The sequence below is a fragment of the Liolophura sinensis genome, chromosome 8 (assembly GCF_032854445.1).
Source record: "Liolophura sinensis isolate JHLJ2023 chromosome 8, CUHK_Ljap_v2, whole genome shotgun sequence".
Lineage (NCBI taxonomy): Eukaryota > Metazoa > Mollusca > Polyplacophora > Chitonida > Chitonidae > Liolophura > Liolophura sinensis.
In genome coordinates, this window is record NC_088302.1 from 50,453,567 (window position 1) to 50,525,655 (window position 72,089).

Below are 72,089 nucleotides of genomic sequence, written 5' to 3' on the forward strand. Positions count from 1 at the left end.
ACCTCAACTTTGACGTTTGGTTTAATTGAATTGGGCTTGGTGTGATCTGCGTTCTTTTTTTTTTGTGTTGCTGATAGTTATGTTGGCCTAACAGTTGATGACCGTGCCAAAGTGCTCTGTGCCAACGGTAGCTCATGCATGGGTGGTACTAGTATTCCATATAGTATACTATATGTCCAGACATTATTTGCCTAGCTTTTTAGAATAGTTGAAGGAGAAATGCTCAGTTGTCTATAGTCTTGCAGATAATATTGTAGTTCATCATGTGGTGTTCAGAATAGAATTGACTTTCTATTTTTGTTTTCTCGGGTATATTTTGACTTCAGGCATAAAAATGATAGGTGAGATTGTGTGGTGATGAAGTCATCTGACTAGAGAAGCTTATAGGAGATGAAATGCTGTGGCAAACAGTCTCTGGAGCTTGCATTCTTCTCACATTATGTGCAAGTAAGTTGGATGCCAGTATTCAGGAAAGAGTATGTCTATAAGTTCTTATTATTATCTTTAACATATTTAAGTGGTTATCTATATTTCACTGCACATTTCTGTTTCTGTTCATAAACCGTGATTGAATTATACAACATGTAAATTACTTTTCTTGGTCGATTGCATCTTTTCGACCCAGCCCCCACCCCCACCCCCACCCCCACCCCCCTGCCATCTGCAAACCACTAAACCACTTAACCACAATATTGAATGTTAATCATCCATTAGCCTGTAAACTTGGAAATGACTTGACACTAATACTGGTTTCACCAGCAAGGCATTCTGTGATTAGATTTTGTCTGTAGCCTAGCTTTATTGTTTGGTTCAAAGTATTCCTGGGCCTATTTTTCAGTGTGTAAGGGCCAGTGTCCTAGCACAGTATGGACAGAACCGTCCAGAGACTGGTGCGTTGGACCACCTGCGACCCACACTATCGGGGACCTCTTCATGAAAACCGATCTGTCAGACACTGTTCTGGCTGTGACACTGCTTCCAAAAGTGAGCTTGGGGCTGTTGAACCATTTCCTGGATGGGTTCGTCCTCAGCTATACCTCAGATACGGAACAACTCACGTGGTATTATTACAAGGAAAAGTCTGGCCCAAGTGGCAAATATACTGTGAAGGTACTCAAGTTCATAATTAAGGAGGTTATACAGGAGACTTAGCCAAAAAAAAGAAAAAAGCAGCGCAAATTCAGTCACATTTTATCACTAGTTTAGTCAAAATAGTTACAGTCATCTTTGATGTCATTAACAATTACAGATTTTTTGCCAAAAATCTCAGATATAGCCTATTTTAATAACACGAAAATTCAAATTTCTTTTATTTTGTGTGAGATATATTATTTCATTGGAGATATGTATATTAAAGACAATTTTCTATGGGGAAAATCTTAATTATATCCTCAATCTATTATACTATTCATGATTTTGTGTTTTAATAGAAAAAGTGATGACTCATGGTACTGTGGTGAAAGTTGTACAGTTTTCCAAATCTCCAAATGCCAGTCTCTCCAAATCACCTATTACAGGTATTTCCTGGTCTGACAGCCACAGAGATGGAATCACCTGGTCCTCTACCTACACTCTACCTGTCGACTCCTGTCACCTGTACCGCTCTACGTCTGCATGTGCGACCCATTTTCCCGATCAGTGGTGCTTGTATGGGAGCAGATCTAGTGCTGTCAAGCTGTAAGTCAGATACCCTAATGGGCCTAAAATTTCGCCCACAAAAGTGCATTTTTAGGGGCAAATAAATGTCACAAAATATTATTTCTGGTGCAGAAACTTTCATTTTCCCAGTGGGGTATCATCCTACCATCCAAGCAAACATTAAAGCTTCTTTCTATAGTGAACAGAACTCTTCCAGTCAGGAAAAATGAGCAAGTTAGTGATGAACATTAGTTAGTGTATGGTTATTTAGAATACATGTGTATGCTGTTGCGTCTCACATTGTATCAGCATTGCTTTATTTCAAGTCCCAAGTGTTTTCATGCATTATTAAGTTGAAAATAAGTAACAAACCTTGCTGATGGGTAAGTGATGGCTTTCATTGTATTCTTTCAGAGCCTTTGTGGACAGGTGGTGTAATGCCATAAGAAATACTATATCAGTTCGTTGACTATTTTGTCCTATTTTTCAAAGTTTGTAACTGTTAAACATCTGGTTGCCATTCAGGAACTGCTGAGTTGAACTGCTGAGTCATGGTGGGCTGTAAAACTTCAAATTACACCTTACAGAATAGAAAGCGCAGGGGCTGCTTTCACAAAACTTCGTCGGTAATATTTTTTGTAACTTTTTTCATAAAAGACGTTGCCTGGGTTATAATGCCAGATGGCAACGTCATTTGCGAGAGAAGTTATGAAAACTTGGTTGATGAAGTTTTGTGAAAGAGGGCCCAGAAAAATAACATGTACAATCTCAGCAAGGAAGATAAGCTCTCAGTTCTTAAGCGTAGTTAGAAAAATTCTATTTAAAAAAATGGACGTGACCCAAAAGCTGTTGTCTTTAGTAAAGTCTTTTCTTTATATAATATATACTTCCATTCTAAAAGTTTGATTGTATTCAGATATAGACCAGAATTGCAGAACTATTATTGTTGCAGAAAGGAATAACATGAACCAGCTGAAGTTAGATGTTTTGTGTTGTATGACAGGTGCATCTAATCCACAGACTCCAACCCACTACCCAAACCCTACCTGTGGTGCTGGTGAACAGCTTCAGTATGGATTCTGCAAGGCCGGTAACTCCACGCTCTTAGGCTTTATATTGATTTGAACCTATGTGTTGGTTTATTTGCATGTCAATTAATACTTTGAGCAAGATATGTCAAAATTAGAAATCCATTATTGCTTTCACTAAACTTTTCAGTCCATTTTCTTGCTCCTCTTGCGAATGCAGTGGGACATCTTGATTTGGGTGGTTGTGTTAATGTGTTTGTTTGGGTTTGGTGTGATCTTGTGAAAGAGATACTTAAAAACTTAAAAACAGTGGTTGCTGTTTTCTCATAAATTTTTATATTTTTGAAGATCTTGTTGATTTAGACTGTAATGCCATAAATTGGGAAAACTTTGGTCTATGGTGTTTCTGTGTGTAGTACAATACTATGGTGAATTTTGCGTTCACATTCCAGTAAATGATTCATATGCATTCGGGAATAGCAACCTGAAAACAGCAGCTCTGGCCCAGTCTGGCTGTGCACTAAGGGGAGGTAACTTAGTGTCTTTTCGCTCAGAAGCTGAGATGGATGCAATGATCACAGAGCTGACAGCTGCTTCGCCAGGAAGCACCTGGATCATAGGTACTGTGGGAGTGTCAGTGTGGTGCTGTGTACAGCTGTAGTGTGTAAATACTGTGGCGATTTTGCTAGAGACAGTATATTATTTCATATAATTGCATGGGAGGTTAGGGGTTAATTTTCTGCCTTGTCCATAACGTAGACACAGGTTTTACCGGTAGAATGTAAATTTTATGGGTTAGACATATCCTTAAATTAAATTAGAATTTTTGTGGAATATTTTGAAATATATATATATATTTTTAACATATATAGAGACAGGGTATTTTGTGCACTCATGAGAGCAAGTTGTTTTTGGCGCCTTAATATAACTTTTGAAGGACACAGTTTCCGTGGACCCCTGTCCCTTCCAACGTAAGAATTTTAACACTTGATGACTTAATTAGAACACCATATTTCACGTATAATACACTGACATGTTGAAGGAGTTTCTCTCCAAGCTTGGTGATCGGATATTGTTTGGCTAGGTTGCTAACAACATTTTTTTTTTAGCGACCTTAAGTTTGGCGAAACATCCGCCATTGTTAATATTTTGAAGTGACAAATTCGAGTAGCGTTTCCATTACTTTTGGACATATTCTTGCTGTAACAAACCACGTACGGCATCTTTCCAGTTAAAACAACATTAGTACTCACTGACTGTGGCATGATTTTGGCATAAAACGTCCTTTATACCAAGTTTAAGACACTAAATCATTTTTGTGGTTGTTGTTGTTGCTTCGCCGCGCACGATCGTCGTTCACGGTGAACTGCCGCTAGACGAGGTTGTCTACTTTACGACATCTTTTAGTGTTAAACTCATATTGAAGAGTTTCAAAAGGGGCATTAACTTGTATTTGCGAAAGTAAATAGTTTCACTCCACAGGCTCATCTCCTTTCTACCTACAAGTTATTGTTCATCTTTCCATTATTAAAAAAAAAAGAAAGAAAAATGTGCCATGACATTTGATACGCATGTACATGTATAGTATTTCTATACACAGATGTTGTTACTTTGGTATTAGCCAATCAGTGCTCTGAGTACCGTCCTTGGTACTCATGAATATTTATGAGCGTAGACTATAAATACCGGGCAAATTCCCACTTTTAGTCCCAGATGATCTCGGACCACCGTCGTGCTAACATCTAAATTTCCACCTAGTTAGCTTTCTAAGGCAGGTATTTTACATGTATATAAGCAGTGTAAAGTGGTAGCTAGATAAGTTGTCAGCACTGAAGTGGGATTTCAGCTTTAGAGCATACCTAGAGACAGTGGGACTGCTAGTTCCAAATTGTGACACAAGTGTTCCCAGGCTGTGGGACTGACTTTCCCAGGCTGTGAGACTGATATTCCCAACCATGATTGAGACAGTATATCTCAATAGTTTGTCACTGGGATTTTCTGGACCAAAATTTTATAATTCCCAAGTATGAGCTGAAACATTTATACTGGGAGAATTTGTGCATAAGTGCCCCTGAGCAATCGTGGGACTGGGATTCCCAGTTTCAGCACAGTGAGACACCGAGTCCCAGAATTTGAAACTCGTTTTCCCAAGTTATTACTGGACCAATTCTGGAACTGTTACTCCCAGAGAAGACCTGAAAGTATTATTTACGGATAATGTCCCCACACATGGCTGACATATTGTCTATATGACACCAGTAGGACATACCACTATCACAGCAGTACTAGGTTTAATACCTCCCTGAGATATCCCTAACACAGTTATCTGAACCATCTGAAGTACAGATGTTGTGCTTGTACACAGTACTGGCACTTTTACCTATATATATATCAACATACTCCTGTCACTCTATTTTAATAAAACTGTTGCTGCTGTTTGTTGAACTTTAAAAATCGGACTTTTCTTGGTTATTCGAAGTTCAGAGCTAACTAGTGGTTTTCCCAAACATACTACTGAATGACACGGACTGACCGAGCTGACATTCAAAAGAATCCATAGTAGCGAACGTCTCCAGCAGTATACAGATATTGTTCCAGAGTTCGACACTGGGTGATTCACGCTACCAATATTGTGCTTTCCCCTGTAGTAAATGGTGTGATTTGGAACTGGGATATCTGTATCGTTAAGAAGATATATATATATAAACAAAATCGCTACAATACAATGACTTGTTCAAGTTCATGAAACTGATTTAATATGCCATATTGTGACATCATTTAACATCATGAACATTTAGCTAGCTATCTGATAAGGAAATAAGGCGAGGTAATGCGATCAGTCATGTGGGAAAGTGTTGCACTGGCTTCTGGTTAGACTTTTTTTTGGTGAGGCTGGGATTGCCACAAGGTGTCCAGCCAAAATGATCCATTCCTTGAGGTTAGGTTGGGTGTATATATTGCTCATATCTCTTCATGCATATGGTTGCATTTATTAGAATTTTTCACTCTGTTCCAGCTCATCATAAATATAACTTGAATTTTGGGTTACACCAGATGTTTGTTTGTCACCATGCAGTCTGGCCGTGTAGACACTTGTGTTTAGTAGATGCTATTATTTTCTGACTAATACTGATTGGCCATGTTAGGTTTCTCATGGCGTGTCTTAATGCGTAGTATAAATTACTCGAAAAGCTTCTAGTCCTGTCTCACTACAGTAGTATTTTCTTTTATCAGTTATACTCAAAGTTTGCCATGTGTGTGTCTGACAGGGTTGGTACGGAATGACCTGGGTGAGTACAGGTACTGGATGGATGACAGTGAGGTGGACTTCACTGCCTGGGCCACAGGACATCCCACCTATGACCTGGCCGTTCGTCCAATGACCATTCTCAACAAGAACCTAGGCTGGAGATGGATGTCAGGGGCCCAGAACCAAAAGGCAAGGTTTACCTGCAGGATTGACAGAAGTAAGGAGCATTTTGTCTTTTCCAGTAAAACATTTATTTTATTAGTGTTTTAATGCTGTGCTTGATAATATTTGGCACATAGAAGAGCTAAGAGGTGTATGAGTGATGGAAATTGGGCAAAGTTGTGAGGTGTGTGAGTGATTAAAATTAGACAGAGTTGTGAGATTTGTAAGTGGTGGAAATTGGACGCAACTTTGAGATTTGTCAGTGATAGGAATTGAGCAGAGCTTTGAGATTTGTTGATGGAAATGGGGCAGTGTTGTGAGATTTGTCATTGATGGGAATTGGGCAGAGCTGTGAGGTGTATGAGTGATGTATATTAGACAGAGCTGTGAGGTGTATGAGTAATGTATATTAGGCAGAGGTATGAGGTGTATGAGTGCTGTATATTAGGCAGAGCTGTGAAGTGTATGAGTGCTGTATATTAGGTAGAGCTGTGAGGTGTATGAGTGCTGTATATTGGGCAGAGCTGTGAGGTGTATGAGTGATGTATATTAGGCAGAGCTGTGAGGTGTATGAGTGATGTATATTAGGCAGAGATGTGAAGTGTATGAGTGCTGTATATTAGGTACAGCTGTGAGGTGTATGAGTGCTGTATATTAGGCAGAGCTGTGAGGTGTATGAGTGCTGTATATTAGGCAGAGCTGTGAGTTGTATAAGTGATGTATATTAGGCAGAGCTGTAAGGTGTATGAGTGATGGAAATTGGGCAGAACTGTGAGGTGTATGAGTGATGGAAATTGGGCAGAACTGTGAGGTTTATGAGTGGTGTATATTAGGTAGAGCTGTGAGGTATATCAGTGATGTATATTGGGCAGAACTGTTAGGTGTATGAGTGATGTATATTAGGCAGAGCTGTGAGGTGTATGAGTGCTGTATATTAGGCCGAGCTGCTAGGTGTATGAGTGATGTATATTAGACAGAGCTGTGAGGTGTGTGAGTGATGTATATTAGGCAGAGCTGTTAGGTGTATGAGTGCTGTACATTAGGCAGAGCTGTGAGTTGTATAAGTGATGTATATTAGGCAGAGCTGTAAGGTGTATGAGTGATGGAAATTGGGCAGAACTGTGAGGTGTATGAGTGATGGAAATTGGGCAGAACTGTGAGGTGTATGAGTGATGTATATTAGGCAGAGCTGTGAGGTGTATGAGTGATGGAAATTGTGCAGAGCTGTGAGGTGTAATTGGGCAAAGCTGTTAGGTGTATGAGTGATGGAAATTGTGCAGAGCTGTGAGGTGTGTGAGTGCTGTACATTAGGCAGAGCTGTGAGGTGTATGAGTGATGTATATTAGGCAGAGCTGTGAGGTGTATGAGTGATGTATATTAGGCAGAGCTGTTAGGTGTTTGAGCGATGGAAATTGGGCAGAGCTGTAAGTTGTATGAGGGATGGAAATTGGGCAAAACTGTGAGATTTGTCACAGAAATTGGCCAGAACAGTGAGATTTGTCAGTTATGGAAATTAAGCAAGCTGTGAGGTGTATTGGTGAAAAAAGTTTCACAAAATATATTGAGGAGGACTTTTGAGAACTAAAAAATTTCCTGACAGAAAGAGGTATCATATATGTCTCCAGAACACAACACAGTTAATTAAATTAATGTTAACAAAAGTTACCTAACATTTTTCACATTTAGCAACAAAAGAGCTTGAACTGAATACTCCCCTCTTGTACTCTACACCTGTAGACATTGTAGAATAATGTCACCTGTTATATATTTGTACAGGACAAAGCCGTCGCCTGGTCGGAGGTTATTACAAAGCTCCCTCGACTCACCTCTCTTCTAGTCATTACGTAACAGAGGGGTCTTTCTCTTCCTATCTGAGAAACAGCTTGGTTAATGGCCGGTTTGGACAGGATCCACATTTCTATGTGAACACCTCACCTGAAGTCTACCAAAGAGACGATGGCTTCAAACCCGTATTTACCTGGCCATATCATACCAAGGGGCCCTACATGGAGGTTTGTTGGTAAAATAGGTCATTTTCTTAAAAAAAAATGCCAGACAAAAATTTAATTCGCGTCTTAAGGTAGACCTGTTGGAATTTTCACCTGAAGCCTTTGGATTGTAGCAAGCACTTAATTCAACCACTGAATGTAATAAAGGAAGTTCCTGTTTGCACAGTTGTAGATAGCTGGTGCATTTTATCATTTTAAATTTTGGTTTGTTGGTATTTCAGCCTGCAATGGGGAGAATCTTGTACCAGTCAGTTTTGATACCAGATATGTACCTACAAAGTATTGGTGCTTGTATAACAAACATTATCCTACAAAAGGGCGCTTGGCTTTCTCTCGGGGCTATGTAAGATTTGTTTTCTCTAGTCGTCCCTGGCCAGTGAGTTTGCTTGCTTGATTGTATCTGTAGCTCAGCTGGTTTGGCTGAGCCTTTAAAAGAAAGGACAGTGCTCCAACAAATGTATACTTCATTGACAAAGTATCCCACAAAAAGTTCAGAAAGCATACCGTTTTGTTTTGGTGATGTTGCATACCCAAGATATTGCAGTTCAAATTAAGGAAAACTGCACACACTAATTGAGAATATCAAAAGTGCCACCTTGTTATCAGTTTTAACCTATCAGACTCAGTTATTTCTGTAACCTGAGAACACACCATATGGGCATAAGGTACGGGTGTTCTTTTAACATTGTGTATCCCATGGCCTAGGAATAAATGAATGAATCAATGAATCAATGATTATGGCTTAACGCCACATCCGCAATATTTCAGCCATTTTGTGGTGACCATGGCCCAGGAAGAAATCCAGATTAAAAGTTGATTTTTAGAGTTACCAAGCACGTCAGGACAAAATGGCTTTCGTTTTATTTTAACTCTGTCATAAATATATTTCCATAAAGCATTTATTCACATTTTTAAGCTTTCTGTCTTAGGTGATCTTTGATATGCCAATGGTGATTGAGGCAGTGATGTTTATGAACACACCTACTGGCCCTGGACCAAACAAGTTCACCTTCAAGTACAGCGCTAACAGTTACTTGATCACCTACACAGAGTCGGGTCAACAAAAGGTATACATGTCAGTCATGAGAATTTTGGTTAACTTGTGTACATGTAAACTGTGTAATACTGACTGCCATTGTGTAATTCACCTATTCTTGTATGTCATTAAACAACAATTAAATTTTATAAATAAAACACTCATTATAAATAAACATCAATCAAATAAATAAAAAAGTGCTAAAAAATTTATGAAACAATTCTGTTGTACATAAAATTTCGTCAGCAGCAAGTTATTTGTATGCTTAATTCAGCCATCTATTGAGCTACTTCTTCCCATTTTATTCTCTGAGCAAAATTATATGATGACCTCGTGGTTTCAGTGTTTGTCAAGCAAGCCAGAAACTTGCTGTTTAGTTTCAGTTCTGGCCTTGTGAAAGATTTACAATCCTGGTCATGCACTCAGCATGAGAGGATAGGTTAAGTACACAGTGGATGTGCATTTGTGTTGGCTAGGTCATCCTGGCCGCTTCAAGCAGTCGCTGGTAATTCAACAGGTATTGTTAAAAGTTTGGAAAACAACAGATCATGCAATGTCTCCATGTATCTGTAGCAGAACAAACTAGACTTTTTTAAAGTCCATTTGTGTTAGTAGCTAATAATTATAGCTTGTATGGTACACTTGAGAAGTATGGAAGTGTGTACTTGTGCACATCTGGAGTTTTGTGCACATCGGGAGTTTTGTGCATATCTGGAGTTTTGTGCATATCTGGAGTTTTGTGCACATCTGGAGTTTTGTGCATATCTGGAGTTTTGTGCACATCTGGAGTTTTGTGCATATCTGGAGTTTTGTGCATATCTGGAGTCCAACTTGTCTTTTGTTGTTCTTGATGCACATTGACTTTATTTAACCTTTGTTGTTTCTGTAGGTATTTGAGATAGCACCGGGCACTGATTACCCTGTAGTGGCTGTACTGAACATCCCGGTGGAGACGATGCTCTTTTCTGCTAGCCTGGTAACAACAGGGGACACATCAACGCAGCTGTTCTGGGATGTCATTGGCTATATGTCAGGTAGACGGGATATGATTAGCAACACATTCTCCATAGGTATAAACAAACGCACAGAATATCCCCCAAAATACAGAGCTTCCTTCCTCCTTCCCCAAGAAGCAAAAGACAAAAAGAATATGCGAATAAGAGTGGTTATTTTATTGAGATAGAAGATTTAGTTACAGTCACAACAACTGATACAATAGTACCATTATGTTGTCTGTGACAGAACTCGGCAAAAAGATGTATGAGAACTTTAATGAAAATAAAAACAGATAGCAGTTTCTTTGCACAAGATCCTAAACATGCTTTATGGGTGACCTGTCTAAGTGTTTGCCATGTACTTTTCAGAGAGCATTCAGCAGATGGACTTGTGTGTGCTAGCAGATCATGGCTGTACCCAGACTTGTCTGATCACTCCGGGGAGTTACAGGTGTGACTGTGATGTTGATTACAGGATGGGACCAGATGGGAAAACCTGTATCCATGGTGAGTTGTAAGTAAGAGACGGTATAATCTTGTCTAAGTTACGATTATGTTGTTGGGCTTGTGGTTCCGCGTGAACGAGATCTGAAAGAAGGTGCAGGAAAAAAAACCATTAAAGAATCTTGCTAAGGTATTATTATGTATTTATTTATTTGATTGATGTTTTAAGCGTTACTGAAGAATATTCACTTACATGACAGGGGCCAGCATAATGGATGAAGGCAATGTATTATTAAGAAACAACATTTTGTTTTCTGCATGTTATTATGATATAATGGTGTTTTTAGAATAACACATTCATGTATATAAGAGAGACATACATGTGCCTGATAGGAGACTGCGTCTTGGTCATTCTGTTGTTTTAGCCAAACCTACCAATTTTCAGATTTCCGGATGAAAGCTCAAGTTGGCTGTGTCTTATATCTTGAATATAAGAGCCCAAACCTTTGGATATACTCATAGTGTAAGATGGTTGTGGCCGATCAGCAATAACCTACTAAGGGAATAGATGTTAAGAGATATTTGACTGCACTATTGTTAATTCCTCAACTTTTCACTTTAGTGAAAGGCAAATTCAGAAGTTTTTTGATTGTGTTCAGTGGAAATATGTAGCTCTTAGTGTCTAAGTGTCTTCAGCAAAGAAGATTTTTTCAGAATACAATTACTGGGTATTATGCGGGTACAAATATTTGTCACAGTAAAGCGTGAAAATTTTTAGGAAAAAGACAACCCCATGCTGCAGTGTACAATTTGTATTTATTATTGTTAACCCCAGGCTTTACATCAGCAGTGGAGGTTTGTATATTTTATTCCAGTGTCGTTAGGACATCTTGCACCTACCTTTGCATGTGCCACTTTCCTTCACTTCCTCAACAATAGCTTTTTCCTTAATCCGCTACCATTACTCATGAGGAAGGCTGTTATCTAACACCTCTATAAAACCTACCCACTGCTAAAAAGATTTGCTTGCCTCATCCCTTTATAGTGTTAACTGATCTGATTCTGTGTCCAGTAGGAGCTGTATGTGTTTTTACCTCGGGCCTTGGTATTTCTGTGTAAGATGTATTTGTCCTAATGATTGAGTACTGTACATGTGATAGCATGAATGGGAATATTCTGTTACAAAGCAGATACTGTAGTTGTGTGACCTAATGATGATAAAAATAACACATTTATTACTCTGCAAAGAAAAAGACAAGGGTTTGGTGTGGATGCATGTTATTGTAATATGTATCTGTATTGATGAACAGAATCGAAGTTCACAATGTGCATATTTTGATTTCTTAATGTTGCATCCTCAGTTTCAAATTAAAATTAATTTTTTTTCGTAAAGTACTATAAGCCGACATGGAGAGGTTGTGATGAGGGGTGAACAGCAAAGGTTGAATTTCCAGGACATCATTTTGATTAGATTGTTACCATGAACAGAAAAGTGCCAAGACTTTGTGTCTGTTACTGGTTATTTAACCCACAAGTGAACTTACTTGTATGCTGTCCTGTGATTATCTAGCCTCGTGCGCCAAAATTATCTCCCCTTTCTCTCACTTTCAGAAATTGTATGCCTCTCTCACTATGAGAAAATTGGTCAAGAGTGTTATCGAATAGTGCGGTCTCCAGTGACTTACAGTGAAGCCATGTCCACTTGTGCAATTGATGGAGCCACGCTGACCTCCATCCATAGCAACCAGGAGTTTGAGCTCCTCAGACGCAAGCTCACAGGTGCCAGCGTCAACTTTTTCATAGGTAGGAGCTTCTCTGGTTTTGAATTGCCCTAATTCGTCAACCTTTTATATCTACCTGTAATAAGGTAAGATAAACTTATTTTGGTTCAGTGATTTAACGTGTTGTTTGCTTAAAGCACTTATAAAAGGGTGACCTTAAATCTAGCATGCACATGAGTAATGGGATTATTGCACCAAGGTAAAAAAAATGTTTTTGGCTGGTTAAGTGAACTTCAGAGCCTCACAAAAAGTACAACTTGTTTATTTAGAATTATGGTAATGGAATTGCTCAACCCTTTCTACATTTACAGTTACGTTCTGTATTTGTTGATTTTGATGAAATTCCAAAATGTACACAATTTTCAAAGTAGTTTCTGCTTCAAAAATAAATATTAGGAATGTTGAGCTGAAGTATTATAGACAGGGTGCGCACAGTCCTTGAAACTTGAAGTGCTGGAAAAATACAATTTCATTTTCAAGTACTTGAAAGTCCTTAAAAAAGACAAATACTCCTGGAAACTCTTAGTTTGTCCCGAACTTAAATATTGTCTGCTGACCGCCAAGTCTGTATATTGGGAGCTTAATTTTCGGGAGCTCGCCGATAATTCTCCCATAATCAGGGCTACCGCTGGCGCTCGCCATTGTCGCAAATTTAGAACAATTTTTTGAAAAGGCGATAAAATTTGAAAAATGCAAATGTTTTTGGTTACAAATTTATTTACTTAAGAAAAAATATAAAAGTTATACAAAATCTACCATGAGAGTTTTCTGGGGTTTTTAGCACATTTTCGCAATTTTACTAATGAAAATAATCCACTTACTTTCATTTCAAACGGCCTCATCTCGGCCAAACAACAACATATTTGTATGGTCATTACTAGACAGAAATGTACAAAGGGGGTTAGCATTGTTGCAAGTTGACTTACATTAAATAACGCTTGAAATAATTTTTGTTAAATAACGAATGAGAATCATGGCATTTTGGGGAATGCCTTTCATCACCAATTGTAAAAAAGAAAAAATTATCAAGGGAAATAAATCAAGGTAGAGTTACACCTGTAAATGAAGTTACCTCCTATGAAAAATTTAAACTTTTTCACTTAATAAACTACTTTTTGGGGGATCCGAAGTAAATTAAATGTTTCAGAATATGTGCCGATACATAAATGTGTACGCCGTCTGGTTTTCTCCTGTCAGACTGTGTTACTCAAATGTACTGATCATAATGTTACAGTTAAATAAACTGAAGTTACAAATTAATTTCGTAACACATTTTTCAGATCGAGGAAATGACATTTTACTAGGATCCTTCAGATAGGTTGAAAAAAGGATTGATTTTTTTTTTCATAAGACAAAAACATGCTGCCAAGCATTGGTCCATTATTTTGAGGGCAATTGTTCTAAATGTAATGTTTGATAAACTCCAGATAAAGCTGGAAGAGACCAAACTGATTCTAGCAGCTATACCAAGGCAGATAAAAATGAATTACAGAAGTAGACCTACAAGAGTCGTGGCCACTAAGGAAGTATGGCTGAAGAAAAATAGTGTTTACTACAAAATCTGATGAGTGGCTAAAGTGACTGGCTAAAAAAAATTACTGACCCAGAGGAAGCCCTGCATAATGATATATGGTGTTCATTTTTTTTACTGAGCCAAGGCCCGGTCAAAGGATGTGTCGCATTACAGAGGTGAAGGGCAGATATTTCTTGCAGAAGCAAGCATACTATTCAATATACATGCATGCAAATTAAAGCGTCTATAATTCAGATTTAAAATATAGTCTGTAATTTGCACCATGGTATGTTTAAACTAGCCTTGAAAATGACCAAAAAACTCCTTGAAAGCTCTTTGAATAGATAATAGGTAATGTATGAACCCTGATAGATAATTATTCACTGTTAATGGAACCAAATAATACATGAATGGAAAGTTTAAAACTTTAAATCAAAATGTAGTTGTATCCTTGTAATGTAAACTTGATATATAATGTCCAGTTGGACATCGTACACAATGTATGCAAAAAAAAAATTCCGAGTCACAATGGCTAAACTGTCAATTCTTAGGAGAAAAAAAATCTGTTTTCTAAAATTGTGTTGTGTGTGATTTTGGTTTGTGAGATGACTGTTTTAGGTCTGAGCGGTACAAAACTTCTGAGGGAGAGGTGGTCAGATGCCAGCTGGGTGGACAGAACATACTTCCACAGTGAAGTTCCTGAGGTGTTAGCTGAACCACATGTAGTTTACATGGATAAAGATGTGGCATGGGCCTGGGGCTTTGGCCCTCAAGCCTCCACTACTGCAGGATACATCTGTAAACAACTGGACAATTGTGAGTACAGGGATAACTCTCCTGGAAACTAAGAAATCTTGATTTAATGTTTGTAAGTTTCAGACACGTTCAAATTAGCCAAGGGCTTCTTTCGCTGGCAGGTCAAATAACAAGTAGCAAGATAGGAAAACATGTGTACATGTAGAGATAATAACCACAGCTGCATTATTCTCGCAATATCACAATCCAGAGTGTATATTCTTTACACTTTTAAAAAACCTCTGAAGCGATACACCTTGCTTGTTACAGCTAAATGGCGGTTGTACCTGACGTATACAAATGTTACCTGACTTAGACTATACAGGCAGTATCACAGTCTGAGAAATCAAAGCAGATTGCTCTTTTCAACAATTAAACAAATCTTTTGTCCTGGGGTGACATACAACAGCACCCACCTGGTATACCCAATTTCACAGGGCCCAATTTGTCACACACTTGCAGAATTTAGCAAAATCAAAATATATGAACTGTCAATCCCTTTTGGTCCAAATTGTACAAAACAGAGATTGTCACGTTATATTTTGACTTGTCACTTAGTGAGAACATGGCTAAAGTTCAAACCCATCATGGGTCATCGCTAAAATTAAAAATTGATATTATTGGTATTTGGCTTGCCTGACACACAAAAGGAATGGAGTAGGCCAAATAATGTCCAGTATACCGTGAAAAGTCGGAGTGTTGTGTGTGAATCTTGGCATAGTATTCCACTGATGTGGCACAATAAATATGTCAGCATTGGGTTCAACCTAGTCATCTTATGGCTGACATAGTGTACAAATGTTCAATCATTCAATCAATCACAAGAATGATATTATTTGGTCACAATTTCCAGATTATTGAAGATTTGAGAAAAATGTGATTTTTGAAATTTTCATTCCAAACAGGACATGATGTGATAGAGAAAAACAGAATTCAATCTTTCATATGAGATACCAATAATGTTTAATTATGTTGAAGAAGAATTTCATGGTTCAAGTTGTGCAGATTTTGTTGATATCAATACTGACATAGAAAAGCATGTGACTGCCAGGTCTATGCCCATCTCTTAACTCCTTTCCAGTGTGATGTTGTTGTTGTAGATTGTGCCGTCCCTCAGCTGGCTGGACCTTTCCCTCCCTATTACACCATCACCTCCTCCTCCGGGACAGCCGATGACATCATACTTAGCTCCCCGGACATGAACGCCTTCCTTCATGATGATAACACCGGGGAATCCCCAGTTTGGGTAAAGGTAAACATACTAGTCCTCACTTCTTACCATACTGCACTTTCCTGAATACATAACAAAAATTTGGTATTTTTATTTGTTATTCTCCCTGTGAGGAATCCCAAGTTAGGGTAAAGGTAAATATACTAGTCCTCACTTCTTACCATACTGCACTTTCCTGAATACATACCAAAAATTTGGTATTTTTATTTGTTATTTTCCCTGTGGGGAATCCCAAGTTAGGGTAAAGGTAAACATACTGGTCTTCACTTCTTACCATACTGCACTTCCCTGAATACATAGCAAAAGGTAACCACTGGGGGAATATCCTGTCTGGGTAAAAGTAAGCACTGGTCTGTGGGGAATGTGCTGTCTGGGTAAAGGTAACCGCTGGTCTGTGTGGGTAAAGGTAAGCACTGGTCTGTGGGGAATGTGCTGTCTGGGTAAAGGTAACCACTGGTCTGTGGGGAATGTCCTGTCTGGTTAAAAGTAACCAGTGATCTGTGAAGAATATCCTGTCTGGGTAAAGGAAACCACTGGTCTGTGGGGGATGTCCTGTCTGGGCAGACGAAACCACCGATCTGTGGGGAATGTCCTGTCTGGGTAAAGGAAACCACTGGTCTTCGGGGAATGCCCTGTGTGGGCAAAGGTAACCACTGGTCTGTGGGGAATGTCCTGTCTGGTTAAAAGTAACACTGATCTGTGAAGAATATCCTGTCTGGGTAAAGGTAACCGCTGATTTGTGAGGGAATGTCTTGTCTGGGTAAAAGTAATCACTGGTCTGTGGGGAATGTCCTGTCTGGGCAAAGGAAACCACTGGTCTGTGGGGGATGTCCTGTCTGGGTGAAGGTAACCACTGGTCTGTGGGGAATATCCTGTCTGGGTAAAGGTAACCACTGGCCTGTGGGGAATATCTTGTCTGGGTGAAGATAACCACTGGTGTGTGGAGAATATCCTGTCTGGGTAAAGGTAACCACTGGTGTGTGGGGAATGTCCTGTCTTGGTAAAGGTAATCACTGGTCTGTGGGGAATATTCTGTCTTGGTAAAGGTAACCACTGGTGTGTGGGGAATGTGCTATGTGGGCAAAGGTAACCACTGGTCTGTGAGGAATGTCCTGTCTGGGCAAAGGTAACCGCTGGTCTGTGGGGAATGTCCTGTCTTGTTAAATTATACAGGATTTTTGTTGAAGCTTCTGGTGTGTTTTCCTATAGGTACTGTAATGCTGGCCGCCGTGAAATATTCTTGAGTACAGCATAAAACACCAAGCAAATAAAATAAATACTTCACATCAGTCTTTCCTTGAAGCCAATAATTTTTTTTACACCACAGCTGTTAATTTAAGCTGATTGCTGGCTTTCTTTTTTCAGGTAGCTTTTCAGGACGAGTTGACCATCACAGGGTTTATTTTCAGCTCCGGGAATGAGGCTGGAGTCCAGTCTTTTTGGCTATTTTATAGCACTGATGATGTTGGTTACCACCCAGTCCTGGATAAGTTGGGAGAAAATCAACAGGTATGTCACCCACCCAAACTAATACCTAAAAAGGTTTTGTAGGTGTTTGTACACAGATTGACACTCCAAATAATTTCTCATTTCCTGTAGAAAGAAAATATTTTGCACTTTTTATTTAGTCTGTAAACTGACATAGATGTTGTGGAAGATCAAGAAAAAAGTCCCAATTATTTGTAGTCAGAGAGGCACAAAGTTTCATTCCCTACCATTTCTTTATCTTAACGGACAGTAAAAACTGGAGATTGCTCAGGAAATTGGACATGTTGATAATACGTAAACCTCAGACGTAATTGGATGCCTGTTACAATGTCACCTGTGGAAATCAAAGTTGTGATAATCATGAAATTGATTGAAATGTTCAAACTAAGTGCACTTCTTACATAACAGAAAAAGCAGCCTGTGGACGTCCCTGGGCTTCCCCTGGGCTCTGCTTGGTTTCCTCCCACCATAATGCTGGCCGACGTCGTATAAATGAAATATTCTTGAGTACGGCGCAAAACACCAATGAAATAAATAAATAAAACAGAACAGAAAATCAGTGATTATGGTAAAGGTACTTGTTACAGAAGGAGTCCAGGCATTATTAATGGTTATAGTACAGAAAGAGTATATGCAGCTTTAGTGCAGTGTATTGTATATTTTTGGTATTTTAGTGAAGTAAGTGGGTAAGTAGTCTCTTTTGAATAATGAGCGTACGAAAGTCATGAGCGTACTTTACATGAATGTATTTGTCAATAACATTGTTTTGTTAAGTAATTGTTTTAGAAGACATAACTATAGTTTCTCTTAGGAATTTTATCAGCTCATAGGTATCATTACAGTCAATGACATAAAATTTTTACAGTGTATCAGTTGTACATCTTTCCGGATTCTGAGGCTTGATCTTAGAAATATGGTTTGACGGTTAAGGGACTGTTGGATGATATCCTGTGAGAGATATGTAAATTTCAGTACCTGAATTAATTTTTTGTAAATTTTAGGTTATTTACCTTACTTTGTTTAGGTATTCACCCTAGGTCGTCCCCCCTCTGGTTTGGCATATTTCTGGATTATACCAATTGTAGCATCTTACCTACGACTGGAGTATAACAGGCCAGGTCAAAATAGCCTGAGGAAAGGGATCGCCATGGAGGTGCTGGGATGCCCTGTGGCTGCTGGTGGTAAGATCAGTGGCTGATATTCTACATCTGAGATACATTTGTGTGATACAGTGTAGAGATGGAGGTGCTGGGATGCTCTGTGGACGATATCATGCATCTGAGATACATTTGTGTGATACAGTGCAGATATTGAGGTGCTGGGATGTTCTGTGACTGCTGGTGGTAAGACTAAGGGCCGATATACATCTGAGATACATTTGTGTGATACAGTGTAGAGACGGAGGTGCTGAGATTCCTTGTGGCTGCTGGAGGTAAGACTAATGGCTGATATCCTACATCTAAGACACATTTGTGTTATACAGTGTAGAGATGGAGGTGCTGGGATGCCCTGTGACTGATGGTGGTAAGATTATTGGCTGATATCATACTTCCAAGATACATTTGTGTGATACAGTGTAGATATGGAGGTGCTGAGATTCCCTGTGACTGATGGTGGTAAGATTATTGGCTGTTATCATACTTCCGAGATACATTTGTGTGATACAGTGAAGAGACGGAGGTACTGGGATGCCCTGTGACTGATGTTGGTAAGATTATTGGCTGATATCATACATCTGAGGTACATTTGTGTGATACAGCGTAGAGATGGAGGTGCTGGGATGCCCTGTGACCGATGGTGGTTACATTTGTGACTGATATCATATTTCTAAGATTCATGTTGGTGTAACAGGGTAGATATGGAGTGTGGTATGTCCTGCAGCTGCTAGTGATAAGATTTTACTCCCCAAGAAGAAAGCTGAGAAGCTTATTTCTAAGTTAGCATACATCCTAAACAGTAGGTTAACAAATTAAGAAAACAAATGTTTGATGTGTCCTTTAACAAATCCTTTGACAGAGATGAAAGTGAAATAATACTCTTTAGTGATTTGACCTTAACACTTGTGTGCTAGTCCAAGGCAAGTGGAACTGTCATTGGCATGATTAGGCGAGCTAAACAGAAATAGGTTTGACTGACCTTTGATTTCTCAACAGCTTGGCTCAGTTAACAGTGTCTGTACCCACATGTATAAACAATAATTTAGAGAGTATGGCTTTGGCTCAATTCTTTTCATTCACATGAAAACAAATTGTCGAACAGTTTGATCATATTTTCTTTCATTCAGCTGAACTGTCCAATGTGAAGCAGGACCAGTATATATCTTAGAACACTGCTCAGTGACATGTTGTAGTTACAGTAATTTCAACTCCTGTGACTTGTAAACAGACACACTTGGAAATGTGTGAAGTGAGATGGTTGATGGATCAGTCTTTCATGTGAAGGAGGACAGGTGCCATGTATTCCAGCAATCTGCTGTCCCACAGAACTTCACTTCGAACATACACGTTCTTGAATTACCCTAAATGACGATAAATTTTGTCCATGACTAACTTGCCCATTTTACCTCATTCTGAGAACTCTGTTGACTTTGGAAAGGTGTTTTGAGGTTTACATGGAACATGGGACGATATTCTACTAGAAAATTGTAAGTTTCAGCACCAAAAATAATATTTTGTGACATTTATTTACTTGTTAAAATGCACATTTGGCGAACGAAATTTAGGGTAACATATTTTGCTGATGTTTCAGTGTCGACGTCTCACTACTGTGACTCGGGTGCCGAGTACCTGAGGAGGTTCCCTGATCATGACCGGGAATTCCAGTGCCACCGCTATTGTCAGGGCTATTCTGTAGACAACACTGTCACCTGTGCTGACAGCTATATGTGCAAGATCAATTTTTGTCCCAAATTAAGTGATTGTTACGAGAATCATGTCGGCCTTAACTGTGTGTGTGAACCAGGTTTTACGGGACCGTTGTGTGACCAAGGTACGCTTAGTTTAGTTGTGTGATAGATTACTACCATGTGTTTTATAGCATGGAAAGGTAATACCATGGGGTTTCTGTATGAAAGCTGAGGGAATATTTTCAGCTTTATTGTATGAAAGCTGGAGCAAGGTAGTAAGCTTTATTGTATGAAAGATGGGGCAGTGTTGTGAGCTTTATTACATGGAAGATGGAGCAGTATTGTAAGCTTTCTGGTATGAGAGCTGGAGCCAAATTGTAAACTTTATTGTGTGAAAGCTGGAGCAATATTGTAAGCTTTTTTGTATGAGAAATGGAGCCATGTTGTGTACTTTATTGTGTGAAAGATGAAGCAATATTGTGAAGTTTTATTGCATGAAAGATAGAGCAATATTGTAATTGTGATTTGAGAAATTAGTTCCATTGTCTTCTGTAACGAGGACACGTTCATGTTGTAGTGATCCTTCGTGGGGTCCAGCTGATTGCTTCCTCTCCCGTTGGATACAACACTGACGATCTCTACATCGCTCTCTTCATGGAGGCTAGTCCAGAGGACACTGTCATTTACATGGACTTTGGCGACGATTTCTACATCGAAGTACGCTACAAACACCTGGCCACTGTGAACGACATTGCCACTGAACATCCTACCTACAATTTGACCTTCCTCGACTCGTACAGTCTCGACGGACACATCGGATATGTGGTGCCATACCGCTTCTCCTACATGGGTTTATATAACTTGTCAGCAGTGGCAACTTCGCACTACCACACCTATGCTCTTTACTTTGAAGTGGCAGTCATCACTGATAATGCCTGTCCTACAAGTCTGGCCGTCAGTAGTTTACAACCCAGTTACCTGGACAGAAAAGTGTACCTGGACTCAGTGGACATCAGATTTCTGGTAAGGTAGCAAATGATCTTGTTGCAGTGGTATAGTACAAAGACATGCTCAAGTCCAGCTTCTTAATATGGGTGCCTTTTGAGCCCCATAAATTATGCTGTAATTAAGAAATTGTTTAGATACATTTTGCATAGAGCTTAATAACAAAACATATTGTGTCAGAAAAAAGTAGTATTAAATCACATTTTCATCATCAAATTTTAGTTGAAAAATCACATACACAAAAAAAAGTAATATCTGTACTGTCTTAATTCATGCTTTTGTGATCTTTTGAAAAAGGTTTTTGAACACAAAGAATGTAGGGAATGTTAGCAGACAACTGCATCAGTATTTGTAATAGCACAGTGTTTGTACAGCAGTCTACAATTATCCTTGGGACATCTGATTATATGAATGAACTTTGGCTATGATGATTTCTATTGTGTGGATTCTTTGTGTACACAGTACGCTGTTGTATGAATCTTTCACCTGGCTGAAGTAGTAATTGTTGAGTAAATAGCCTGCATTATCCTTGAATTATCTCCCCTTAATTTGTGTTGTTGATAGTTGCCATTAAATTATTTTCCTTTTGATCAAGTGCCAAAGTGGCCACCAAGTCTCATAGAAATATGTTAATGAATTGTTAAAGTAGCCAAAAAAAAATCATTTTTGTTTCCAACATGACCTCTATGACAAACATAAAACCTGAATTATTGTTTGCAGAGTGATGTCAATATAGCATGCAGAGCTAAGAATGTACTGTCTAAGGAGTGGGATTGGAGGGTATACTTCCTGACGGAGTTCCTCCCACAGCCCGATCCTCACAACCGTGTTATCTTCACGTCCAGGACGGCCACGGACGAGTCCAGTCTGGTGATACTCCCCAAAATGCTACCCCCGGGGCTGTACAAAGTTGAGGCTCATCTCCACTTAAACATTACCCCTGGAGATGTGGAAGTTAAAGCTAGTGCTTCTGTATGTATGATCTGTGTCCAAACTGCTGAGGGTACAACTTACTTTATCTTGAATCTTTATGAGAAGGTGGTTCCAAAAACAACTTGAAATATTTTTTCTTGCTAAATGAGACAAATTCTCAGCCTGAAAAAAAAAAGGAATAAAAATATGATAGTTCAGCTTTTCATGTAATCTGCTTATGATGTGGGAACTAGATCTTCCTTATGATGTGAGAAGATCTAGTTACTGAGTGAGGGAAATGGGTTGTGGCCAACTAGTTAAGGATGGTTGTGTTTCAACTATGACACACAGGGTATAGGTTCAACCCCAGACTAGGACAGAGAAGTTGTGAATTCCCACGGTGTCATTGTTAGTGTTGCCATCCTGGATGATAAGTAGTTGATGGTGCTCGTATTGCCATCTGCAGTCGGACAATGTCAGAGACTGAAAGGTCAGGCCATGCACTGTTACTTGTCAACTTTAGTGCACACACATGTACTTTACTTCCTCAAGGCTCAGGACAAGTATTGGTACTTGCAAATCTTAATATATTTACTGTACTTTCTCAAGGGTTCAGGCCAAGCACTGGTCTGCCCACTGTCCATGCGTCATGATTGGATTAATTGTAATTGCATCTGGTGTCATTAATATGACATTGCAGTGAGGTAGCACTGTAAATATGGGTCATTGACCATTGTATGTATGCCTAGTTCTAAGCACCCAGTGTATAGCTTCAGTCTGTTTTATGTTGTTCACAGGGGTACATAGTTGTGATTGAGCCGGCAGTGCATGTAGCCATTGTTGGGGGAACATTTCGTAGAGTTTCTCAAGGTCGTGTTCTCAAGCTGGAAGCCGTTGTGTCCTCTTTCTTCCCACCTGAAGTACTTCCCTCGTCTATCGAAGACAGGTATTTGTCTTGGGGTTGTTTAGGGCAACCGGTTTGGTGTAAACTGACATAAAACTGGCTTGTATTAAGGAGTATACTCAAGATGCATGAGCAATTATCATTGATGTTAAATAACAATAAGGTCTGTCAGCAACCTGCGGATGGTTGTGGGTTTCCCCTGGGCTCTGCTCGGTTTCCTCCCACCATAATGCTGGTCGCCGTCGTATAAGTGAAATATTGTTGAGAATGGCGTAAAACATCAATCAAATAAATAAATAAATAAATAAATAGATAACAATACTCTAGACATAGGTTATACTGATAGACATTGGGATAATGTGTTCTTCAGCCCTGATTCCTTCGTACTTAAAATTTACGACTATGATATGTGCAATTTAAAAGACAAGACAACAAATAATACAGCCTTTATTATTTTTGAAGAGGGGTGGAAACAGACCTAAATGTGAATACCTAATAATTCTTACAAGGCCATGGAAATGTGTCGTGTCACTCGCACCTCCTGCACACATGGCTAAAAGGCCATGGAAATGTGTCGTGTCACCTCCTGCACACATGGCTAAAAGGCCATGGAAATGTGTCGCGTCACTCGCACCTCCTGCACACATGGCTAAAAGGCAAGGCAAGGTTTGACAGCTTTGTTCTCAGCCTGAGATTATAGAAATAACTCACTCTGCCCTACCCGTGGTTAAAACAGATAACATGGCGTTGCTTTCGATCGTGCACGATATTTCTTACTTTGAACTGCGATATCTTGATGGAGGAACATCACAAGAATAGAAAGTTTTGCTCTTTAAACTTCCTGTTAAGATTTTCTAAAGATGCAGTTAAAACAGATAAATTTACTAGTTGTTTTTAATTCTGGATGAAAACAGGTGATGCTCAAACAGCATCAACAGGAAAGGCCAAATATTGGTAAGCCTTCTGTCAGTACACTGTGACTGGTGGATGTCAGATAGTGAGCACCACTGTATGTTGGCATTAAGATCAGCATTCCTCATTAATGTTGTTTTTTGTAACTATGGCCACCTATAGAACACACATAGCCATTCATCAGTAGCGATTTATATATCAAACACCGAGGAAGTCTTTTACCTCATAGCTGAATATTTTGCTCAGCAGTTTCACAGAGTTGCAATTGCCTCCCATAGTACAGTGTCAAATGCCATTCACGATTTGCATATCAAGATCTCTGCGATAAAGTTGTGCACTAAATGTAACTCCCCACAGTGTCTCTTTAACACCACAATGATTTACAACTCCATAACATATGAAGACACTGCTCTGCAATCCTTGCTCATACGATGAACAGTCATAGTTGTGACAGTATAATAATTTTGGTCTTTCATGTTGATTTAATGGCAAGATTTTCTCACTATGTAATTAGAGAATATTACGTGTATATGACAGTGTCAGTCATTCTTCTTTGACGTGAGCAGTATGGAGTTTTACAGACTGCTTAATCAGGTGAGCTACCAGTATTCTCTGAATGACTTGTTGTTGTTGTTACCCAGGTTCACGTGGACCTGTGATGTGAATGGCTCTCCCTGCAGCTTTGTCCCATCTGTCTGGTCAGGCACCTATACGGATAACTTCATTCCAGTTGATAGTGAGTGAATCTCCTGTGTACAGTAGGTGTACAGTATGTGAAACATGACTGGTACACATTGCTGATGTCCTAATTGTGCGTATTAATTATTGGTACCCTAAATTACAAAATTTGCGACTCTTGAATATTGGAATCAGTGTCAAGATAAATGTTAGAGGGGATAACAAAATACTGCATTAATTGCACGGTAAGGTTTTGATTTTACACCATTGATGCTCTATGTTGAATTAATTATTGTCAATTACAAACTTCATGACTTTTATGTCTTGTGCATACTAGAATCAATGTTAAAAATCAGTGAAGAAGTGCTACATGCATTGAGTTCAAGTTTTACATTTTTCAGACAGCTTATTCCTGTATTGTCATCATATATGTCTGAAAAATTGTTATGTAGAACGTAAAATCCCAAGTATACAAGTATACAGTGGTTAGCATACCAGTGCTGGGAGTCTCTCACCTATACAAACGCTATGAGTTAAAGTTCAGCTAATGTTGGCTTCCTATCTGTCAGTACTTGGGAAAGTCTGTCCGTTACCTGCTGATGGTTGTGGGTCTTCCCCAGGCTTATTAAATAAATGAGCCAGTAGGGGGACATGTATTTTGAAAGCAATACTTGCAGAATTCTTGTTTTATGTTTTAGAACAAGATTTATGTTTATGCCAGACAGTTGTGTTGAGAATGCAGTGGTAATTAATCAGAAAAGATGAAAGAAAACACCTTGCCCATGTATGAAATATATGTCTTTTTCCCCACAGCTCCAACATTTGAGCTGGCTGCTAACACATTAACTGCAGGGGTGAACTACACATTTGTGGTCTACCTTCAGCAGATTGGCTTTGGCAATGTTGCGACATTATTCTACAGCCAAGTCATCAATGTTCTCAGCTCTTCAATTCCAGATGTCCGCATTGTGTAAGTCACAAATTCTACTGATAGGTATCTATTGGCTGTATATATGAATATCTCTGCCTTTTCCTTGTGTTTATGTGGAAAAACTGACCTCCATTATAAAAGTGAAAAATTCTTGAGTATTAATGAAGAATCAAAACAAAATAAATAAGTTTAAGGTTTAAGTTTTCCCTTGTCTTTATTTAGTGTGTGCTTTTTATGTTGACAAGGTGTGAGTCTACTCTTTTCTTACCACCATAATGTTGGCCGCGGACATATAACTGAATTATTTACGAGTAAGGCGTAAAACTCCAATCAAATAAATAAGAAAAGTAAATACTCTTGTTTGACACTTTCCCTTTGTTATATGGTGTACATTTATCTTGTTTCTCAGTTTGTTTTTTTAATACGTACGTAAACTCCCTATTTCTCTACCTGGCAAAAGACCATGTTTTTCTCATTCCTCTGGACTAATGGCCTTTGTACATACAGCTGTATGGATGAGGATAGTGTTTAATACTACAGACTGATTTCTCTACCTTTTCCTTTATATGTTTACTCTTTGAGAACTGATGGCTAGAGCATCAGCCTCCAGCGTCAGTATAATGTTACTGGGTGGAGTGTCATATCGGGTGTCTTCGGTATGATACTTCTGTGGCGGCAACATTTCGGCCCACCATGAGAAGACATAGTATATGTACACACCCTTACATGTAAATACTCCTTTTCATTATGACTGAAAAATTGTTTATTTCAATCAACATACAAACATATAAATATATTCTTTGAATGCAGCATCAAAAGACCAATAAATTAAAAATTCTTGCCATACAGGTGTGCAATAAATTGTGGTTACATGGTACGGCCCGATGAGAAGATGACGGTGATTGCGGCGTGCGCCACGTGTGCCATGCCCACAGACCTAACTTACCTGTGGGAGTTCACAGCTCTTAGCTCAAGGAGTAGGAGACAGAGTCTGGACTGGGGCACAGACACTGGCACCCTGGCTGACGAGGACGTGCTTGTTATCAACCCCTCTGTCATGGACCCGGGGCTTCACTACCGCCTCACTGTTCATGGTGAATTAACGTAGATACTTAGCGTATAATACAGGGAGAATTTTACCTGAAAATCACATGATCACGTACATAAGCATTGTGTTCAGGTACGGTAACTGTGAGAGTTACTAAAGGAGAAGAAAATTTAAATATCAAACATATATTTTGCCTAAGAACAAGTCCTGCAGTCTTCTGTGTTAGGAGGAGAATTTCTGTTGGAAACTGCTGAAGTTGAGTTCGTACATTTCCGGTAGAAAATGTACATGGCCTGCCAACCGCTGGTAATTCGCGTTGTTTGGGTGATTTCAAAGTTTACACGAACAAGCCGACAATTTTAACAACTCTCACTGGCTGAGGCAACACGCCCCAAGCATATATTACGGGGTGTTAAAGATGGAGAATGCGATGGACTTGGGGATCTATGCCAGCTTTGCTGTTTTCAGGCCTAACGTATGGCAAGGAAAATCACAAAATTATGCAGCAGGCACCACAAGATAGAAAAAAATTCAAAAATCAAATTTTTTTGAGTTATGAAGAAGAGTAAATATTATCACACTGTACTATTTATATTGTTAAAATGATTCTAAAGTTTGAAAATGTTTTAATGCGACCTGCTTTATAAATTTGAAGAGCTTTATTACTGATATATGAATGGTAACGTGCACAGAAAAAGCTGATATTTTGTGAAAGGTTATTATTTGGGTTATTCTAAAATAAATAGCAAAAATTTGAATGGATTTGCACTGCTCAATTTTTAGCCCCAAATTTCTGATATAGCCTGCCATTCCCCAATGTTGTAACAGACTCTATTATACTGTATGTATATTGTAGGAAATATAAAGCCCTGATCCTTCTGCTGAGTGTTTGTTTGATTGGTGTTTTATGTCTTACTCAAGAATATTCACCTATATGACCGCACCTACAGAGTGCTTATGGGCAAACATGAAAAGCTGTTTGGATTGAGATACTCTAGCTATCAGTTTGGTAGATCCTGTTAATCGGAAAGTTTTATTTTCCCCAGGGACATCAGCTGACGGGCTGGAGGGACATGCTGACCTAACTTTTCAGACAACACAGGTGCTGGATGGTCACTGCTGGGTCAGTCCTCAGTCTGGAAAGGCAATGCAAACTGAATTCAAGGTTACATGCGATGGGTTTGAGGGAAATACAGCTTTAACTTACCAAGTATTTCTGTCTGTGTCCGGCCATGACAAGGATCGATGTGAGTTAATCTGATGTGTAGAGATGAAGTGCAATGTACCAGTGTGAGTTAATCTGATGTGTAGAGATGAAGTGCAATGTACCAGTTTGAGTTAATCTGATGTGTAGAGATGAAGTGCAATGTACCAGTGTGAGTTAATCTGATGTGTAGAGATGAAGTGCAATGTACCAGTGTGAGTTCTTTGTGTGGATAAAAGATCAGTCTGTGTTTCGTATGTGGCTAAAAGATCAGTTTGTGTTCTGTTTGTGGATAAAAGATCAGTTTGTGTTTTGTTTGTGTGGATAAAAGATCAGTTTGAATTCAATGTGTGGATAAATTATCAGCATAGGAGGTCTTTGTGGCTCATTTGCTTAGAGCGCTATCCTAGTGTCTTGACGGAGGAGCCTTTCATCAATGCGGTCGCTGTGAGTTCAAGTCCAGTTCATGGTGGCTTCCACTCCAGCTGTAGATGGGAAGGTCTTCCAGCAACCTGCAGATGGTAGTGGGTTTCCTGCAGGCTCTGCTTGGTTTCCTCCCACCATAATGCTGGCCATTGTCATATAAGTGAAATACTCTTGAGTAGGGCGTAAAATGCCAATCAGTTGAATAAATCAAAATATCAGTTTGAAGTCTATATGTAGATAAGGAATCAGTTTGAAGTCTGCAGATAAAAGATCAGTTTGAGTTTTGTGTGTGGATAAATTATCAGAGTTCTGTTTGTGGCTAAATTAAAAGATGGAGTTTCATTCCTTTGTGTGGATAGATTAAAGGATTGTATTTCAGCCATGTGTGAGGAGTGAAGTAAAGGATCAGTTTGCTTTTTTTGTGTGGATAAATTATCAGAGTTCTGTTTGTGGCTAAATTAAAAGATGGAGTTTCAGGCCTTTGTGTGGATAGATTAAAGGATCATGTTTCAGTCTCGTGTGAAGAGTAAAGTAAAGGATCAGTTTGATTCTTTGTGTGGATAAAGGGCCAGCTGCTAGAGTTTTGGTATAATGATATGAGGATATGTATTTAAACAGGGACTTTGCTGGCTGAAAGTTACCTGACCACCCTGGACATTGGGATGTTACCAGTGGGTACTAAGGCTGGCTCCACCCACAAGCTGAAAGTTACAGTGCAGTCACAGATGGGGACGGCCACATCAGTCTACCTCACTGTCACGGTACTGCACTTATAACTCTGTTATAAACTGGTTTGTGATACCTTAAAGACACAGAAAACACTGAAATGAAGTATATACACGTATCAGATGAAAGACTATTCGACACTGTCAAAGAAAATATTTTGATTTATTTTTTTGAATATTTCTATATGGGTAAAATGGTTTTAAAACATCAGATTCTACAGTGGTGGGTGGTGAACCAGTGGGTATCAGTCAAGTTACGTCCATATTTTTGGCTTGAAATAGTGATCATTTCTGTGTCCATTCCTCCCATAAGTTCATAAATCTATTATATACGCATTTGTAATGATTAAAGTTTTCTCCAGCTGGCAGTCTACAGGTGTATGTGTGTTAAGTTGGGAAAAACCTGACGTGACGTCACAGGTCCCAGTATTGTCAGAAAAGGCCACAGCAGAATCCAAACTTTCAAATACATTTTACTAGGTTGAAAAACATTCTAAAAACATAAATCAATTTTTATGGAGAATGTTTAAATGATGTGTCATCTGACATATACTTCGCATTAATGTTTTCTCTGGTGTTAAACAGTTTGACACAGGGCTTTAGAAATCTAGGTTTTCTTTCATACATACACATGTTGAATGTGGGTTTTCAATTGGATAGATATTATGCGGATGAGGTTGTCCATTACTGTGCAAATAACATATTTAGATTAACCTATGATGTGAGGTCATCCCTTACTATGCAAATAACATATTTAGATTAACTTGTTATGAGGTGAGGTTGTCCATAAATGTGCAAATAACATATTTAGATTAACTTGTTATGAGGTGAGGTTGTCCATTAATGTGCAAATAACATATTTAGATTAACTTGTTATGAGGTGAGGTTGTCCCTTATTGTGCAAATAACATATTAACTTGTTAATGTTTTTTGTTGTAAAATAACTTGTATAACCAAAATTACCTGTGTTACCTGCCAGGTGCACGGACTGGGGGCTGACACTGACAGCACCTTAGTTAACTTGGTTCTGGGCACTAGAGAGGATGATGCCTCACTGTTGGACAGGGCAGACATGATGGGAAGACCTGAAGGTGGGTGGCGCCCTGGGCTATTTCACTTTAGCTGTACTTGTCATCTCCTGATCAGTGTTGTATTTGCATTGTGTGGAGTGGTCACCTTTTTCAGATTAGCCCTTCGGTAATTCGCATCTAGACACTTCAGGTAAATGGAAATTAATTTGTACATTAAACCAATCAGCATATTTAATTTCTATTCTTGTCCATGTACAGGGTGTCCCAGAAGTCATGCACCATCCAGAGTGGTGTGTTGCCCCATCTCTTCCAAAAAATAAAAACCAATTCATCTCTTTCTTGTTCTGTTAGTTTATTAGCCATAATTAACTCTGAAAGAGGGAAAATCAGTATTAAATCTGAAACACAGCAAAAACAAAATGAAAATCAGGGTAGTGCGCGACTTCAGGGACACCCTGTATATCAAAATTATGGAGTAATCAGGGATATACATACATTATTGGTTATTCCTGTCAATCAAACATGCCTCGCCTGATTAAAAGAAACGTAGCCTAATTAACATCATACTGTACATGTACGTCACCCATAAGATCCGGCCTTATTTGCTGTGTTCTAATTTGTAGTCTATAATGCAATTAAAAACCATTTAAATAAAACATTATAGCCATATCATGCTGTGGGACGCCAGTGTTTAAAACAAATGCTAAATGCAACATCAGATGCGAGGGCATGGACATATATGTATTTTATATGTAAAATCTCATTGATAATGTTTGAACAGCTGTTGTCGGACTGATGACATCTATTGTACCAGAACTGAACAGTGTGAAAGACTCGGGGAATGTTGCACAGAAGACACAGGTGAGTACAACATGATTGAGTGGTGCCACAAAAAATACAGATGAGTTCAACATGATTTAATGGTACCAGAAAAAAATACAGAAAAGTCAAACATGATTTTAATAATAGTGGTGCCAGAAAAAATACAGATGAGTTCAACATGATTTAGAAATGCCATAGGTGATTCTAAAAAGATGTAAAGGTGCCATTGAAAAAAAGGACAGTCTGACATAATTAAGAGGTGCTATAACAATAAAGGCGAGTCCAATATGATTTAGAAGTGCCCAAGAAAAATACAGGTTAGTCCAACAGGATTTAGAAATGGCATAAATAAGGGGACTGAGATGATATAGTGGTGCCATAACAATAAAGTCCAACATAGAGTTAGAGATGTCAGAAAAATACAGATGATTCTAACATGCGGGATGAATGCTGTGCCTTAACATGGTATAGGGGTGCCAGAAAAGAAAAAAAAAGAAGACAAACCAGGTGAGTCCCTATACATACATGTAAATGTAAAAAAGTGTAAAAAAAAAACCCAACATGATTTAGAGTACTGCTCGTTATTTTACATAAGTGATGGTGGCTCATTGATAATATATATTGGACATCTCACCTATGATGCCAGTAAATCAGTCTTCCTCTTTGGCCTATCAGGTGGAAATCATGGGTTTTATTAATCTACCACATTAACACCAGAGAAGTAGGTAAGTGGATCTAATGAAAGGTGTGTGTCCTGTTGTGTGCTAGATACAAGAGAAACTGCTAAATGTAATGTCACTGGACACCAGTGATTCCAACCTGAAACAGTCATCGATGTGTATGTTTGGTAGATACAAGAGAAGCTGGTAGATGTAATGTCACTGGACACCAGTGATTCCAACCTGAAATAGTCATCGGTGTGTGTGTTTGGTAGATACGAGAGAAGCTGGTAGATGTAATGTCACTGGACACCAATGATTCCAACCTGAAACAGTCATCGGTGTGTATGTTTGGTAGATACGAGAGAAGCTGTAGATGTAATGTCACTGGACACCAATGATTCCAACCTGAAACAGTCATCGGTGTTTATGTTTGGTAGATACGAGTGAAGCTGGTAGGTGTAATGTCACTGGACACCAATGATTCCAACCTGAAACAGTCATCGGTGTGTGTGTTTGGTAGATACGAGAGAAGCTGGTAGATGTAATGTCACTGGACACCAATGATTCCAACCTGAAACAGTCATCGGTGTTTATGTTTGGTAGATACGAGAGAAGCTGGTAGATGTAATGTCACTGGACACCAATGATTCCAACCTGAAACAGTCATCGGTGTTTATGTTTGGTAGATACGAGTGAAGCTGGTAGATGTAATGTCACTGGACACCAATGATTCCAACCTGAAACAGTCATCGGTGTTTATGTTTGGTAGATACGAGTGAAGCTGGTAGATGTAATGTCACTGGACACCAATGATTCCAACCTGAAACAGTCATCGGTGTTTATGTTTGGTAGATACGGGAAGCTGGTAGGTGTAATGTCACTGGACACCAATGATTCCAACCTGAAACAGTCATCGGTGTTTATGTTTGGTAGATACGAGTGAAGCTGGTAGATGTAATGTCCACTGGACACCAATGATTCCAACCTGAAACAGTCATCGGTGTTTATGTTTGGTAGATACGAGAGAAGCTGGTAGATGTAATGTCACTGGACACCAATGATTCCAACCTGAAACAGTCCATCGGTGTTTATGTTTGGTAGATACGAGAGAAGCTGGTAGATGTAATGTCACTGGACACCAATGATTCCAACCTGAAACAGTCATCGGTGTGTATGTTTGGTAGATACGAGAGAAGCTGGTAAATGTAATGTCACTGGACACCAATGATTCCAACCTGAAACAGTCATCGGTGTTTATGTTTGGTAGATACGAGAGAAGCTGGTAGATGTAATGTCACTGGACACCAATGATTCCAACCTGAAACAGTCATCGGTGTTTATGTTTGGTAGATACGAGAGAAGCTGGTAGATGTAATGGGTACGCTGGACACCAATGACTCCAGTCTGATACAGCCAACTGCTTATGTCCTGGATCTCCTGCTACAAACCAACAAGGACTCTGTGTCGGAGACAATGATGGTAAATAATATAATATGGCCTAAAATTTTGCCCAAAGAGCGGGCGTTATTAGAGGCAAAACAATACTGCTTTTGTTGCTGAAACTAATATTTTCTCAGAAGGATATCATCCTACCTTCCAAACAAACCTCAAAGCACTTACATGTGAAAGGTAAAAAAAAAGAAAACATCCGAGAATTAGGAAACGTGAGCATTTTGTCATGGACGAAAGCTTAGGTCCTAGCCTTAGAGTATGCATGTATTGTCTAACTTGATATCACTAGTTATGATGTACCTTAACGTAAATTGAGGAATTAGAGAGAATGACGTTTAATTAGCCTTTTACTGAGCTGATGAATATATCCATTTTGTTGTAAGAAGTTTAAAACTCACTGACTGAGATTTAATTTATCCAACTGTTGCCAGGACAATGCTGCCAACAGCTCTGAGACGATGACTTGGCGGTTTACGGAAGCAGTAAAGAGAGAGACACCATTAAGCGCAGAAAAAACGGCCGAGTATATTTGTTTCTCTTCCATCATTTTAATGCCAAAAACAAAAAAAACCCACTGAAATATATGCAATGTATTTAAGATAAAAGACCATTAAACACCATCCTGGAAAAATGCTTCAGAGTCACTGAATTCTTCAGTGGTCTCTTTGGACCCAGGAGACATCCATATTTTTAGTTTGAAATAGTTTCTTTCAAGGTCCATTTTCAAAATGCACTCAGTCGAGCCCCATATGGAAATGGATTTTGAGTGCGGAAATCTAGCAGCCTGTAAAACTTCTAGCAAACTCCTGGAATTTCATTCGTATTTCACAACTAAATACATTCATGTGATATGTAAATTTAGGCTATGAAAAGGTCTGGAATTGAAAAATTATTTGTGTTCTTAATTTACAGGTACCTGTTAAGTGGAGTGTGTCGCTTGCAAAATATGGTGACAGAAAAGGCTCGGGATGTTATAGCCAGAAGTGGTACGACTGACAGTTCCGTCGATAAGGTGGGCACAACTGTTCAGTTAGCTGCTGAATCGTTGCTGGCTCAGTTATTGTGTTGATTCTTGAGACTACAAACCCTTCATCTTGTTTTGAGCACCTTCGTCATGAGGTTTAACGGGTATCGGATAAAGTTGTGTATTTCTCTGCCTTCCCTACCTGACACCCTCCAGTTGTAAACATGAAAATTAACTTTTGTGAATCAGTTAATTTCATGGAGTTTGGCTAATGTTATGAACATAGCCATCTTGATGGCTTGCTCAGGAGCCTCTCACCAATGCGGTAGCTGAGAGTTCAAAGTCTAGATCATGCTGGAATTTGAACTTCAAAATGTTGCCATCTTCTATGACATAGAAACTGCTATAAGTCTTAAGTCTTAAGAGCATTCTCAAGTTTTAAATTTATCAGTCAACTTATTTGTAATAAATGTTTGAGTAAAGTATTGGAGAAATGCTCATTAGAGTGAGCATGATAATGACTTCTGACATTAGAAAGTAAAGTTTAAGCATTTAAAATCTCCACAACTGTCATAAAATGAATTAAACTGAAACATGTCAGAAAGGTTGTTTTTTTTATCTTTTGCAGATTTTTTAATCTTGTGCTTGATGTATTAATTTCATTCTTAGAATGTTCTTTTAGGTAATCTGTGTCAATGAGTGTTTTTGTATTTGTGCTGTATCAGATTGGGATATATAATGACATCAAATAATTAAACATTTCCCTGAAGGTTCTAAAATTTCGCCCGCAAAAGTGCATCTTTAGAGGCAAAAAATAGATATCACATAATATTGCTTTTGGTGCTGAAATTTTATATTTTCCAGTAGAATATCTTCCTATGTTCCAAACAAACCTCAATACATGTTTCTAAGATCAGTAGAATCATGAGAATGGGCAGATCAAGTCAGAGATTCACAAAAGTTTAATATCTTACTACCTTACAAGGAATTCTCAGGCTTTTGCTAGTTAAAGTTAATTTTTTGTCTCTTTATGTTGACATACATACTCAGTTTCACATGTTGCATCCAGAGCACGTCATGTCTATGATGTGGACCTTCAGCTGTTTTAACCACTTGTACATGTAACTCTGTTTTCTGAATGAATTAGCCTACTACGACTGAGGAAATAGATCATTACACCTGTGATTTGGAGGAAAAATTCATTTAGATGGTCTCAAAGATAGTGATTTACACTAATTCTTCTAAGATTTGAGACAGATATTAGTGGTGTTGAAAGTGGAATATTACATTTCTTTACCAGCCTTTTGAAAAAATTAACAGACCAGGTGTCCCAAGTTTTAGTTGAAATATGGTATTTATTGATTTCATTGGTGTTTTTTGCTGTACTCAGGAATATTTCACTTACCGGATTTTGATGGCCATGACCATGCACAGGTTGCTGGCAGACCTGACCACGTATGGCATGTATGTATTAAGGTCTTAGAGATTCAGGATCGGTTACGTGTGACCGTTTGCCAGCTATCACACTGTCATCGCTGCTCTAGTTTTACTCTGTATGCTGGAGTTTATTGTATTGAAAGTAAATAATGTTGAGTTTATTTTGCTAATTATTCAAGTTTTTCAAAAAGTCTCAACCTTTTTTCATGTTTGAAAGATGTTTATTCAAAAACATTCTGAGGGTATTATGATGTGTAAGAGTGGGCATGTTTGAATGCCTGTTGTTGCAGAGCAGAAGCATGACATCAACTTGCCTGGAGCAGAAGGAGAACGTCCTGAGGGTGCTGGCTCGCCACAAATTCCCGGGGGAGGAGTCCAGTCGCTTTGAGGGACAAGGGACGGTGATGATGGTTCGCAGGGATACGCCCCTCTCCCTGACTGGAGAGGACGTCCTGGATACTAAGACACACTTGGGCGGGTGCAGCATTCCCTGGAATGTGGCGGATGTCACAGGAAAGCCGGTCACAGAGGTGACCACAGAGGTAGGGACATGTCAGCTTTTCACTGCTCAGATATTCCCAGGAATGTGTGGTAATTTTTCCTTGAGCTTCTCTGCCTATTGAACAGACCATCATTTCATAAGCAATACTTTTTTGACTACGGAATAAAAGACCAATGAATAAATCATAAAGCAGGGATGAAATAAGTTTGAACACAGGAACAGGAGCCAGTTTGGCATGTTTGTGTGTGATATGGAATCAAATGAAACCTATGCTTATATTTTGACACCTTAATAAAAATTGCCCTTCATAGTTTGCTAAAAAACAAACTGAAAATATTGCGAAAAACTACACATTTACTGCCACACTGCTCAAATGCATTTTTGTTTTTAAAATGCTACCTCTGGTTTATCCCATTTTGTCTTGACTTGATCGTACCTAAGTGTAAGATGATTGTGCCTAAGTTTTGTTGTTGGACAGACAATGATTAACAGCTTTGATCCCTACCCCTGGGGAGACAGTGACCTGGGGGTGCCTGTGAATCAGTCCAGTGTCAGCTTAAATCTATTAAGTAAGGAGGACGGTCTCATGGACATAAGGGATTTGCCCACTCCTCTAGATGTGTTCATACCAGTGAACAGTGAGTTTTCCTTGTTTTACACATTTTACACATTCAAAGGTGAAAAAACCACAAAGGTAGAAACCTGTGTTTAGTGTATTTCTGCACCTTTGAATGTTTGAATGCTTTTCCTCATTTTACTTCTTTCCCTAACTGTGTTTGTGTATACCTGCGCTGTACATCACATAAATGTACTTTCTTTCTCCTACTTTCTTCTGTAGTGTGTGTGTCTGCATACCTGTGAATAGTGAGTTTTTCTCGTTTTACACCTTTCCATACTTGTGTTTGTGTAATTTTGTTATGTATATTTTCACATACCTGTGAATGGGTGAGAACTTCTAACTTTACTCACCAGTGTTCAGTGTACTCCTGTACTCTACATCTCTTCATACTTGTGCAGTAGTGAGTTCTTGTTTAGCACATGTTCAAACCTCTGGCAATGTATTTTATTTATTTGAGTGGTGTTCTACGCTGTGCTCAAGAATATTTCACCTATACGAAAATGGCCAAACCATTCGCAGGTTGTTGGCACTCTTTCCCAGGTACAACCAGAGAGGAGGCCAGCATGAGCTGCGCTGGCATGGGTCATTGCGCAACACTGGCACGCTGTATTTTACTGCAGTATTTATCTTGACAACAGTGAGCAGAAACCGATAGTGCTCTGCATATCCTAATCTGCTACATGCATGTAAGCCTCCAAACAGTGTGAATAGAAGCCTATAGTTCTCTACATATCTAGTCAACTACATGTATGTAACCCTCCAACAATGTGAACAGAAGCCTATAGTGCTCTACATATCTAGTCAACTACATGTATGTAACCCTCCAACAATGTGAACAGAAGCCTGTAGTGCTCTACATATCCTAGTCAACTACATGTATGTAACCCTCCAGCAATGTGAACAGAAGCCTATAGTGCTCTACATATCCTAGTCTGCTACATGTATGTAACCCTCCAGCAATGTGAACAGAAGCCTATAGTGCTCTACATATCTAGTCAACTACATGTATGTAACCCTCCAACAATGTGAACAGAAGCCTATAGTGCTCTACATATCTAGTCAACTACATGTATGTAACCCTCCAACAATGTGAACAGAAGCCTATAGTGCTCTACATATCTAGTCAACTACATGTATGTAACCCTCCAAACAATGTGAACAGAAGCCTATAGTGCTCCACATATCCTAGTCTGCTACATGTATGTAGCCCTCCAAACAGTGTGAACAGAAGCCTATAGTGCTCTACATATCCTAGTCAGATACATGCATGTAACCCTCCAGCAATGTGAACAGAAGCCTATAGTGCTCTACATATCCTAGTCAGCTACATGTATGTAACCCTCCGAACAGTGTGAATAGAAGCCTATAGTGCTCTACATATCCTAGTCAGCTACATGTATGTAACTCTCCAACAATGTGAACAGAAGCCTGTAGTGCCCTACATATCCTAGTCAGCTACATGCATGTAACCCTCCAACAATGTGAACAGAAACCTATAGTGCTCTACATATCCTAGTCAGCTACATGCATGTAACCCTCCAGCAATGTGAACAGAAGCCTATAGTGCTCTACATATCCTAGTCAGCTACATGTATGTAACCCTCCGAACAGTGTGAATAGAAGCCTGTAGTGCCCTACATATCCTAGTCAGCTACATGCATGTAACCCTCCAAACAATGTGAACAGAAACTATAGTGCTCTACATATCCTAGTCAGCTACATGCATGTAACCCTCCAAACAATGTGAACAGAAACCTATAGTGCTCTACATATCCTAGTCAGCTACATGTATGTAGCCCTCCAACAATGTGAACAGAAGCCTATAGTGCTCTACATATCCTAGTCAGCTACATGTATGTAGCCCTCCAAACAATGTGAACAGAAACCTATAGTGCTCTACATATCCTAGTCAGCTACATGTATGTAGCCCTCCAAACAATGTGAAGAGAAACCTATAGTGCTTTGCATATCCTAGTCAGCTACATGCATGTAACCCTCCAACAATGTGAACAGAAGCCTGCAGTGCTGTACATACCCTAGTCAGCTACATGTATGTAACCCTCCAACAATGTGAACAGAAGATTCTAGTGCAGCCGACACCCTCATATCTCACAGTAGTGAGTTGTAGTGACACTGGCATACCCTTATTTGTATGAATAGCAAGTTGTATTGACACTGACATCCTTGTTTTTGGGAATAGCGAGTTGTAGTGACACTGACATCCTTGTTTCTGGGAATAGTGAGTTGCAGTGGCACTGACATCCTTGTTTTTGGGAATAGTGGGTTGCAGTGGCACTGACATCCTTGTTTCTGGGAATAGTGGGTTGCAGTGGCACTGACATCCTTGTTTCTGGGAACAGTGGGCTGCAGTGGCACTGACATCCTTGTTTCTGGGAACAGTGGGCTGCAGTGGCACTGACATCCTTGTTTCTGGGAATAGTGGGTTGCAGTGGCACTGACATCCTTGTTTCTGGGAATAGTGGGCTGCAGTGGCACTGACATCCTTGTTTCTGGGAATAGTGGGTTGTAGTGACACTGACATCCTTGTTTCTGGGAATAGTGAGTTGTAGTGACACTGACATCCTTGTTTCTGGGAATAGTGAGTTGTAGTGACACTGACATCCTTGTTTCTGGGAATAGTGGTTTGCAGTGGCACTGACATCCTTGTTTCTGGGAATAGTGGGCTGTAGTGGCACTGACATCCTTGTTTCTGGGAATAGTGAGTTGTAGTGACACTGACATCCTTGTTTCTGGGAATAGTTTGTTGTAGTGGCACTGACATCCTTGTTTCTGGGAATAGTGGGTTGCAGTGGCACTGACATTCTTGTTTCTGGGAATAGTGGGCTGCAGTGGCACTGACATTCTTGTTTCTGGGAATAGTGAGTTGTAGTGACACTGACATCCTTGTTTCTGGGAATAGTTTGTTGTAGTGGCACTGACATCCTTGTTTCTGGGAATGGTGGGTTGCAGTGGCACTGACATCCTTGTTTCTGGGAATAGTGGGCTGCAGTGGCACTGACATCCTTGTTTCTGGGAATAGCGAGTTTTAGTACTAGATTCATCATTCATTACACCTCAGAATCATCAATTCTCTTGATGATGGTACTCTTGATCAAAAATTTATGTGAAATATTTGGGAAGTAGTGTAACTTCTGAGTGATGCATGTTGCTCTCCGAATACATGTATGCATTTATTTATATATTTGACTGGTGTTTTACGCTGTATTGGAGAATATTCGGAAGGTAGGTATGTACGTTTCAATAGTGTCCAGTGCCACTAATGTCTCAAAGAAGGCTTTTTAAAGAAGATCATTTCATTTGTACATTATCCTGATCTTAATATGCTTTTCACAGAGTTTTGCATCAGGTCTGTCCGCAACCTGCGCATGGTTGTGGATTTTCTCCCAGGCAATGCCCGATTCCCTCCCACACCAGTGCCAGCCACCGTTGCATAAGTGAGACGTTCTTGAGTACGGCGTCCAACATCAATCAGATGAACAAATAAATATACATGTACTGATTTTAAGTCAGATATTCTTAAAAAGAAAGAAAACAGATAAGTCAACCTTATTTATTTTGGACAGAAGAGAGGTGAAAACGGACATAGCAAACTACAGCAATTTCGTTCTGAGGAACTGTAACGTTGTAAAGCAACTTTTAATCTGGAATTCCTACGAATCCATGGGTGGTATCCTGTCAGAGAAACTGGAAATATTTTGTCTCATTACCCTTATACCGCGCACAGATATGCATGTATATGGCTGAAAGGCAAAACAGGGTTCAGGTGGTGTTAGTAGTGCATGATTAGTTAATATTGGTAGCATGGAGAAAGTGTGAAGTGAGAATTCTTGTCAACATCATAAACCAGAAACTCTTTAAGTTGTTTAAAGTAGTAATTCCATAGCTAGTTCCTTTTAATAAACAGTGACGATATTTTTCATAAAATTGAAACTTTTCCGGTTCATCTGTTTTTATTAAGATGCATCTACATGTATGTGACAATGTAATTTTGGGTTTTGCAGAAAAGGAAAGTTCCCAGAGCTGGGAAGGAGAATTCAAGATCATGGTTTACTATGACACTGACTCTGGCGAGGTGTTGAAAGAACCGAGTTTACCCATGGGTCTGTCTGTGGCTTCTAAGAAGGGCTATTTGGTGATCGTAAAGCTTATCCTGGGTGTGGCGGACTTACAGGTGGACATGCTGGTTAGAGCAGGAGCGGCGTTAAAGGAAGACGAGGAGTTTTACCAGGACGGTGCCAAGATTGTGACACTTCCACATAATGACAACCAAACTACGAGCACCGGTTCCATCACTCAAGACAAGTACACTGTCTTCTTAGAAGAGGCAGACTATGACAGTGCTTTGAATGCCTACTGCGCCAGTCCTAACGCAACTTGCTCAGGTGGGACAGCTGACGGAAACCGCACCTTCTACCTGGCATTTCTGCCGACCCCTGGTCAGGTATTGGTGCCAGGTGACTGGGATGGTGAGTGTTACAACTACACCTGTGCTGCTACCATGGCTTTGGTGGATACCCGAATATCTGTGCTGAGCACAGCCTGTGTGTTCTGGTCAAAGGAAGAAAATAAGTGGTCCACACAAGGCTGTGTTGTGAGTATATTTATTACATGTGACCTCGTCATTGTGATTATTATCATGTATGGGACAACTATAGATGTAATTAAAGCCATGAAATGGTCTTTTGTAAACTAACTTGTGCTAATGCCTAATGGGAATGGATTGAAATTTGTAACAAGTGTAGGATATAAAAGACTATGGCATATTTAGATTGAGTAAAACCAGAGCAATGACGACAGTGTGATACTTGGCAAATCGTCACACGTAACTCATTGAATTTGTCCTTTTGTCAGTTTGTCTCAATTAAGGTTTTGTTAATTGTTCATGTAAGTGCCTAAATTAATTGAAGCAATTATAAGCCCCATAGTACCATGTCTTGGAGGGCATGTTAGCAGAATTAGGTCATGCACATCAGTAAGTCATTTAGGAGTCACAGGCATCAGTGAGCACTAAAGTCACAGGTATCAGTGTGTACTAAAGAGTCACTGGCATCAGTGAGCACTAACGAGTCACATGCTTCACTAAGTACTAAGGAGTCATTGGCATCAGTCATTGGCCACAGCATCTACTGAGGAGTCACAGGCAACAGTTAGTACTAAGGAGTCACAGGCAACAGTTAGTACTAAGGAGTCACAGGCAACAGTTAGTACTAAGGAGTCATAGGCAACAGTGGATACTATGGAGTTGCATCAGTTATTTCTAAGGAATCACAGTAATTAAGTACTGAGTTATTGTAGGCAACAGTGGGTACAAAAGAATCATAGACAACAGAGAGTACTAATGAATCAGAGGCATGAATGAGTGTATAAGACATACTGTTAGGTATCACAGGCACAGGCATCAGTTTGTATACAGGACTGTTACATGCATTTGTGTCTGTTTTAGGCTACTCGTCTATCCACCCTGGATCAGGTTCATTGCTCATGTACTCGTGTGGGCCTCTTCTCCATGAGTTTGTTCGTGATGCCAAACCAAGTGAACCCTATCAAAGACATCCTATTGTTCCTCACCTTCTTTGACAATCCTCTATTGGTGTCTGTTGTTCTGTGTATCTGGCTACTGTACTTTGTGCTCCTGATTTGGACCAGACACAGAGACAAATACGATGATTCCCTGGTGAGTGAGCCCACTCTCTGACAACCCTCTGTTGGTGTCTGTAGTTTTGTGTATCTGGCTACTGTATTTTGTGTTGCTGCTTTGGGCCAATCACAGAAACACTGGTAAGTTTGCTCTTTGACAGTCCAGTGTTGGTGTTTTTCGCTGCTTGTACTTTATTTACAATTTTCTTCACTGCAGTGGCAAGTATGCAGTGTGCAGAGACACCACTGTGATGTGTCTAAATTGTTGGACTAAAAAAGTCCCCGTTTCAGATTGTCTGAATGCACTGTGCACTAGCAGGATTATTACTTCATTGTTACCAATAATGCCATACTCAAGAATTTTTCACTTTTACAACTGAAGTCAGAGTAAGAGGAAACAAAAGTAACCCACCAAGTTAAACCACAGACCTTTGGCGAGTTACAGACAAATACAGAGAAGCTGAGTTTTGCTTTGCATTACTGTTGCAGTCCGGTGTGACAGTGCTGACAGACAATCAGCCAGATGACCGATACATGTACCTTATTGGTGTGTCCACGGGCTGGTGGCGACAGGCAGATACTTCAGCTAGAGTCTTCATGTTCCTGGAAGGCGCCATGGGGCGGAGTTCACGCCACGTGCTATCTGATGGGAGACGGAAGCGGTTTTGTAAGGGTGCAGACGACTGGTTCCTCATGACAACTGTTGACAGTTTGGGAGATTTGGAATCGGTGACCGTCTGGCATGACAACTCTGGTGCCCATCCTTCTTGGTGAGTCGGAAGGTGGAAGCTACATGTATGGTACTAGTAATTAAAGTTTTAGCAAAAGTAACATGTACACGTGGTCAGCATAAAAATTGCACTTGTAAGGGCTGTTGTTTTTTTTTTGATAAAAAGTTCTCAATTGCGTAAGAACCTGCCTGTAATCTCTGGTGAAGATAAAACAGAGAATCTACACATATTTTTGAAAATGCCTGTCTGTGGATGGGTAAGCACATCATGAAAATCCCCATGCAGTTTTGCACCAAGAAGCTCAAATTTGGATCATGTCTTCTTTTTGGCATTTTTAGGTTAATGCGCATCTTTTTGTGTGATTATTTGGGTGATAATTAGTGGTCTTAGCAGGAAAATGAAAGTGATCAGCAGAAAGCTTGCGTTTACACGTAGCCTCATGTACATGTGTGTCATTGAAGCAATTTGTACCAGGTTTTGTTAGAAAGGGGAGTAAGAGGTCAGGGAGGATACAGTTAGAGTGAGGTTTTGGGAAGGTGTTGGGTGGGGGTGTGGGAGGGGCATGTTGGGTGGGGGTGTGGGAGGGGCGTGTTGGAGTGTCGAAGCAGAAATGAGCAATTTCCCGAACCACATGTAAAGACATGAAGGAAGCCGACAGGAATAGCTGCCATTGATCTTCAAACTGAAGGGACGAGGCTGATGAGAGCTGACAGAGCCATCACCTGATAGTCTTATCTCCCAACTCCTGGGCTTATAAAGCGAATTCTCAAAAGAACAGTCAGTTTGTTGACATCCACATAAACGTTTTTCAGGTTTCTGAAGAGCGTGGTTGTACAGGATTTACTGACTCATGATACTTGGACCTTCATGTACAATGATTGGCTGTCATTAGACCACGGACCTCTGCAAATCCTAGTTACTTTGCCAGCATTCAGCGCTCAGGAGATTAGGAAAAACTCCACCTATCAGTTCCTAGCAAAGTGGACTCATGATATGAGAGACCAGCACCTGTGGTTCAGTATCTTCGCCAAGCCTTTACAGAGTCCGTTCACACGCACGCAGCGCTTGTCGTGCGCTCTGGTTTTGCTGCTTACGGCCATGCTGACCAATCTGATGTTTTATGGGATTCCCACAGATAATGTTGAGGATCAGTTTGCTGTTCAAGGATTGGTCTTCTCTGTGACGTCCATTATGATTGGCCTGGAAACGGCGCTGATTATGTTTCCGATTAATTTCGTGTTGGTCCAGCTCTTTCTCAGAGTAAAGCCTAGAATCAGGACATCTGTCACAGACAGTTTCAAGAAGAGAAAATCATCTGCCAAAAAATTAAATGATACAGCAGAGGAAAAACTGTATGAGAAACATGAAAGAGGAATGTCCAAACAAAATAACAAACTGAACTCCTCCAGAGTAGAGGATGAAGCTGAAAATAAGTCAGCAGAACACAAAGGGGACTTAATGACAAGCACTTCAAAAGACAAATCATGCAAAAGCACTTTCAGGGAAAATGTGAATAACTCTGCTCGAAAAGCTGAAAAGAATCAAGTTAACATTACAGGAAAACCTCAGGATTCTTCCTCTGACAAACCAGCAAAGTCGACAGAGGACATATCTGCAAATGTTTCCACACCAGAGCCTGAGGACGTACATGTTTCTTTCGTGAAGGAAGGACTTGACTCTCAAACTGATGTCAACAAGTTCAAACCAACTGGTGTACCAGTGTCCACAAGTGCCAATGCTGAAAATGCCAAGATGAAAAGTGTCTCGGTGAGTTCAATACAGAGGGGGAATGTGGATAAAAGAGGACACCTGGACCAACCCCAAGGGTATCAACCCAACCCTGCTCGTGCAGCCAGAATGTAAGCTATGCAGAGATAACTGCTCCTATCATGCATGTATTATAATTTGATATGAAGTTCAGCACCCCCTGAAATTGCCAAGTAGCGTGATCAGTATTATGAGACGAATGTGATCTGTAAGGCCAATAATGTGATAAAAATAGGAAACAGCTTTGCATCAGGGGTGACGGCAGTTGTCCAGTTATTCACAGAAAAAAAGAAATAAAAAAATTATAAGACATAATAATAATTAAAGCGGTTATCCAACAGCGTTTCCGGGATCCAGGCTGCTAGTCTTTTACCACTTCTGGTAGCCTGATGTCTATAAAGTTCATGCTAATGAGAAAAAAGCGAAGGAAAAAAAAAGGCAGGAATTACCTGAATTTGAACCACATGCAACTAGCCAGGTATTGGTCAGTATCGGCCAAATTTGCGTACCAAACTTTCATACCAAACTCATTGTTTTTTCTTAAATCTTCGTAGGGCGATTCACGTAGAAACTCTAAAAGAAGATTTTATCTCGATGTGTTTAACCGTTTTGGAGATGATTAGTTAAGCGTATCAATAAAATTCAAAATGGCCGCTAAATCACGTCACTGGCCAATATCACAAAACGTCAAAAGTTGCTTCACATATTCGTCATTTAGACTTCATATTCTGGTTTTTCTGCCTTTACCACATTTTAAGATTTTGAAATTTTACGAGCTGAGAATAATAATAATAATCTGAACGATTTAAAGAGGTGCCCCGCTAGGATAGTGTGGAACCCTTATAATAATAAAAATCTGAACGATTTAAAGAGGTGCCCCGCTAGGATAGTGTGGAACCCTTATAATAATAATAATCTGAACGATTTAAAGAGGTGCCCCGCTAGGATAGTGTGGAACCCTTATAATAACATGATACTCCAGAGGGATGGGTAGGTTTTTTTTCTTCATGCACATGAGAAAGTAATTTACATTTATGAAATCTCCTAAAGGCTCACTCTGCTAAATATGGGCAAATATATAAAAATTGGGCACATGGGTCCCTGGTTTACTCTATATACCTGCCACGCATAACACTGCCAACCATTATATCTGATGTCCTTCCACCATTATGTGGGTGAAAAATCCTTTACTCAAACAGCAGTCGTGTTTAAGAATGAAATTCAATCTTGATTTGTATTTGAAATCGATCAGTGATATTAAATAGGTATTCACTTCTACAAAGTGTATTTACATGTACGTTAAACATATTTTCAGAGCACTTTTGTATTGTAAAAAAGATATTTCTCGTGTTCAAAGCTGCTACGATATGAAATACTTGTTGACGTAGTCTTAAGTCCTTTTTCCTGTGTTGACTGAAGAGCATAATTGTCAAACAATAATGCATGAAATACATGCAGTGATTGTTTTTGGATTGGTGAGCTTAACTTAATTTGGTTGACCTTAAATCTGGTGGCGTTGTTGTTGAATAGTTATAATGGCAATAAAATAGTATTACATTATTTTGATTTAGTATTAAAGTGTAAAACGTAAATGTAAAAGAAACTGTTAAAGTCTTCTTCTTATTTTAAGGCTGCCATGGTGGTTTGTCTATATCAACTGGCTGCTCCTCATCTGTACAGCCTTCACTGCGTCTTTCTTTGTCATGCTGTATGGTCTCAAGTTTGGGTACAGTCGCAGTGTGCAGTGGGCCGTGTCTTTCTTTACCACCTTCTTCACCAGCGCATTCATTACGGAACCCTTCAAGGTCGTTGCATTGGCTCTGCTTCTTACCCTGATTCTGAAGAAACATGTCACTGATCAGTACCACATAGGTGAGACATTCCACTGATAAAACACCTCACAGTTGAGACGTATCACTGATAAACACCTTACATGTGAGGTCTATCACTGATGAACAACATACAGGTGAGACGTGAGATGAACACCTGACGGTTGAGACATATCACTGACAAACACACATGTGAGAGTAACACTGATAACGCAGGTGAGACGTATCACTGATAAACAACGCAGGTGAAACGTATCACTGATAAACAACGCAGATGAGACATACCACTGATAAATAACACATTGATAAACACCTCACAGTTGAGACGTATCACTGATAAACAACGCGCAGGTGAGATATACCATTCATAAACAAGATCGGAGAGACATACCAGACATGCACGTTCATGGTCTGGAAGTGGATAATGTCGGAACCATGCTTAGATTCACTTACACCAATCAAACAAATATTTACTGCTGGAAGTCAAATAAACGTCTCTCAAGGGAAAGAGTAGCTGTAATAATGTACTGCTGTTAGGAAGTTAATGCTGTGAAAAAAAGTGAGATGGTACATTTTGCATTAACCATTTCTCTGACCAAGTTTTTGTGCAATCCGTGGGGTGGGGTGATGAACACCCATTGCAGTATAACCGGACAATATTCGTTTTCTATTTTACAAGTTAACAAGGAAGATGAACTAGAAGAAAGCTTTGAGAAGCAGAGACGGGAAGGTTTTGAGACCGAGGAGATTGCAGCGCCCCAAACCTTCACCCAGCGGGCCCTAGACGCAGTTCGGGAGCGGGTGCGGATGCAGTGGCGAATTCAGGAGCTGCTCAAAGAGTTGGCGCTATACCTGTCGTTTGTGGTTGTGGTTGTGGTCGTTGCTCATGGGCATAAACATGTGGACACGTGTTTCCGTGCCACAAAATCAGTGGAGGACATGTTTGTCCACGCCACGTACGTGAATAACACCCAGCCTTTTTCAGAGGTAAGGCAATCTTGAAGCAACCTGAGCACAGTGCATTTTGTTGTACCGACGTTCGTAATTCAACTAAATCAAAGCATGTGAACTGTCAGTTGATTTTACCGTATTTCACGTATAGGATTTCACGTATAGGATTGGCATATTTCAAAGGACACATTTGGCTTGATTCTGATTGATTTATCGACCTTATATGGCGGCTTAAGAGTTTATTTTTTTTTAACTTCTGATCAGAAAATTTTAAGTTGTGGCATCATTTAAAGGTCTAAACATGCTTCTGAAAGGACATTTTTATGTACCAAACTTGAGGTGAAACACATTAATTTAAATGTACTTGTTATAATTCACTCACAGAGTAAATATCTATTTTCAAAAACATGCATACAGTGCTTCCAACCGAGATTCCGTTTAACAAGTGTGATTTTTTTAATTAAGTTATGTACACATTACGCATGCAACATAGTGAGATAAATTAATATATAAATTATCCAGAATCATTTCACCACTTTTTGGCACTTTTTACAATGCCTTTTCGAACTCTATTGATGTCTAGTGGTACATTGTCAAACTAGAAGGAACTAAATGTGAATGTATGACCTCTAGTTGACCTCCGTGACAGGTGTCCACTGTGGAGGACATGTGGGAGTACATCAGTGGATCGTTTCTGCCAAATCTCTACGCCATCCCTCAGGAGGCCCTCCCATCCCAGAGTTATCCACCCCTTTGTGCTAATGGTGTAACTTTTCCGATAGGACTGGCCAGGCTGCGTCAGATTCGTAAAAATCCAGGTAAGGAAGGAATACCTATGAGATTGCGTGTATGTCAATGCATCTCTGTTCTGTTAATAAAGCTATTCATTATTACAAATCTGGTAAGACCTCTTGTTGCATTTGCAAATCAGATGGGTGGATGTCTAAGAACAGTCTAGACGTTCAGGTGCCGTGCAAGAAGAGTCAATGTACGATCCCAACCCAACTGGCCAGTGGCACACGGCAAACTTATCACCACCACTCCTTTCAGAATGTATGTAGTATAGTATAGTACAGTATATTAGTCTTTCACCATACATGTAATTTAGTGAGTCATTTGCGGAGGGTTATAGTTGGAGCAGAGGCTGGTAGGTACATGTATGTGGGTCACCTTTCCATGAGCCATTATAACTATTTTCTGAAGGTGTAGAATTACGGCAGTGAGCGGCAGGTATTATGAGCTGACCCTTTTTCGTTTACGTCTATTGTGCCCCCCCCACCCGACAACAACATACACATGTATACAGTGTATGTGTTTACCCTTTATCAAGTACATAAAAGCTACACCAGCCTTCTACAAACAGTCGATGATCAATCTACAGGTACAAGTGCACTATGAGAAAATCTCTTGCGGTTCTGGGATAATACATGCAGCCAAACCTCTGGCAGGGTGGCAAATTGGCAAACTGGTGCTGCACCACGGGGATACCGACAGAGAACCACAAGTAGACTCCTGGCAAACTGGTGCTGCACTACGTTGATACCGGCAGAGAACCACAAGTAAACTTCTGGCAGGCTCGTAGTGCACTACTGAGATACCAGTAGAGATCCACAAGCAAACCTCTGACAGGCTCGTGGTGCACTACTGAGATATCAATAGAGATCCACAAACAAACGTCTGACAGGCTCGTGGTGTACTACTGAGATACCAGTAGAGATCCACAAGCAAACGTCTGACAGGCTCGTGGTGCACTACTGAGATATCCGTAGAGAACCACAGGCAGACCTCTCTAAAGTTGGTGGTGCACTATTGGGATACCAGCACAGAACTTCTAGCTTTACAGATTATCCTGTAACTGCTGTGTTCATGCTTTTCTACATGTATGTAGTACAATAAACCAATGGTTATGTGTTTCAGAGCCATGCGTGGGCGTGGTGGTTTCTATCCCTGGTGTTTTAGGTCCGTGTAAGACCATGGACTTTTACAGAACTGAGGACACAGCCAGCTATTCTGAAGGCTGGAAGGGGGGATTGGTCAGTTCCACAGGTCCATGGGTGTACCAGTCAGCCTGGGATCTTCAGACTATCCCCTACATGGGTCAGTACTCCAGCTACTCTGGAGGTGGTTATGTGGCCGAGATTCCAGACAGTAATCCAGGCAGGGACAATTTCATCCACTCGTTACAGGCACTGTCCTGGGTGGACGCTAACACGATGGTCATATTCATCGAGTTCACCGTGTGCAACCCGAGCCAGAACTTGTTCAGCGTGGTGATGCTGTCACTGGAGTTCATAGGAACAGGTGAAATCTTGCCCTTCCATCAGATTTTGACCACCAAGCTCTACCATTACGGGACTGACTTTGAAATGTTTGTTGCCGTCTGTGAAGTACTTTTCGTTTTCCAAACCACTTCCTTGTGTTATATAGAAATAAAGCGAAGAAGGAAACTTGGGAGCTCACAGTATTTCAAAGACCCTTGGAGTTACGCTGAATTGCTGACTATTTTCTTGTGTCTTGTAGCAATTGGCATGTACGTCCAGAGAATTGTTTTTGTGGGCCGTGCTGTGACGGACATGAGAGAGGGTCAAGGCCAACGCTTCGTCAACTTCTACACAGCAGGCCTCTGGGATTTCATACTTGGCTATGTGTTTGCTGCCTTGGTGTTTCTGGTGATCATCAAAATCTTCAAACTGGTCAGATTTAACCGTAAGCTGACCCTGTTCAGTTTAACCTTACGACTAAGTGCCAAACCTTTAGCCAGTTTTGTGCTCATGAATTTCCTGTATTTCATGCCATTTGTTCACTTGGGATGGCTTGTGTTTGGGCCTTCTTTAGAGTCTTACAAGAACACGATATCGACAGGTCTGACCCTCTTTAACTTTGCCCTGGGCGAGTGTGACTATCTCAGCCTTAGTTCAGTGTCATCTTACGTGGCCCCAGTGTATTTTCTCGTCTTTGTTTTTGCTGTTATGTTCTGTCTGATGAATATGCTCATCACGATGCTCATGAGAGCATTCAAACAGGGAAGGCTTCAGATTGAGAATGAGAAAAATGATTATGAAGTCGTTGATTACATGCTGCAGCAATTTGCCTTGGCCATTGGACTCCACAAAAAGAAAAAAAAATCCAAAGCTAAGAAGAAAAAATCAGCAAATGCAAGATAAATAAAATACTGACTGTATTTGGCGGTTCAGACTTTTGTTTCAGTGTCTGTTTTTGTTTAATTGCTTTCTGTTCATTGATTTTGATGAGATAGTTGACAATTAGATTCCAGTACTACAATCCTATGAACTACCATTGTAGTTCTGGCAGTGTTTCAGTCAACTACATGTAGCTATTACTGAAACAAACTTGTGGATGGTTGTGGGTTGGTTGTAACACTCCAATCAAATAAACAAAGTTACTGAAACCAGGGGAGCAGCCTTCATGCTTTTGTTTTAAAAACTGAAGGAGAACTACTTTCATCCTGAGCTCAGGAAACCACCTTACCACGGCAAGTTTTTGGAAACAATAAAATTTGCTGATTGTGGGAGAAAATCATCTGCATTGAGGTTCAGTTGCAAAATATCAACGTGGATAATGTCTGTGTAGTATCGTCCTATCAGTGCTTGCCGCGAGCCCTTCGTTCGTTCTAAGTATCCACCAGCTTATCCACAGAAATTGTATTACCGGTACCACAAGTGTTCAAGTGACTAGGTAACTTGGCCGATTCCATTTAAAATAGGGACTGCTTCAGTCACTTGAATTCCATATCGGATCTCTATCAGAAAAGTCTAATAGGTCTAATAAGCTGCTGCTAGTGTAAGAAAGCCACTCCCATCACACCTCCCTCGTCTCCCCCTTCGTCAATTGCTGCATTGAGTTTCGGTGTTCCAGCTAGATGGTCACTCAGTCTCTGCAGCCTTTTGTTGTCTCTCTTGCTTCGTGAGAATCGTGACTTGTGTAACAAAGGACGGCCTCGACTGGGTGACACTATGTACACGGTAATAATGTCATTGTATAGTTTTACCATTGTGATAACGATTAGAAAAACAGACGGACATTGATGTTGACACGAGCAGTACAGTTAAAAGCGATTCATGTAAATGTATACCAGTATAACGCGAAAAGATTTCAAACTATAAAGCTGGAAAATATTAAAGATTCTTCATTAAAGATATAACTTCACTAATTCAGTATGTACGTTCTATCCTCTTTAGAATATCGACATTCGGAATTCGGAATTTTTGCCAAAAATAATTACATACATTTAGAGTTCACCGAAGAATTCCAGCATTTTAAAACGTCATTAAATTCTGACTAACATTAAATTCAACTGTGTATAATACAGGTGAAGTCAGACACTGTGGTTAGACTAACTAAACTAACTCATGGCCTCCATGAACCACACAGACGTACAGGCTGTAGACTGGGTGCAGATACACGGACATGGCCTTGTAATACATCATCACATGCGATTTCTAATGTATATACCCTGGTGTAGGTTTTTAACGGAATCTGACAATAAAGTATACAAACACAGATGATCACAGTAACAAAAGTTTACTTTTCTTAATTGTTACACTTTACGCCTCATGAACCTCTAATGCATGTTTCACCCCACTATTTAGTCTAAATATGGGAATACTTAAATCTGTTAAAGTATCAGTAAGTTATGACACAGTGTATATACGAATTCAGCCAAACTTGCCGTCACTCACGCACAACAAAAAGATGACAGAGTATATATGCGAATTCTGCCAAACATACTGTCACTCACGCGCAACAAAAAGATGACAAAGTGTATATACGAATTCAACTAAACCCGCCATCAATCACACACAACAAAAAGATGGCAAAGTGTATATACGAATTCAGCTGAACCTGCCATCAATCACGCACAACAAAAAGGTGACAAAGTTTATATACTAATTCAGCTAAACTTGCCGTCACCCACGCACAACATAAAGATGACTAAGTGTATATACGAATTCAGCTAAACAAGCCGTCACTCACGTACAACAAAAAAAAAAAACATGGAGATTGTAATGAATAATGGTATTTCAGTCAACAATCACAGTGATCACATTGTGCCCTTTCATTGTGCCCTTTCAAGGTTATACACAGACCCCGCACGACCTCAAAAAGCATATTCAAGAAAATATAATACACAGTGGTAGCAGTCCCGGTAGATACTGGACCCGTAAGCACTGAAAAGGCCACACGTAAAATGCATTCTTCAGTTAATTTCTCACGTCAAATTTACATGAAAACAAGTCAACAAGTCAACCAAACTCCATCAAGGGGACATTCCTGTTTCAGAAAACTCGTGAGCAATTACTGATTTCCATACCTTGGCATATACAAACGATAACAAACTGCGCTATGTTATATGTTTTAGTGCAAGCGTCGAACGAGGTCATGGTCATATGTATGAATGTAGGTTTGTATATACAGCCTCAATTGATTGGCAAGAACACAAATGTCCGATTGTAGTTGAACCATCATTTTTTTTCACTGAAGCTTGATGATTATAACATTGCCCCACCTCACTTTATGGCTCTTACGGCATTGTTTCCAGTGCCTAAACAGTGTTCAAAGTTGCTCATCGAAGATGACCGATGCAAGCCAACTTGTATATGATTAAAAGTGAGCTAGTGCTGGAAAAGGTTTTCAAATGACTACGAAGGATAGCTGTACGGATCCGAATCCTCGCGGAGCACTGCTTGTTGGCATTCTGAACAAGTGACTTGATGTTCGTCACTTTTTATCTCCACTTGTGTTTCGCACTCAGGACACGGAATATTTTTCAAGAGCCGAACATCGAAGGCCTCATAACCTTTATCCATGGTAAAGGCTAAGCGAAACTCAACCCTCTGGCCTACATTACGCTCGCCTTCCAAGGAGCAAACTTTAGGCACAAAGAACACCTTGACAGGTACCGTAACTGCGGTGTTTTCCAAATCCATAACTATGAACCCAGATAGACCTTTGTTGGGAAAGGAGATCGTCCCCTTACAGACGGCCAGCATTGGTTCAATATCACCTTTGATGTTTCGTTTGTGGGAATACCTATCGAGATGAACATGAAGGGAACGACTGTGATGGACCAATCGTCGAAATCCAATGTCTCTTCCCAACCATTCCCGCGGAAAGCGGGCATCTCGGGTATAACTGCTCTTTTTGATCAACTCTTCCTTCACGTCATATGCTCTGCTGAGGTAAAATTCCTTTGTGCTTTCACAATCGGCTTCGAATCCCATGACACTTCTGAGTACGAAAACGTAAAATAAGGACAACGGAGTTCGCAGGTTGTCGTACCAGGTTTGCACTTCGGAGTAGACATCTTCTAGTTCATACGTACGTTGTAATTTGCTATGTCTTATGGCCACTATCCATTCTCTGTAGTCCGTTTCAAGGGATTTTCGGTTGCCAGTGTCTCCTGATTCTTTCACTTCTCTGAAGTTTGCCTCGTACAGTCCAACAATTTTCGTTATATCCTTCTTAGATAACTGATCCAAAACCGCTAACTTCCTGGGATTATCGATGGATTTCATCTTAGTGACTGCAATTTTCAGCCGTCTAGTATGAGAGCTCTGTGTATTACAGAGCTTCTCGAATTCATTCACATTTTTTTTGAACGTGATGTTGAACAAATAGACCATTTCGAAGAAGAATTTGCCAAGTTCGTCTTGATCAACAGTGTTCCAACACTGCATAACAAGATTGTCCACTTCCGACAAGCTGGATGTCAGAAACTGGACCAGACTGGGATCGCTGTTTGGATGTTGCATGAATGCAGAGATATTCCCGAATGTTTTTTCGATAGCGCCGCACATATGTAGTCTGACCTCAATTTCGTTAATATAGCCATGGCAGTGTTCTTGGCCAGAAGGCATATATTCACGACACTTTTGGAATTGGTCACACGCTCTCTCGGTCTGGTACAATGTTTCCATGATCCGATGCTGCTTTTCGGAGGAATTTCTTGATTCACTTTTATCTCGTGTTACAGCTTTGACTCTCTTCAGAAAAACCATACCGTACATATGGTAAACATGAGTTAACGTCTGCCTAACCCTCATGTCGTCCTTGTCTAGACCATCGCAAATTTCCAAAGCCCTTTCAAAACATTCCTCTGCCTTGGCAATATCTACTGCAGGACAATATGTATAAAATCGCCCTAGGTGAGCGTGAAAATTTGGATCCATAGGGAAAGACTGACTCAAAGTTTGAAGTATTTTCAGTTGATCTCCAAATGGTGGGTGTGATTCCAAGTCCGAAAGTAGCTTGGACACCTTTGGCTTTGATGCTGACCCTTCGCCAGGGATATCGGCAGCATCTCTATATTCACGCAGGATAAACGTTTTCGTCAGAATATAAATTATTTTTTCTGAAACAGTGCTACCCTTTGTTTTCTTGTGGCTTGAGTAATTGATAAAGTCTTCTGCAAAATCCTTCAAATTTTGTTTGGCCAGCTTGCTAAGACTTGTACGATCTGGATTGTCTCTTTCGTTTCCGTTTGGGCTGTGCCTAGTCAGAATCTGCTCAAGGATTTCTCCAGCGATCACGTAATGTGATATTCTGATGGACTTTGGGTATGTTTGGCTTTCTTTTATGAATTCTGTTGCACTCAGAGGAAAATCGTCCAAAGAAACATCGTAATTTGGCGGCTTACCAATCAGGGTAGCGAAAAACTGACATGGAACACATGCCTGTCCGTAGTAGTACACCAATGCCAGGTATCCAAGTAGTTTTTGCCAGGGAAGCAAATCTCTGCTTGGGTTGTCTTCAAGATTCAGATATCCTCTCACATAGGATGTTATACCCCGAAATTCATGAAGATACGCTGCTAGGCCGAATTCATACAAGCAATGGTTTGTCCCTTTGCAAACGTGTTCTGTTAGGTTGTGAACAGCCTCTTTTCTCTTTACGTCTTTTATTTTATCTTTTAGCCTTATGGCAAGTCGTTTGGCTTCATCAGAGCTAACGTCTCCTTTCAAGTAAAACTTTGTTGTAGCCCCTTTGCTCGCGGTATCGCTCTGTTTGTAGTAGGTACAACGTTTCACATAGAGGATTATGGTTGGAATTTTGGAAAGCTGGCTTGCCATTAACTTCACTCTTGTTTCTTCCTCTCCATCTACGAGTATAACCACGATTGAACCTGTTATTTTGTACAAATGCTCAATTTTGTTTGTTACCTGGTCCAGCGTTACTTCTGTCCCTGTTCTCACCTGCACGCATGGTGTTTTTGTGTGCAGCTCCCACAGGAGTCTTTGTGCTAAAGTTGTTCCCCCGGATCCAGGAGCATGCAGGAGGGTTATCAAAGAGGGTTTCGATGGGATGCGGCATCGTCGTTCAAGTTCTGGGAGAATTTTAGCCATCAGATCTCTCTGTATATCGATAAATCCAGAACTACACTCATACCAGGTATACCAGTGTATTGTCCCTCCTTTGAAGAACTCGTCTATGTCGTCGGAGATCGCATCAGTGTCTCTCGATCTGGAATATGGACTGTCCAGATACAGCACATCCAAGTCCTCCCTGAACCAGAGTTTGTCTCGATCGGAAATTTCTGTCTGGCTTATTTCCCCGTTAAATATGGGCAACTTCATTTGGAAAACGTTCCCGTTTTGATAATCTTCAAAGCACACGTTTATGTCTTGGCATAGTTTCTCAACAGACATTTGCTTCGGTTGAATGTCCAAGTGAGTTTTAATTGACTGAATAACGCTCTTTCCTTCGTCAGAAGTCGGCATCAGACTTAAACTCATTTCTACTCTTGGCTCCAAGGTGTCATCCAAGTCTTGTAAAAACGAATAAAGATGATGTGGACAAAAGTCAAGGCTAGGCCACACAACCAAAACCCGCAGAGTCGTGTATTCTGCTGCAAACTTACCCAACTGACGACAGTGCTTTTTTATCGCTTCTCGGGTTTTCTGTCGCCATGTTTTACTGTTCCCATCAGCGCGAGACTCAGGTTCATAGCCTGTACCTCTCGTAAAACACCAAGTTGTTGCACTCTCTGAAACCCCTACTGGAGGCATCCCCCAGTATCTTATGTACACGGATCTTTTACTCTCAAGAACCTTTTGACACGCAACTAAAGTCCCCGTGGATCGACTTTCAATGTCGAAATCAAACACATACAGCCAAGGAATCTTCATCAGTGCTGACAGATTGCGAGTGTTACTTGGGATTTGGCCAACTACAAGGATACAATGTCCTTTTGTGAAAACATCCAAGAAATTCTCTCCCTCCTGAACTGTTTGAGATCCGGCTGAATCATTTATCTTGGTATCAAGTGGTTCATCTCGTTCCCTAGTCACTTTATTTTCATTGTGTTTACTTCCCATAAACCAATTGCATATATCCATCGCCACACTGTGCTCTGTCACTCTGCACATGACGTTCTCCTCTCCTTTTCGATACCACAGCTGCTCAGCGTTAAAACAAGACTCGGCTCTTGTAGTTGTGCATGGTCTGCCCTGTCCTGCGCTCGAGTTGACTGTTATAAGTCCAACACGTTTTTCCACGAGATCTACCTCTTCATAGTTAAACACTGGTTGTGGTGTACTGAATGAGTCCGTGAGAAATAATTCTTGCATTTCCTGGTCTGTTCGACTTTGTGACAGGCCGGTTACTTCATGGGGTGGCGTTGTGGATACTTGAGCCCCCAGCAGGATATGGCCTGATATTTTGGGAGTATTCCACATACTAACAATGTCAAGAGAGAACAATGCTTTGTTCTCAAGGTACACGACTTCAGACGGCTGCAGAATCAGGCCTGGGCCAGGTGATGTTTGCAAAAGCCTATCAACCGTAGCTCTGTTGATTTCAACAGAGGGTGATTGCATTGTTCTTTTGTTTCGAGTGACTTTTCCCCATGACTTTGATGGCAGGTCATCCACTACTGAAGCTTCTGGATGTGTGTTTTCTCTTGAAATTTGCTGATCTACAACAGAGTTGGTCGGGACGCCATCTGTCGAGGTAACTAGTGCACAGTCCCTTTCCACAGGTACGTCGATGTAAGTAGATTGTACAGCGGTTGAAGTTTTATCAACACGTCGACATTGCTTAACGTTCCAGTTTCCCTGTCGATTTTCTAACTCAAAATGATCTGGGTGTTGCTGGATAAACTTTTTCATTGGCTGCTCTGTAATCATTCTAAACGTTTGTTTCTTTCCCTCTATAATGGAGCCATACAGACGATCAAACGCCGACTCCAGCTTTTGTAGATTCATCTCGCCGGGCTGTTCCGTACAGCTAGGGTTAAGTATGCTGTTGAGCATTGCGATGATTACGTCAGCTTTGTTGTCTGAGAATAGAAGTTTATAAAAAAAAAATACAAATACTCTAGTTACTTCTGGGTGCTGCATATATAGTCAGTTTGTTTCTTTCATTTATGATTAGGTGGATAGTATCCACTGCACCTTGTCAGGTAACTAATAACCCACCTGGCACGATTGCAGGGACTCAGCCAAGCCATAGATAGTTAGATCTGAACATGCTGCCTCACTTATCTAGGGGTAAGACACCACAATATCCCTTATACAGGAATACCGAGGCCTCATTGGCCTGGTGGTTAGCGGAGTGACCACGGAGCCTATCACCAAGGCTGTCCCTTTTCTAGGCCATGCTGGCCTCCTCTCTGGTCGTACGGACGATCGTGGGATTCACTCGGGCTGTGCCCGGTTTCTTCCAACTATTTTGTTTGCCGCCGTCGTATTAGTGAAATATTTTTGAGTATGTCTACGGCGTAAAACTTCCATCAAATAAATAAATAAACACGTATAGGCATATTATAGGTATATTGCCAGGACTTCTAAATAATCAATAATATAATTACATGTGTATACGTTATTATCGGTTAAAAGCCAGATATCGTGAACATTCCATAATATAGCGACTACACATTTGTGCATTTAGACAGAGGCCCTATAAATTATGCATGCAAAGTCCTACACAGTAATTAATGACGATGTGCACAGTACATAGCCAGAACCCATGCAGAAATTAAGTACATGCAAATTTCTGGATATATATGTTGCCAGATCCACTCAATCCTACCCAGCCAATGACCATATGTATCTTTCAGTCGTCAGAGAATACAATCTGGCCAGATCCCCTTAACAGTCAAAAATATGACAGCTCTGTTCACTTTAGTGTAGAGCCAGATCCACCACACAGTCAATAATATCCTTACCACTTACAGTTTAGTATACATGTACAGCCAGGTCCCCTACACAATAATATGAGTACTATGTACACTTCAGTATTAAGCCAGATCTCCCACACAGTCGATAATATCCTTACCGCTTACACTTTAGTATACAGCCAGATCCCACACACAATATGACAACTATGTACACTTCAGTATGGAACTAGATCCCTAACAGAGTCAATATTATGACAACAATGAGCACTTCGGTATACAGCCAGATCCTGTAATAGTCAATAACATGACAACTACCTACATCTCAGTATAGAGCCAGATGCCTACACAGTTAATATTATGACAACGAAGTACACTTCAGCAGGGAGCCAGATCCTTTACACAGTCGATACTATAACAGCTATGTACACTCCAGCAGAGAGCCAGACCCTTTACACAGTCAATACGATGACAACTATGTACACTTCAGCAGAGAGCCAGATCCCTTACACAGTCAATATTATGACAACTATGTACCCTCCAGCATACAGCTAGATCCCCTACACAGTCAATACTATGGTTACCATGGACACTTTAATAGAGGGCCAGATCCCCTTACGCGGTCAATAATATAATTACTATGTACACTTCAGTATAAAGTCAGGTCCCTTACACAGTCAATACTATGACAACTATGTACACTTCAGCAGAGAGCCAGATTCCTTGCACAGTCAATACTATGACAGCTATGTACACTTCAGTAGAGAGCCAGATCCCTTACAAAGTCAATATGATGACAACTATGTACACTTCAGCAGAGAGCCAGATCCCTTGCACAGTCAATACTATGACAACTATGTACACTTCAGTAGAGAGCCAGATCCCTTACACAGTCAATACTATGACAACTATGTACATTTCAGTAGAGAGCCAGATGTCTTACACAGTCAATACTATGACAACTATGTACACTTCAGTAGAGAGCCAGATCCCTTACACAGTCAATAATATGACAGGTATGTACACTTCAGCAGAGAGCCAGATCCCTTACACAGTCAATAATATGACAACTATGTACACTTCGGCAGAGAGCCAGATCCCTTACACTGTCAAAATGATGACAACTATGTACACTTCAGTTTACAGCCAGATCCCTTACACAGTCAATAGTATGACAACTATGTACATTTCAGCAGAGGGCCAGATCCCTTACACGGTCAATGCTATGACAACTATGTACACTTCAGTAGAGAGCCAGATCCCTTACACAGTCAATATGATGATAACTATGTACACTTCAGTTTACAGCCAGATCCCTTACACAGTCAATAATATGACAACTATGTACACTTCAGCATGAGAGCCAGATTCCTTACACAGTCAATTCTGTGACAACTATGTACACTTCAGTTTACAGCCAGATCCCTTACACAGTCAATAATATGACAACTATGTAGCCTACACTTCAGCAGAGAGCCAGATCCTTACACAGTCAATACTATGATAACTATGTACACCTCAGTTTACAGCCAGAGTTAACATCCAGATCCCTTACACACTCAATAATGTGACAACTATGTACACAGTTTACAGCCAGGTGCCTTACACAGTCAATAATATGACTACTTACACTTTAGTAGATTGCCAGATTACTCTCGCAGTCAATATTATGACTGCTAGTCACCGCATTTCAGTACAGAGACAGAATCGATTAGACTTCAATGCAGCTTAAACAGTCCATATGACATAAAGCATGTCATCCAGATCGCATACGCCATTTACTTGTCGTGTAATCTTTATTTTTAAGCGTATTAATGCTACTTGACCCTTTAATAATTATCAAGATAATTTACAAAGACAAGATTACCTGATGGTGACTTCAACAGTTGCCTGGCTTCAGCAAAGAGAGTTGTCCGATCGCCAATTTGGAAGTTTTCACAGTTAGAAATGTTGTAAGTGATGTATGGATACAAGGGGGAAGCCTGTGGAATATCTTGTCTATCATTTTGTCCTGCAAAAGGAAAAGTATTGCTAACACTTACCATCTGTCGATAATAAGAACAGCTGAGTTAGGGTATTAGGTGTTTTAAAGTGGATGAAAGGCTGTGGGCGCTAGATGTGAAGGTCACTTAAAATGAAAGTGGGCCAGTCTTTTAAAACATTCTGTCATGGGTCTAACCCGACCATATCAGACAACAAAAATTAGGGCTGATCGGTTGTTCACTGGAGAATTCTGTTTTCCCTCTCTTCATTCTGGTTAATAAATCAAGTAGGGATTTGAAAGGAAATAATACTGAGCAAAATAATAATAATAAAAAAACAACAAATCTGTCTAAATCCCATTAAAACTTGGATTAGGTCCCTTGTCTGTAGGGTCCTTCCGGTTTTGCCCAATGAATATATTGTATTGATGTCCTAAAACGTTAGGGAAGAAGAAAATGTAGCTGAATTTTTAGTAGTCCACGAAACACACGAGGAGTGAGTTCAATCCCAAAAATGGACAACGATTTCCTTGATTCCCGCCGGTGGTTTTACAGGAATATGGCATTTCAATGAGGCAGCACTTTGAATGTATCGATATACATGTAGGCCTACATATTTTACCTGTCAGGTTTAGATTGGAGGAAGCGTTTTCTGTGACTTTTTGGGAGTTTTTCTTCTTTTTCTTCTTCTTCCTCTTGTCATTTGTTACAGACGCCATCTTTTCTCTTGAACGTTCGAGAGTGATGCAAACAGATGTTGAGTTAACACAATCTGTAAAAAACAAATCAGATGTTTTTATTTTCTCACAGACAAAAGTGTCATCGAAGAGTTATTACATGTTTACTGTCATCTGCATCTTATGCCATTGAAGGGTTCAAGGGAACTTCAACTTTGGTTTATATCTTCATCTGATGATGAATTGGATTACTATATATACTAAAGACATTTCCATTAATTCTCTGGTTTCTGTAGCAACCAACTCGACAATTTTAATTTGGACGACGTGTATGCATTTGATATATATGTTCAGGTGAAGTAGAATCAAAATTAAGCTAAGGTCAATTGATTTCATGGCAACTAATCGGAATATAAACTATAATGCATGATGTATAGGAAGTTCAAATTGGTTTAAAATTCTGGTCACTGGCAGCTAACTGTAAAATGACACATCGCAAGATACAATTGCAGCTGAATCAATGACGTACGAAATAAAGGTTTCGTGTACATGTTTTGCTCCTTTTCTCTTTTTATAATGTATATCCATTTCTTCGGTAACCAGGATGTTCACTAGTTAAAGTCTGTTGCGTTGTACATGCAAGTATTGTGTAGTCCCCCTTTCTGCTAGTAAGCTCTATAATCTAAATAGGTCACTTCGCACAACACTGTTATTTGATTTGCAACAAGCAATACCAATGACACATTCAAAATGCCAGAACATGCTAGTACGTACCTGATCAGTGATGTGTCTCCAGGTCTACTACGTGTATCAGAGCCGGCGATCCCACTGAAAGGGAGTCATCCAAATTTCTTTTCAGGAAATGCTTGCATATGTGTATTACTTCACATGCCACTGTCTGGATAATGTACATGCTACTATAGAATACAGGGCTATGCAAATATGTCTACTGTTACTACAGAGTACAGGACTACACAGCTATGCCTTCTGTTACTATAGACTACAGGACTACACAGATATGCCTTCTGTATTACATTGAAAGGCTCTTACAGTTTTCAGACATTGCCTACTGTATTACATTGAAAGGCTCTTACAGTTTTCAGACATTGCCTATTGTATTACATTGAAAGGCTCTTACAGTTTTCAGACATTGCCTACTGTATTACATTGATAGGCTCTTACAGTTTTCAGACATTGCCTTCTGTATTACACTGCAGGGCTCTTACAGTTTTCAGACATACATGTATTATATAGGCTTAGAGCATAGCACATGCATCCGGTACTGGTTGGATGATATGGTGTGTTTAGGTGTACATTAGTGCGTGAGTCCACTACTGAGCAGTACTGTGTAGCTACCACCCTTCTGGGGGTTCCAGATAAAGTGAAAGTAAGCTAAAAATGAACTAAGGCTCATCAGGTAGACAGATAAAATCTGCATTAAAATACTTTAATAATATATTTAATTCTTTTTATTTATACTTTTTTAAGATGAAGATTTTAAGATTTTTTTAAAGATCTTAAGGTTTTTAAGTTAAACTCATTCAATTATACGTGTCAATTATATGATGGGTTGTATGGACCACTGGCCTATAGCTGCTGGTATTATGGTACTCTGACGTCTTAAGAACAGGTTTTTACGTTCTTTAACGTTTAAGGTTCTTTAAGGTTTTTTAACGTATAGTTATCTATACGAGTTAAAAATTACTGAAATAAAATCTCAAAAAAGAAAAAAACAAATATGCCTGTGGGTAAATATAAAGACAAGATGAAAAGCACCTTGCTACTAGCAGTTTGTTAAAAAACCCAGCAATTCGAACATATGTCAAAGAGCAAAAAGAAAAATCTGAAAAACAAGTAAGCAATTTTTTACAGATAGTTCTCAAAGACTACTTCTATTTTATGTGGTCTTTTCCTTTATAGCAACTTTAGGTTTAGGGTTATCGTATTGCGGAACAGGCCTTGCGATGATCGGATAGTCCTCACTTCCATTTTATGTGGGTCTTTCCTTTTAAAGCAACTGTAGATTTAGGGTTATCGTATTGGTGGAAATGGGCCTTGTGAGTACACGAATACCGGACTTTGCTGCGAAATAAAATTTTAAAAAATGCTAAATGCACGATGACACGACTGGAATGTATTTATTTATTTATTTGATTGGTGTTTTACGCCGTACTCAAGAATATTTCACTTATATGACCACGGCCAGCATTATGGTGGGCGGAAACCCATGACCATCCGCAGATAGCTGACAGACCTTCCCACGTACGGCCGGAGAGGAAGCCAGCTTGAACTGGACTTGAACTCACAGCGACCGCATTGGTGAGAGACTCCTGGGTCATTACGCTGCGCTAGCGCTCTAACCAACTGAATCACGGACAGCAATGTACATCGTGGCTTTTATTTCTGCCACAGATGTGAAACTGTCAAAGAGCTATGAGAAGCTGGCGTGTGGTTCTATCCAGTTTTGAAACTTTTCTAAACAGTACCAATGGTACCACAAACAGTATTGATACATAGGATTCTAAATGTCATAAATATTTTTGAGAAAGTTGGGGTTCTATTTTGATAATTTATCTGTCATTCTGTCGTGTGTTAAAAGGCAACGTTATTGTTAGAGTTCATAAGAATGGTATACATATGCCTACAGTCAAGACGATGATAATGAAACTAGGGCATATGTTGATTTGGCGAAATAGTTTCTGTGTAGGCTACCGATTCTGTAATCCGGAAATGCCATTAAGCCGTTATGTTTTTCTGTCATTTAGAATTAATGAAGTAATTAACGAATGATTGTGGTCAACATCACGCCACAGTGTGAATATTTCTGCCGTATAAACCATGTTGTAAAATTACTAGAGTTTACGGTAAATTCACACCCCCGAAAACATACGGGCTAACTCATCGCAAAATGCCGCCAAAATCTTACTTAATTCACCGACAGCACATGTTCATGGTTTTGAACACGATTGTCAACGACTAAAACTGAACATTCCAAGTACTTTCACTTTCAACATTTACTATATCATACACCGGTACATTTAGGTCAGTATAGATTTTGCGACATTTTCACGTGAAGCTACTTACATGTGGAAACGTCTGATTCACTCCTACATCATTGTTTTCCTCACTCTCAGTAAGATGGATATCATGCAGTTACAAACAGGATGATATTATATCCCTCCTTTAGTCTCCAGAGCATACTAAAAACGATGCTCCTTATATCCTAACCCAAAACAAGGGGATCCTTTTTCTATCACCAGAGGGCGCACCTGGACATTCAAGAAGAGGACGTAGCGCATGACCAAACATATGGCGCGAAATGCAAAGTAGTGGGATAAAGTTACACACTCGTGTTCACATAGAGACATACGGTTTATATCACTGTATATCTCATACCATTAACTTAAATTTTATTTACAGCAGCGCTTCTCCGAATTATCGAACTATCGGCGATATATGATAAATAAGACAAGGTATTCTATATAATATAGGCCTATACATTACACATGTGCTTGGTATGGTGGACGGTGGTTTTACCCCGGTATCTATACAAAATGTGCCTAACTTACCTTCCTATAAGTATAAGGTACAACATCCACGAGGAGGACGGTGGCTAATTTACCTTACTACTGGTATAAAGTACAACATGCACGAGGAGGACGCTAAAAACGGTGCTCCTTATATCCTAACCCAGACAAGGGGATCCTTATTTCTACCACCAGAGGGCGCACCTGGTCTTTAATATTCATACCACGTACATAGGCACATGACGAAACAGAAGGAGACCGCCCATTTTTTTTTTTTTTTTTTTTAATTTCTGAAGAAGAAAAAAATTGAATGTATAATATTACTTCAACACTGAAACAACACGAAAGAATAAAAACGAAAAGAAATGGGATAATTTTCTTATCAACACTTAAAAATATAAATCACTTCTATTTTTGAATATTTTTTAGAGATTATTAAAGAAGAAAGAAAATTAATAAATATTTATAGGCCTGGGTATATTTCAACGCTTTGTACGTTGAATAAATACCGCAGGTGTACAGGTATAAATTACAACATCTATGAGGAGGACGCAGGCTAATTTACCTTCCTGAATGTATGAAGTACAACATCCATGAGGAGGACGGTGGCTAATTTACCTGCCTACTGTTAAAAAGTACAACATCCATGAGGAGGACGGTGGCTAATTTACCTTCCTGCAGGCATAAAGAACAACATCCACGAAAAGGACGGTGGCTAATTTACCTGCCTACTGTTAAAAAACACAACATCCACGAGGAGGACGATGGCTAGTTTACTTGCCTACAGGTATAAAGCACATCGTCTACGAGGAAGACATTGGCTAATTTACCTTCCTGCATGTATGAAGTACAACATCCACGAGGAGGACGATGGCTAATTTACCTTCCTGCATGTATAAAGTACAACATCCACGAGAAGGACGGTGGCTAATTTACCTTCCTGCATGTATGAAGTACAACATCCACGAGGAGGACGGTGGCTAATTTACCTTCCTGCATGTATGAAGTACATCCACGAGGAGGATGGTGGCTAATTTACCTGCCTACTGTTAAAAAGTACAACATCCACGTGGAGGACGATGGCTAGTTTACCTGCCTAAAGGTATAAAGTCCAACATCCATGAGGAGGACGCAGGCTAATTTACCTACCTTCATGTATGGAGTACAACATCCACGAGGAGGACAATGGCTAGTTTACCTGCCTACTGTTAAAAAGTACAACATCCACGAGGAGGACGATGGCTAGTTTACCTGCCTACAGGTATAAAGTTCAACATCTATGAGGAGGATGGTAGTTACTTTACCTTCCTGCATTTATGAAGTACAACATCCACGAGGAGGACGATGGCTAATTTACCTGCCTACTGTTAAACAGTACAACATCCACGAGGAGGACGGTGGTTAGTTTACCTACCTGCAGGTATAAAGTACAACATCCACGAGGAGGACGGCGGATTATTTACCTTCCTGCAGGTATAAAGTACAACATCCACGAGGAGGACGGTGGTTAATTTACCTTCCTGCATGTATGAAGTACAGCATCCACGAGGAGGACGGTGGCTAATTTACCTGCCTACAGGTATAAAGTACAACATCCACGAGAAGGAGGATGGCTAGTTTACCTGCCTACTTTTAAAAAGTACAACATCCACGAGGAGAACGGTGGCTAATTTACCTTTCTGCATGTATGAAGTACAACATCCACGAGAAGGACGGTGGCTAATTTACCTGCCTGCTGTTAAAAAGTACGACATTCACGAGAACCGAGTAGAGCCGACGGCCATCCGCAGGTTGCTGTCAGAACTTGAACTCACAGCGACCGAATTGGTGAGAGGCTCCTGGGCCATTACGCTGACTAGAGCGCTAACGAACTGAAGCACGGAGGCCGCCGATCCCGAATTAACTATCATACTGACATACTGACATATCATACTATATCGCCTCCTTAATAATCATTATTAAATAATCATAAACATTAGCTAAGTATAGAGTCGTGCTTTAGACACATTTTCAGAAAGTGTGTTAACAGAAATTTGTACAACAAAACTGCATACCCATGCATTTTTATGCCATTCCCTCTGTCCTTGCACATCACCATCATTTACCGACTGGTCATCATTTTACGGCTTTGTCTTTGGTAGCGGTAGCAAATCGTGACTGCGGGCTGACTGTAAGGCTGTCAAGTTACAGACTTTAGTCACCTGCAGTCGACTGGATGACGTGTCATTTATGAGAAGTGACACTGGGAAATAACATGCTTCTATTTATAGATCTACTAGCATAGACTTGTTTGCATTTGCAGGTTTGCCCTTCATTTACACATGGTGTTGAATCTTGCATGACTATCCTTTATCGGATAGCCAGAGACAAGCCCTATCTCAGTCCACCTGCTTTGGATTTGATCCTACCTTTTCGCTGCAGTTTTTGTTATCTTTTTCTGCACCAAAGTAGTCATTTTGTCTAGCCAAACAAATGTGCCGTGGAGCGAAGGATACAAATGTTGTTTTGAGCTTTAAAGCTGAGAATCGAGAGAACTGAAAACGTCTCCTTGCAGTAAGTGAGTTACATGCATGTGGACTTCAGTCGCTCTCTGTCACATGGTGTGTAATAACAGAGAGATATGTACACTTGAGCTTTGTGCCATTTAGAATATCGTTAACAGAAAACAACAAGGGAGGCCACTCTCAATCGTCTTTACTCTCACAGCCTTCAATCACTATCGTCACCAAATATATACCGGTGCATAGACAGTCAGATTTTCTTTCTTTATTTTTATATTCCTTTATTCATTTTTCATCTCGTCTATAACGGTTATACCGGGGTGTGAACTAATGGTGCTACCATTACTGGGGCCAAATTTTCTCCCGAAAGCCGACCGGTAATTTTCCCCAATACGTTCGCTATATTCGAAGCTTTAAGTAGCTGATTGGACTCTAAATGACTACTGTGTACTTTGTCTTAGAAACTTTTTTGTGTGGCTTGACATAAGGCTTTATGTGTAAGAAAAAAGGATAGAAACTACACAGAAAAGGTTAAGCCAAAATCTATGTTGGTCGGGGAAACAGGGCTTGTTTTTGAAATCCTCAAACGAAGTAGAGAGCATAGCAAGCTAGGTTATCGAAGCCAGAAAATTCACAACGTTCAAAAATGGTTGCCTAATACGAACAACTATTACTGATAACCAGAAGTAGCTCAATTTAAACAACTCATCGGTGCACTTCTTTCCCTTCCTGCTAGCCCTTCAACAAGACTCTCCCAAACCCAGCTCCATTCGGTTCAGAAATGGTTTGAAACCCAGGTTCCATTTGTTCGAAAATGTATTAGCTAATACATGGTATAAAACAATATTTTGTAGTTAAAATGTTGTCTAAACTCCGCAGCCAGCGCAGTTAAGTCAAAGTATAGCAGCAGCAACTTTAGTTTACATTTAAAGTAATGTTTCATGACTTGTTTTAGGCTAAGTACAAAATTGAAGACTTGGCTAAAAGTTAAAACTGGTATTAAGTCAGTTTTCCTCCAACAATCAAATTAATCGACGTCATATTCCTGATTCCTGTAAGTGAAATATTTCCTACTTCTTACAGCGCATGCGCCGCTCACTACACTTACATCACTGCTACCACTTGATAAGCTTAACCTTTGGGGCGTAGCCTCCGCACTGGTGCCGTCGCCTGGAACTGCTTAGTCAGCACTCATGAATTAAATTGTTTCAGATAATGCATGGAATCATGTTGTGGATAATTGAGATAAAAAGAACGCATGTATATATTATCATGTATACGTTAGTATTATTAAAAACAAAGGTAGACGGGGCTTTTTGTGATTTATGACATCACTTCTTGTCTCATCCCCGTGACCCCCGTGACCCCAGTGACCTCGGCGATGTTCAAGGTTTCTGTACAAAATTTGCCAATGGTGGCAGTGCTGTAGAACAAATGATAGAACGGCGCATGCTCTGTAAGGAGTACGTAAATATTTTAGTATCTGTACGGCGTAAAACACAAATGACTGAAAATAATGAAAAAATATACTAGAAACAACTCAGCGAGTAGAATTTACCATTGCATTTAAATTTTAGTATAGCTGTCCTGCATGTCTTTATTACAAACATATCAGAAAGTGAAAGTCACATTAATATCCATTCACTAATAGTGATTATGGTCAGTAACGTCACTGTGACGTACATAATACACTGGTGTATGATTGTGGCCTAATGCCACGTGGGTAGTATTTTAGGCATGTGAATGTTTAAACCAGGAGACAGTAATGAAGCAGTGGCGGCTCGGATCCAAGCCAAAATGGCCATTCTTCTCTTGCAATCCATGAGTATTATACCGGCTACCATGTACGCTATACCTTGTTGTTAGACGCCGTTCCTTTTTATTTTCATTCAATTTGACAGGGTGCAAATGTGAAAATTCGAATGTCGGCCGGACAAAGTCCCAAATTTTTATATGATTTTATATAGAGATCTACATATTAAACGCTTACTAGGTATACTTCCTAGTGTCCAGTGCCTTTACCTTTACCTCAGAGAAGATTTTTGCAATAAAGATTACTCCTGCTTCCACCTGACACCAATCGATGTCGCGTCACCAAGAAAACAAAACATATCCGACACCAAGCGATGTCGCGTCATCAAGAACACAAAACACTTCCGACACCAAGCGATGTCGCGTCACCAAGAAAACAAAATACATCCGACACCAAGCGCTGACAAGTCATCAAGAACACAAAACACACCCAACACCAAGAGCTGTCACGTCACCAAGAAAACAAAATACATCCAACACCAAACGCTGTCAAGTCATCAAGAACACAAAACACATCCGACACCAAGCGCTCTCACGTCACCAAGAATACAAAACGCACCCGACACCAAGCGCTGACAAGTCATCAAGAACACAGAACACATCCGACACCAAGCACTGACAAGTCACTAAGAACACAAAACACACCCAACACCAAGAGCTGTCACGTCACCAAGAAAACAAAATACATCCAACACCAAACGCTGTCAAGTCATCAAGAACACAAAACACATCCGACACCAACCGCTCTCACGTCACCAAGAACACAAAACACACCCGACACCAAGCGCTGACAAGTCATCAAGAACACAAAACACATCCGACACCAAGCGCTGACAAGTCACCAAGAACACAAAACACACCCAACCCCAAGAGCTGTCATGTCACCAAGAAAACAAAATACATCCGACACCAAACGCTGTCAAGTCATCAAGAACACAAAACACATCCGACACCAAACGCTGACAAGTCACAAAGAACACAAAACACACCCAACACCAAGAGCTGTCACGTCACCACGAAAACAAAATACATCCAACACCAAACGCTTTAAAGTCATTAAGAATACAAAACACATCCGACACCAAGCGCTCTCACGTCACCAAGAACACAAAACACACCCGACACCAAGCGCTGACAAGTCACCAAGAAAACAAAACACTTCCGACACGAAGTGCTGTCATGTCACCAAGAAAACAAAACACATCCGACACCAAGCGCTGACAAGTCACCAAGAACACAAAACACACCCAACACCAAGAGCTGTCATGTCACCAAGAAAACAAAATACATCCAACACCAAGCGCTGACAAGTCATCAAGAACACAAAACACATCCGACACCAAGTGCTGTCACGTCAGCAAGAAAACAAAACACATTCATACATAATTCACACATTATGTATGAACAGAATATTTCGGTTTGCCTCCAAGACGGATTCATAACTCAAATTAATGTGTCACTGATCAGGTGCATTTATTTCCTATAAACTTCAGTAAACATGACCACAGTGATTGATTGATCTATCGATCGATCGATTCATTCATTCATTCATTCATCGTTTTATTTATTGGCATTTAGCGACGCGCTTAAGACTTTTTCAGTTATATAACGGTTGTCAGGTCTATGATTGGATGAAAACCAGGAATAAAACACTGATTTTTGACTTCAGCCTCTGCCGAAACGGCGACATCTGGATTCAAACGCTCGCCCTCGTTGTTAAGGGCCTGTCATTCCCAACGCTCCAGCGAATTCCGTAAAAGCCAGGGGAAAATGACAGTATATAGGACCATCTGCTGCCATTAGTGCAGGCCAGCCTCATGACACCAAAATATTGTTAAAGGCGATACAAACAAAACGAAGAAAACAAATGCACGCATCACTGATACTCTATAAGTATGTAGAAATATCGCTACTAGGTAAGTCTGATAATTTTTTACTTCTGTATTTATAAAAGACACCTATATTCATGATTCATAATGAAAAATTAAGCTGACATCGATTTTGGTATAAGAGCAAGCGCGGAATACCCAAGTTTGTTCACCCGTAAGATATGCAATGTTCCACAAGCAAAGGAAGTACAGAAAACAAAACAGAAGTAAAACGATGCCGCAGCTAAGTATCTCAGTATTATTTTATCAGATTTGTTCTCCCTGGTTAGGATTAACTATTTTTATAGCTTTCAAACTCCTTCAATGCTTGGCGGTCAAAATATTCAAACCAGAATTTATCATAAACGATATTCTGCGGAACGATCACATAAATCATGGCGAAAGTGCATTTAGGGCTGTAAATTTCACAGTACATTACTCTTTGACATGATATTATTCAGTTAAGACAACTCTTTGATATAGTCTACGGCACGATATAAAGTAAACTGAGCCAGTGTATAATACAATTTACGGCACCGTATAAGGTAAACTGAATCACTATATGATACATTCATTTATTTTATTTATTTAATTGGTGTTTTACGCTGTACTCATGAATATTTTACTTATACGACGGCGGCCAGCATTGTGGTGGGAGGAAACTGGACGGAACCCGGGGAAACCCACACTATGACACAGTGTGAGGCACCGTGTCAAGTAAACTGAGTCTCTCTATGATAGCATCTAATCCACGGTATAAAGTACATGTAAGCTGAGGACTATGACACAGTCTAAGGCACTGCATACAGTCGACTGAGTCACTGTATGATACAGTCTAAGACACTGCATACAGTCAAATGGGTCACTCTATGATACAGTCTAAAGCCCTGCGTACAGTCAACTATGATACAGTCTAAGTGTTACGACCCAAACTGTCTGTATTATAAAGAGATGGCTTGTTCGAAATACACGACAGTTTAGCCGCACAAAAAAGTAACCAAAACCAGCAGATTTTATTTTACAACAATTTATTAGCTTAACAAGAACAGATAATAAGACTTATACAAATACTAAAGTACTTAAGTTTAACAAGAAAGGATAGCAGTATCTATACAAATACTAAAGTACTTACGGTGTCAAGTCCAAACGGACGCATATATTCCACAATATATATACCACACAGGCAAAAATGCTCAGAGGCAA

General features: G+C 40.0%; 2 protein-coding genes across 2 annotated transcripts; one reads left to right on the top strand and one right to left on the bottom strand.

Annotated features, from left to right (window-relative positions):
- Positions 1-324: 324 nt before the first annotated feature.
- Positions 325-50,737, top strand: LOC135473643 (polycystin family receptor for egg jelly-like). Its single transcript, XM_064753507.1, has 39 exons — positions 325-447; positions 839-1,110; positions 1,518-1,677; positions 2,642-2,728; positions 3,119-3,286; positions 5,936-6,133; positions 7,855-8,090; positions 9,017-9,154; positions 10,013-10,157; positions 10,488-10,625; positions 12,174-12,365; positions 14,475-14,672; positions 15,752-15,903; positions 17,248-17,391; positions 18,395-18,551; positions 20,119-20,358; positions 20,793-21,238; positions 21,941-22,192; positions 22,930-23,078; positions 24,590-24,684; positions 25,440-25,596; positions 26,407-26,651; positions 27,652-27,852; positions 28,854-28,996; positions 29,940-30,051; positions 30,773-30,852; positions 32,826-32,954; positions 33,359-33,450; positions 33,840-33,939; positions 35,619-35,870; positions 36,309-36,468; positions 40,472-41,061; positions 41,914-42,144; positions 42,597-42,877; positions 43,651-44,697; positions 46,236-46,477; positions 47,114-47,421; positions 48,035-48,203; positions 49,303-50,737. The coding sequence occupies exons 1-39, from the start codon at positions 396-398 to the stop codon at positions 50,547-50,549; spliced, it is 9,405 nt and encodes a 3,134-aa protein (XP_064609577.1). The 5' UTR covers positions 325-395; the 3' UTR covers positions 50,550-50,737.
- Positions 50,738-52,642: 1,905 nt separating this feature from the next.
- LOC135472661 (uncharacterized) lies at positions 52,643-57,660 on the bottom strand. Its single transcript, XM_064752266.1, has one exon. It carries the CDS (start codon positions 57,654-57,656, stop codon positions 53,046-53,048), a length of 4,611 nt encoding a protein of 1,536 aa, XP_064608336.1. The 5' UTR covers positions 57,657-57,660; the 3' UTR covers positions 52,643-53,045.
- Between the last annotated feature and the right edge of the window lie 14,429 nt (positions 57,661-72,089).

What these genes read in the sequence shown, in the direction of transcription:
- LOC135473643 (XM_064753507.1), top strand. Translation starts at nt 396, where the DNA reads ATGCTGTGGCAAACAGTCTCTGGAGCTTGCATTCTTCTCACATTATGT. An exon ending in TACCTGCAGGATTGACAGAA is followed by an intron (nt 6,134 to 7,854) that starts GTAAGGAGCATT and finishes ATATTTGTACAG; the next exon opens with GACAAAGCCGTCGCCTGGTC. An exon ending in GGGACCGTTGTGTGACCAAG is followed by an intron (nt 20,359 to 20,792) that starts GTACGCTTAGTT and finishes TTCATGTTGTAG; the next exon opens with TGATCCTTCGTGGGGTCCAG.
- LOC135472661 (XM_064752266.1), bottom strand. Translation starts at nt 57,656, where the DNA reads ATGCTCAACAGCATACTTAACCCTAGCTGTACGGAACAGCCCGGCGAG.